The following is a 72,089-nucleotide window of genomic DNA, read 5'->3' as shown; positions in this document are numbered from 1 at the left end:
TCTTCTGAAATATATCAAAATGTTTAAGATTGTCTTTTCGGGATATCTTGGTTTCCAATTCAGAAACAAATTGTCAAATAGACTAGTAAACTTAGGGGTTGCCAACTGAATTGGTGCAATAGAACTTGATAATTGCGTTGCTATCATGATTCTTTTAGTTCTCTACACTTGTGAAATCTCGCTGTGCACAATATTATTTGGAGTATTTGGCAATACTCTGGGAGTGTCGTATTTGGTGTGAGTCACATAACAGGATCTGAAGTCATGTCAGCTTTTGTCTTCTTGTTGAAGCTAGAGATGGTTCGTCACCTTTCCAATTAACATTAGTAATCAATCACATTTTTCTCCTATATTCAACATGTCTGCAAAAAAGATGCAGACCACCCAACACATACAGACCCTATAGTGATTTCGTACATGTAAAATTTATTGAACACATAGTTTACCCCTTGGTCTTTTGTATTAATGATAGTACTATTATTAGCCACGTGGTTTAAGCCTTCGGCAATATGATGCAGGTTAATGCAGCAGGTGATCTGTGTGCTATATGCCAGGAGAAGATGCATGCACCGATCTTACTTCGTTGTAAACACATTTTCTGTGAAGATTGTGTATCAGAGTGGTTAGTTTGTTCGCCTCAAACCTAATTACTTTTTGTTCTACGTATTGTTGTTAATTTATATTCATGCGTTTATGTGCTATATTTGACTTTTTTATTTTCAGTTATCTAGCATATTAAGAACTGTGTTAGTTGATAGATATTTCAGGGAGACCCTATAGCATTATCTTTAGATGCAGTCGTTCGGGTTTGAGTATTCACCTCAGATTACTACGCCATAGTCCATAGTAGTCCATTCATATCATGCAGATGTTGATGCTCTCGAGTAATAAAAATGTCCATGGCCAGAAAACTTGAACCAAATTTATATCTTCTCTATGACTGTGGACCTGCAAGAATTCCTGCTTGTGTTTATTTGAAATCAGATCCTTTTTTCTGGGCAGAGTTACGCGCTTATGAAATTTGCATATTAATGATATGCTGGAATTAGGGATTAAGTCTTTTCATATAACATCGTTTGGTGGTAGTAGTATCATGTGGTTATACACCATTAGGAGGCAGTTTATCGTCTTTAATCTGATAACTTGCTGGAAAGTAGAAAGCAAGATTTCTTAGAACATTCGCATTTTTTCAGGTTCGAGAGAGAAAGAACATGCCCATTATGCAGAGCCTTGGTTAAACCAGCAGATCTTAGATCATTTGGCGACGGATCGACCAGTCTGTTCTTCCAATTATTTTGAGGGATGGTCTCTGCTACTACTTGCCACGGATAAAATTCAAAGAGCCTTTCTTCTTGGTTCTTTTGAATGGGGAACCGCTTAACAGAGCAGCTACAGAACCAACACTTCTTATGATGCATCTGTTTACCAACTTGCGTAATTGCAGGTGTATTTTGCAAGCTCTGCTGTTCTCTCACGTAATTGTGTAACACCGGGTTATATGATGTAGTTAAGGCTAGTTCCTTCAAAACCGAAAAATGGGACTGGCCTTATGTTTATATTATATGTTATAAGAGAGGGATTTTGAACTACGGACAAATATCATATACAGACAAAAGGCTTACAGAAAAATGAAGAAAAATTATCCTCCTCGGATTAACCTCATCTCTGAAATATTTCTTGCTACTCTTTACTACGAGTATTTAAGTTAAGTTGATGTTTAGTTACACTGCTAACAATTATGTATATTTATGCTGGAAAGTTCATTATCAAGGAAAACACTCTTTAAGTTCCGTTTTCTCATTCGGTCGCACTGGATTTCAAACTCCTTTAATAAGAAGGTTATTATTGGGGCGTGACATTCCAATAGAGGGGCTTCACTTGGATTCTTAGTGTCCAAAAAAGTGATATCCTAACACATACAAAATGTCTAGATTATCCTTGAACTAAAATAAAAACTTAAAAATCGTAGAAGAAATCACGACCAGGTTTGGATTAATTCCAAACGTAGAATTTTATTTGCATGTAGGTTTACGACCAGATTTGGATTAATTCCAACTGTAAAAGTGGTTATGAAGAAATCACGGCTAGGTTTGGTTTAATTCCAACCGTAGAATTTTATTTGCATGTAGTTTTACGTCCAGGTTTGAATAGTTCCAACCGTAGAAGCTCATTTTACGTCCAGGTTTGGATAGTTCCAACCGTAGAATCTTATTTTACGTCCAGGTTCCTTTTCATTCCAACCGTATAATCTGATTTTACCTCCGGTTGCCTTTTAATTCCAACCGTAGAAGTGATTTTACGTCCAGATTTGGATTATTTCTAACCGTAGAAGTTTATTTTACGGTCAGTGTGATTGACTAACTTTTTTTTCTTCTCTCTAGTTTTTTTCCCAAAAAAATTTTGTCCCAGAATTCACCAAGTATACAACAAAATTCATTAATTTAATTATTATCTAATTAAATTAAATTAAAATTAACTAAATAAAGGTTGTTTAGTCATTACAAAATTATTTGAGATAAGAGATTTTTGATATTACTTATGGATGACCCGTTTTTATCCTATTAGGTGACGCCCTTTTAATGGAATGTGACCCCCCAATAATAACCTTCTTTGATAAACGGTTAAGTTCAAGTGGGAATGCATTAATAAACCACTTGTTTGTATGCATCTGCTCTGTAAAAATAATATATCTTGTATAGTTCTGACTGTTTGTATGCATCTGCTCTGTAAAAATAATATATCTTGTATAGTTCTGACTTCTGAGTTCAGAACGAAGTTGAACTGGTCCGGCTGCCAGTGTGACTAAACTTAACATTTAGCTTTTAAAGGTAATGAGGACCAGTTATCAGGGCAAGTCTTATGGTAGAGTCCAAGCTATTTCAAACTTGGAAAAAAAGCGTGGAATGTCAAGTTCAACGACTTCCAAGTTGGGATAATCTACATTTTTTCGAAGGCATGTTTCAAGGTTTGATGGATTGACAGATCGGAAAAATATGCCTAGCGCGCCCAGGCTATAACTTCCCGATGCGCAATTTTGATGTTACTGATTGGGCTCTAAAACTCCTCTTCGAGCCAAGGAAATGCACATTCGTTTGCCCTTGCAAGCATGCTTAGTAAGCATGCTGCAGCTAAGTTAGCTTCCATACCGTTCCAACTTACCCTTATTGTCCAAAGGGTTGAAAGCCATAGAGGCTAAGGCCGAAGCATCTTGCATGCATTACTAGCTTCCGAGCATTGTCCAGGCATAAGGCCATACCTGGGACTTACTTAGATTTATTCGAGCTCCGCTAACTTGCATAAAGGTATTGCTTACTTTCCTGGCCATGCTCAAGCGTCATTGCTACATGCTTTCATCGATCGCATTGATAGGAAGTATGAGCATCCAAGGAATGGAACACAACTCATTTCTTCAAGTTTGACCACAATCATCTCTTGCATCACAATACCGAGCCAGCCTTGGAATCCAAAAAAGCATGATTTATAAAGATGATACCAGTTTTGGCGGAGCTGATACCATTTGAACGATCCAACCGCCAGGATTTGTTAGGATTTCTTGTCCAACCCGTATTCGTATCAGCCCCGCCAGAACCGGTCTTTATAAATCGTGCACAAAAAGTGGCAATTCGAATCGCGTTAAAAGCAATTACGATTCGCGCAATCTTATGATTGGTTTTATTTCTAAATTAGTGGTATCTTTTTGGCAGTCGATCTTGTGGCCAAGATTAAACGCAATTTCGAATCGCATTTGGGAATCTATTTTACCTTACACCATTATACTTGAACTTCCGTGATCAATTCCAAGCCCTACAGCCAATCCATCAGCAATAACGGAAGCGGCAGAAATGTCACAGATTTCGGAAGATAGAATTTAGAATTAGCATCCGCCGTTAGATTAGAAAATATTTATACACGTAAAATCAAAAGAAAATTTTGGGATATATTTTTTCCACCGAGAGCGTCAACCATGGTACTTTACTAGGTCTTTGTTTTTTAGCCTCATGGTCTTTGTCATCGACAAAATGAAATCTTCTTAGTCAATCTCATGATTTCTTTTGATCCCTATCAATCAATCAATAGGGATGGACTCCATTGCTGCGCATAGATAAAAATGTATCAAAATGATTTCGGAGAAACGGAAAACACTAAACTTAGACAAAGAAAATAATAATTAGAAAGAAAAATGTCCAAAATGAGTCTATCTTATTTATTATTTTTAGATCTAGAGATTAAATGGTATTTCCGACATGACTAATATTTGGATAGTTTCTTTTAGTCTACCTCTACTTAAATAGTAAAAAAAAAAAATCCCCCCTTTTTTAATGCAGGCAAATACAGTTTGCCTTTCAAATTTCACAACTATAACTACATAAAAGATATCCTTTTCAATTACAAATGAAACTAACATCCGGAAAAAGTTCACGTGAACCAAACAATGTTCATTGTTGATATTTACAACATGTCTTAGAAATTGCAAGGTGAGTAAAAATCTACATTATAGCCTTACATTGACATCGCAATGGAATTTGCAGCGTAACCCAGATCTTCCCCTATAGCCCAAATTATGTTGCATGGTGTTAGAGGATTGCTCAGTTGAACCCACCAAGCATTGGTATGTCAAGATTGGTTATCACATTTTATTTCCAAAACTGAAGGTCACTTAATTAGATTACTAGAGTCAACTTTATTAAGTTAGACTAGGAAGTCTAGAAATGTTGAGACATACAAGTATTACTCTGAAGACCTGGAGATTCTGAAGACGTGTCGACATCAACTAACAGATCATCCTTCTGCTCGAGGTTAATAATACAAGACTTGACTTGTTTCTTTTTTATCTACGTTACTTTTAAGTCGTTTAGATAGAAAACATAACATGCCAAGTTATATATATGAAACTCTAGTATTATAGACTTGATCATCTTATTTTGATCAAAGTGTCACGGAAGAATATATACCAAAGTTGTGTATATTGAATTACGAAGTATAATGCATATCTTTTGAACTTCGTAATTACGACATAGACACTATATTCCTTGATACTCAAGGTGAGATCTCAAACTGAAATGTTTGAGAATCTTCAATTGAGATTTTTGAATATATATATTTTACTTTTCCAGCAAGTAAAACATATCTCTGGAATATATATTAGTAAAGTATACTTGTATATTAACTAATATTAAGTTGTCAGCCATGAGGGATTTCGGTATAATAATTGGATATTAGTTGGAATTAGACAAAACCGAATATTATTGCTTATTGCATATCTTGTGAAAACGCGGAGGTACCAAAATACACTGCCACTTTTTTCTTAGGCAATATATATGGACAAACTCAATACAACTACGAGAGTTAAACTTATTTAAGGAATAGTATCTAGAGTTATATATTTTTCTCTCTCTCTCTCTTGCAATTAGAACGTTTACAAAAACAAATCCGTGAACCTAGTCACAAAGAGATTACTTGGAAGGAACCAAAGGCCAATGTCCAAGAATCAATCATGTCGTATCCAACAAACTAGGTCGGATGAGTTAGAGCACTGCTCGGTCGAACTCGCAAGCGTTGCTATCTCAATCTTGTTTGTCAAGTTTAGTTGCCAAAACTATAAGTCTTGATTTCTAGTCTAATTATAGCTAAGTCTCAGACTAGGATAGTAAGTGTAGTTGAGCCCTAGACTCCACGGCGTTCATCATACAAAGACGAAGAACTACTCAAGGAACTGGTGGAACTTCATCGACAAAAAAATATGTGGATATTTGAACTTATCTATCACTCAAAAGTCTATCTATTCTATCTCCTATCTTGAGACAAAAGTCGTATTGCTGTATAGACTTCGATTATACACATTTGCTATTTCGAGCCGAGTTTATCTCGCTTATCTCGCTTATCTATTTCTCGAAATATGTGTTGGTAAGCTTTCGCTTTGGCCAAGTTCATTTATACTCGTGACGAAAGTCATGTTGACTATTTCAATAACTTGAAAATCGCTTTGATGAAAAATAGTTTGTGAATAACAACTATGTAACATCCTCTAAGAAAGTTTCAATGATTGAAATGAGAGTTTAGAACATGTAACCATCTTTGGATATAAACACAGTGTGTTCTCACATTTGTGTAAAAGTCCAAAAATGGGGACCCAAAGTATGCGTACCCGTACACGTACTGGCGGTTGTTGGAAATCCGAGAGATAGGGATGGCCATTTTCCCCACCCAAACCCATCCCCGTGGGTACCCACCCCGTTTGGGTAGGGTTTTACCCGCACAAATGGGGATGGGGTCGGGTATGGGTAACACCCGAAAACTAAGCTACGGGGATGGGATTCAAGGTCCCCGCCCCATACCCGCCCCGTAGCTTTCATATTATAAGGTTTTAGACTTTTATGCAAGAATTTGTATCGAATTTTTATACTTTTACCACTTAGTCAAGATTTCTTTCATTTATTATATTCTTGATCATTCTTGTATATTCATCAATGTCGCTTCTTTGTTGTGATCATACATATTTAACGGAGAAAATGATGCAGATAATGAAATGATTAACGTGGACGAAGATAAAATAAGAAAGGAAAAAAATAGGAAAACTAATAAGTCATTTAAAGATTCTTTTGTTCACTTTAAAATAAATTTATAAATTTAAAATTTTAGAATGCATAATTCTAATGTTATTATTTTTACTTGAATCATATTTAAGTTTTGATTATAAACAAATTTATGTATTAACTCAGTGTTACGGGTAACCCATGGGAAACCCTCCCCATATGGGTATTCCCCATACCCGCCCCTCCCCAATTCACATGTGTAACGGGGCGGGTACAAGTATTTTTTTTACGAACGGGGTAGTGATTGAGATTGGCATACCCGCCCCATACCCTCCCCATGACCATCCCTACCGGGAGAGTATGCATACCCGTACGCGTATTGGCCGGAAGTTCACATCCGTGAATTTCTGCCAGAGTTTGAAAGTGAAAACAAACTCAATCCGGTTACTTAAGCACGCGTACCTGTTCGCATACTTAGGTAGGTTACTTTCTAAAATCGGTTTGTTCATGAACTAAAACATTTATATAATAAGGAATGCAATCTTTGCAAACCGTGGCTATAATGTTCATGAATCGATTCGAGTGAATCAAAACCGATTTTGCTTCCATAGTGTCTTGTATACTTCTATGAGATCTAAGCAATTGAACAACTCTCTAACTAGTTCATTTGAATCATTTGAACTAGTTATGGTGAAGATGATATGAAAGTGCTCATATGGCTAACCATTGGTTAACTATTGTTAAACCAACTAAGTGTACACGTTTAGGTACAGTTACTCAAACCTAAATGAAGTTACATTTCATTTGTGTATAACAAGCTAAGTTCGATCTAACAGTTGAAAGATATTAGCTTGAATCTAATCAAGTTTTCATCTAACGGTGAATATTGAATGCTTTGTTACCAAGGTAACTTAGATTGCAAACCTGATTTGGAGACTATATAAAGGAGAACTCTAGCAACTGGGAAACCTAATCCCCACACCTCCTGTGATACTAGTTGTGTAAACTAGAGTCGATTCTCCTTTAACCTTAGGTTTTTCACGAAACCCTGTAGGTTAACGACTTAAAGACTTCATTAGGATTGTGAAGCCAGACCCAACCATTTTATATGTAGTTGCGTGATCTGATCTTGCTGTTTCTATTCTGATTGAGTGCAATCGTAATATTGGCTTGAGATTTATATCTCCGGTAGGCAAGATAGAAAGTCACAAACACATTCGTCTCATCGTTTGTGATTCCACAATATCTGTTTTCGCTAGTCGATTAAGATTATTGTGAGGTGATTGATATTTCTAGGCTGTTCTTCTGGAACATAAGTCCGGTATATCAATTGGATCATGTTCACCTTGATTTATCAAAATACGGAACAAAACTCGTAGGTATTTCTGTGAGAAACAGATTTATCTATTCTTGTAGACTTTTCTGTGTGAGACAAATTTGTTTATTAAAGTCTTGGACTTTGGGTCGTGGCAACTCTTAGTTGTGGGTGAGATCAGCTAAGGGAATCAAGTGCGTATTATCCTGCTAGGATCGTAGACGTAATTAGCGCAACTGTATCTTGAATCAGTGTGAGATTGATTGGGGTTCAACTACAGTCCAGACCGAAGTTAGTTTGTAGTAGGCTAGTGTCTGTAGCGGCTTAATACAGTGTGGTGTTCAATCTGGACTAGGTCCCGGGGTTTTTCTGCATTTGAGGTTTCCTCGTTAACAAAACTTCTTGTGTATGTGTTATTTCTTTTCCGTATTATATTTTGTTATATAATTGAAATATCACAGGTTGTGCGTTGAATCGATCAATTGGTAAATCCAACCTTTGGTTGTAGATTTAAATTGATTGATCCTTGAACATTAGTCTTTGGTATCGTTCAAGTTATCTCTCTTATATTCAATCGGGCTCGCAAATTATTATTTGTTTGATTGCGGATTGAATTGAGAGATTGAGATACAACTCTTTGATATACTTTTTTTAAGATTGAGTCTGGTTGTCTAGTTGATTCTCTTGGAAGTATATTGGAGTTATTAGTCCATACAGATTGCTAAGCGAAATATTGGGTGTGGTTGTTAGACCCCCGCTTTTCAGGATGTATCTACTATGATTGATCAAAGCACAACCTGTGATATTTCAATTATAAATATAAACAATATAATGCGGAAAAACAAATAACACAGACACCAAAAGTTTTGTTAACGAGAAAACCACAAATGCAGAAAAAACCAGGGACTTAGTCCACATTGAACACCAAACTGTATTAACCCGCTACAGACACTAGCCTACTACCAATTAACTTCGGATTGGAATGTAGTTGATCCCTAAAATTTATCCCACCGATTAAGGTACAATCGCGTTCCTTACGCATCTTGAGTCCCAGCAGGACTCCGCGCAATTGATTCTCTTAGATAACGTCACACCAACTAAAAGTTGCTTTAACTCAAAATCCTATTTATATTCCCTTTACGATCAAAAAGGTTTTGGTCAAGGTGATATGGAAATCGATAGTAATAGACAAAGTCTAGCTAACTTCAAAATCCGGACTTATGAAACCCCAAGTGCATCCTAGATTATTATTCATCTCACAAGTATAAAACTTGTGGAATCAACAAATTTTGAGATGAAGAGAACTCTTATGATTTTTATCTATCTTGATCAATGGAGCAATCTCAATAATCAATCAAGATCAGGATACTCGAGTTATTAATGATAGATAACTGGACCTGGCTTCACGGATCCCTATGAAATCTTTGTAATCGCTAAACCCTAAAAGGGTTAGGAATATGACGACTCATCTACAACTAGGACACACCAAAAAGTAGTGTCGGGATTCAAGATCCCAGTTGCTTGACGTTCCCCTTTTATAGACATTCAAAGCATAGGTTGCTTTATGTTTAAGCTAAGATAGCTTTGGAACCAAGCAATCAATATCCACCGTTAGATGAATCTTTGAATCTGGTTTACATAAGCAAGATATACACTCTGGTTAGATAAAACCGTAACTGAATCGTGTACAAAGACTATGTTTAACATGGTTAGCCGAAACTAGCCGAATTGAACTTAATAGATTAATACTCATTTTCATGAACACTAAGACATTAATCTTGAGTCACAATCATGTGATCAAATAAGTTTAGTGTTTTAGAGAATTAATCAAGTATTAATTATCTCGTAAAAATAATTTAATCTCTCTTGAAGATAATCGACATGGTTAGTAAATGCACAAAGTACAAATACCATATCCATTCGTGACTCAAGTCAATCAGAGTACGTGTATCGGTTTGTAAACAGTTAACCAAACCAAGTTCCGGAGTCAACGGAACTATCTAAGTATGCGTACCGGTTTGGAAACCTTAAGACTACGACCGGTTCTGGAGTTCACATAACTATTTTGGTTTGCGTACCGGTTTGGGTACTTAAACCGAGATCAGGAACACAAAACTATTTTGGTTTGCATACCGGTTTGTAAACTAACCAAGTTCCGTAACCACAGTTCCTAAATGGTTTGCATACGAGTATGCATACCAATCCGGTTCACGAGTTGAACAGGTTTTCACATGATATACATAAGAATATGTGCACCACAAATCTGTAAGTCGATATATAGATACGTGTACGAATACACTTTCTTGTATCCAAATCTACAGTAGCTATATATTTCTCTCTAAATCGATTCAAAACATTCCTGAATAACATCAATGACATATATCACTGTTCCAGGCTATTTTCGAACGATAAAACTTGAATCATGATTTTGATTCCGAACAATAAATTTTCCTTATACGAAATTCATCAAGTATGAACAAATATTCATGAAGCTTAGTCATTATATTTCGAGAACTAATTATCAAGATAAACTTGACTCGAAATTCTTGTCTATGCATAATAGTATAATTAGTTATGCGACATCGAATCAGTGATAAAAAAGTGAATATAACTTGAAAAATAGGTGGTTCAGTCTTCACTTACCTCTTGTTGATGAAGTTCTTCAAAAGCTTCGGTTGATTTTCTCCTTCAAACGGTTGAACGCAATGATGACTCCCGTGATCTTCTGTTTCTCAACTACATTTCTATCCTAGTCCGAGACTTTTATAATTGTAAATTAGAAATCAAGATATAGTTTTGACAACTAAATTTGACAACAATCTTGAGATAGCAACACTTGTGAGTTCGACCGAGCAATGCTCTAAAATCATGAGAATATTTTCGGTTATGGAAATTCCTTGGTGTCCAAACTACCTTGGTCTATAAATAGTGAAGTTTTTTCTTCTTACAAACTTATCCTGAGGCAGTCATTTTATAATCACTGTTGTAGGAGATTAATAATATTACTTGTAATACTATATTGGAGAAGAAAGTAACCTAACTAGGCGGAATCTCGTACGTCTGCTAGTTTAGAGACTTTTTTTGGGATCAAGAAGCGTCTAGATAGTATCGTTGGTGGGAAACTAGAATTTTCATTGTTATTTTAGTTTTCGGTTATTGATTTGATTGACTAACGGTTGTTAAACCTTGATTGCACCTAGTTTGATTATTCTTGAGAGCCCTCTCTTCTGATATAAATCCACTCAAACTAGATCAATGATTAATGATGGTTCAAATATGTTCTTAGATCTGACGATAAACTTGTGATCATCCATTGTTAACAGACTCCATTTTGTGTGTGATCGGTCATAAGTGGAATCAAGTTTATTTATGCAGGTACATTGAAGACATTGAAGATCTGAAGACAAAAGATTTTTTATTAGCTTCCTATTTTTGTGATTTACTCCATGCACATACTTGATCAGCTGGGATCCGACTTAGCGTTGTTTATATTTTGATAGACATCTTATCACTAGTCGTATAAGATGGACAAACTATCATTTGGAAGTATTCTTTAGTATCCGAATCTGATAATTCGTATACCTAGATCTTGTTATCTTGATATTCTAGATCTTGGTAGATCTTACCAAACAAAGGAGTTTATTAGATTAAACGGAAGAGTTTTATTTGGCTCAACACAAATCTATGATTTATTTTTTGAGATTGAGAGAGCAGTTACCAAATACAGTTTAGTCCTTTATTCTATCAGAATACGATCCAAAGGAGTTGAGTGCAAGAAATATTCACGGCGGGTGAAGCAACTTAAGATAATGGACTCTATCTTAAAATTCACGTGCATTGGCCAGATTGGTTGTAGGCGCAGGTATACCAAGGAAACTAGGTAACTTGGGGTAGATTACTTGGTCTCAACTATATACGAAGTTGGTAGTGGCCTTTGTATAGCGGCTTAATTCTGAGAGTATTCAAAACCGGTCTAGGTCCCGGTTTTTTATGCATTTGCAGTTTCCTCATCTACAAAATCTTACTGTATGCTTCTACTTTACTTTCCGTGTTATAATTTTTTTTATTGGTTGCACTCATACGTTAATCAAAACACTTGGGTTAATCCCTATAAATAGGTTCAGTTTCCATACTGATTCTATATACCAAGTGTATATCTTGTGGTTGTTATCTTTTTGACAGTCTCTGTCTATATTAGATCAAGCAAGGTATCAGTTATATATGTTGATATCAAAAATATTGTGGTGTACTTGGTACCCTCGTCATTTCACTTGAAAAGATCTAACAATCCGTGTTTGGTGCGGTCCAACCTATAAGACAATGAATTCGGGTTCACCTGAATCGAATTCAGTTAACATACCGCCAATATTTGATGGTACTAACTATCGGTGGTGGAAGTCTTCTACGAGATCTTTTATTCAATCACACAATTTTAATACTTGGTTATTAGTCGTTGATGGGTATGATCGTCCGGAAGTGGAAAATTCAGATGCTGAGCTTAAACGCTTAGCTGCATACTCAAGTGAAGAAAAGGCTTTCGCCAAGCAGAATTCATATGGTTTAAATGCTATTATACATGCTATAAGCTGAGATCTACAACATCATATGTGAAAAAGCAGGGGTACAACAACCACACCCAATATTTCTCTTAGCAATCTGTATGGACAAACTCCAATATACTTTTAAGAGAAACAACAAGACTCAATCTTAGTAAAGTATATCAGAGAGTTATATCTCTCTTTCTTGATTCAATTCTTTCTCAATCAAATAGAAATCTGCGAGTCTAATAGAATACAAGAGAAATCACTTGAACGGTACCAAAGACCAATGTTCAAGGATCAATCAATTTCAATCAACAACAAAAGGTTGGATTTCCAATTGATTGATTCAAACGCACAACCTGTGATATTTCAATAATATAACAAAATATAATGCGGAATATAAATAACACAGACACCAAAATTTTGTTAAAGAGGAAACCGCAAATGCATAAAAACCCCGGGACCTAGTCCAGATTGAACACCACACTGTATTAAGCCGCTACAGACACTGGCCTACTAAAAACTAACTTCGGTCTGGACTGTAGTTGAACCCCAATCAATCTCACACTGATTCATGGTACATTTGCGCTCCTTACGTCTCTGATCCCAGCAGGATACTAAACACTTGATTCCCTTAGCTGATCTCACCCACAACTAAGAGTTGCTACGACCCAAAGTCGAAGACTTTAATAAACAAATCTGTATCACACAGAAAAGTCTACAAGAATAGATAAGTCTGTCTCCCACAGAAATACCTACAAGTTTTGTTCCGTCTTTTGATAAATCAAGGTGAACATGAACTAATTGATAACCCGAACTTATATTCCCGAAGAACAACCTAGTATTATCAACCACCTCACAATAATCTTAATCGACTGGCGAAAGAAGATATTGTGGAATCACAAACGATGAGACGAAGATGTTTGTGACTACTTTTCTATCTTGCCTATCGGAAATATTAATCTCAATCTAATCGTTACGATTGTACTCAACACGATAGAACCAACAAGATCAGATCAACAAAACTACGAGAAAGTAGTATCGGTCTGGCTTCACAATCCCAATGAAGTATTTAAGTCGTTAACTTGGTTTTTAAGAAGAAACCTAAGGTTAAAGGAGAATCAACTCTAGCTAATACAACTAGTATCACACCGAAGGTGTGGGTATTAGGTTTCCCAGTTGCTAGAATTCTCCCTTATATAGTCTTTCAAATCAGGGTTTGCAATCAATGTTAGCTTGGTAACAAAGCATTCAATATTCACCGTAAGATGAAAACCTGATTAGATTCAAGCTAATATCTTTCAACCGTTGGATCGGAAACTTAGCTTGTTACACACAAATGAAATGTACTATTTTGGGTTTATGTAGGCGTACCCAAACATGAACATTTGTTGGTTCAACAATAGTTAACCAAATGGTTAGCCATATGATCACTTTCATATCAACCATGTTCTTCTTCACCATAAATAGTTCAAATGACTCAAAGGAACTAGTTATAGAGTTGTTCAATTGCAAGGAAATATTATGTAACTACACAAGACACAATCGAAGCAAAAACGATTTGATTCACTCGAATCGGTTCATGAACTATATAGCCACGGTTTGCATTTTGCATTCCTTAGTTAATATAAATAAGTTGACAAATAATCGTCTTTAGATATAACCAGCTTAAGTTCGCAGACTTAGTTCGCGGACTTAAGTTCCCGGAAGGAATTCTCAAACTCTAGCAGAGTTTCTCGGGGGGAGAACTTCCGCCAGTTCGCGGACTGAGTTCACGTCTCTTGTTCCTGTTCTCTTGATCAACAAAGTTCGCAAACTTAGGTTCAAGGAAAAAGGACTTATACATATATATGTTACCACACAATGCTTATATCCAACATTGGTTATATAATCTAAACTCTCATTTCAATCACTGAAACATTCTTAGAGGACATTTCGTCAAAGTAAGAAATTTTCAAAGTGATTGAAACATGTCATGACTTTCGTCACTAGGTAAAGATGAACTTGGCCAAAGCAAAAGCTTACCAACACATATTTCGAGAAATAGATAGGCGAGATAAACTCGGCTTGAAATAGAAAATGTGTATAATCAAAGTCTATGTAGCAAAACGACTTTTGTCTCAAAATAGGAGATAGAGTAGATAGACTTTTGAGTTATAGATAAGTTCAAGTCTCCACATACCTTTTAGTCGATGAAGTCCCACCAGTTCCTTGAGTAGTCCTTCGTATTGTATGATGATTGCCATGGAGTTCTTGAGCTCAACTACACTTTCTATCCTAGTCCAAGACTTAGCTATAGTAAACTAGAAATCAAGACTTATAGTTTTGATCACTAACATTGACAAACATGCTTGAGATAGCAACGCATGCGAGTTCGACCGAGCAATGATCTAACAATCTCCCCCTTTGTCAATTTTAGTGACAAAACTATCAATACATATGGAATACAAAAAATAAATGAATTAACTTTTGTATTTCCTATTCCACATGCCTAATCTTCAACATTACTCGAAGTCTTCGTCACTTCCAAGTACTCCAATGATCCCAAAGGTCGTAAGTTCAGCATCATCGTTGTTGAAAATCCGTAGCTATAACAACGAGAAAACAAGAGTTCTCAATCATTGTTATACAATGTCATAATATCATTATATAGTATCAAAGTTCAATTGCATCACAACTTCGACAACAATACTATGGTGATATGTATCACTCCCGCTTAGTCAATACTCCATCTCACATGGAAACCACTCCCCCTTACATAATGATCCGAAAACCATATGTATTTGTAGTGTGAACTACATATTAATTCTCCCCCTTTTTGTCAATAAAATTGGCAAAGGTACGAAAACGGGATCCTAATGAAATTTCCGAAAGAGACATTTCATGACCAAAAGAAAGCACATATCATCTTATTTAGATGCAATCATATAGACGAAGCTAAATGCATTCATCAAGCAGTTTATAAAGATACTAGATAACCCTACAATATTCCACAACCGCACTCCCCACAAAGATTTGGAAATTAAGCACAAGTTCAATTAAGAACTCTCCCCCATAATATGCCATTCCCGAAAGAACAACAAGAGCGACCTTAATTTCAAAAGAAAAGAAGGATTTCTTTGGACATAACAAATTACATACAAGCATGAATTTGAATCCAAAATACTCAATTAAATTAACCACAAGAGATCCCATGATTAATTTAATCGGAAATGCTCAACATAAGTGAACTTATGGAGACTCAAAAGTACACAATTAGATTAATCAGAAGAGAACCCATAATTAATCTAATCGGAATACACAACCAAATTAACCACAAGAAGTAATCAATTTATTTGGTCATGCTCGACATAAGAGAACTTACGGAGAAACAACTAAATAACCAAACGAGGATGATTAATTTAGTTGATCATGCTCGACATAAAGTACCTCACGGAGCAACAACTAAGCTAAGAATAACTCAGTCGATAATGCTCAACATAAGACACCTTATGGAACAACACAGTATATACACAAGAATTGTGGATCGGAGATCGACCTAATACCGTGGAATAAGCAAGGATTCATTCTATTTTCCATCACCATTTGCATAATGACATACAATAGACGTAATCTTTGAAAACAAAATATTTTAACCTATCTTCCATCAATAATTGACATAATAGGATTAACTTTTGTATTTGTCAAAATTCCATTCCTTCTTTTATCAACACATGCATATCGACATATAAAGGACTTAACTTTTGACAAGGTATGGAACAATCACAGTTCACGGACGCAAACACACATATCCCATAACAACTTGCAGTATATAAAACCATAAAGATTAATACTGCAAAAATCATCTTCCAAACAATTTTAGAGTTTAAACCAATAAATCTAAAAACATGAAGATGAAAACGTTGGACATAGCTATGTGTAATCACAATAATGTCTATTCCAAACGCTAATTATTCTTCTAAACAAAACAAGTAAATATAAGATTTACTAGACATTAAGACCTTTGAAGAATTCTTTATCGTCCCCGAACTCCTTGTCGTCAACAGCCATTGGGACATAAGGTTCATGAAGATAGGAGTTAATATCAATAAACCTTCTTGACTGATGTCGAACCAGGGCCTTTTGAATCTCATGAGTCTTAAACACAAAAGCCTTTATTTGATGAATCTCCTTTTGCATCTCCTTCAACACTTCGAGAACATCAGAAAACTTCTGAGAATTTGAAGGTACAGCTCTAGGCTTCCTCACAGTCCTTCTTTTTCTCTTCAATGTCGGAGCTAATGAAGATTTCTCTTTTTACTTCATGATTGATGGCTCGACAATCATATTAACATCCTTTCCATCAGAATACATGGTACTTGGAGCATCCATAGACGTATGGGTTTGTGAGAGGAAATCACAATATCAACAAGTGGTCTTGAGATAAAAAGAAGTTTTAAGGAAGGAAAAAGGAATGTAGGGTTAATCTTTAACAGGTTCGTGCACGCACAATTTTGAACCCTAAAGAGAGTACAATTGTCGAGAATAACCCTCCTTTATTGATAGACAAGGATTAAAAAAAAGCTAAGAAAAGAAGAGAACAACCTTTTCCTAAAGCCTGAGAACTGCATAATCTTGTCTATTTTGATCAGGCACATGAGACAAGATTTCCAAAGTAACACAATCAAGTTGCGTTGCGGTGAACAACAATTTGTCCACTGTTTTCCTCTTTAGAGGAATCCACAGACCTATGTCCAACAAAATGACTTGACCATACTTTCTTCTCCAACGGTCTTGGTCTATCCTTGGAAACTAACTTCTTAGATGAAGATAAAATCCTACATACCTCAGCGGTCTTCTGAGCAAGTTTAAACTTATTTGCTAATTGATTCGCTCTTCGTTGAAGTTTGTTGACGTGCCTCAATTGGTGTTTGTAGTTGTAACACTTTGAAAGTTCATGACCCTTTAGAGAACAATATGAGCACGTCAATCTTGGATAAAAATCAGGCTTCAAAGATGTGCAAGCAGCTAGACACATGGTGGAACCTGAAACATCACATATAGAGTTTCCAAAGAATGGGTCAATTTTTTCTTCCAGATTAGTTGGATTTTCTTCTGAAAAGAATATCAAGATTGATGTATGTATTCCTACAATTCTCAAAATCAACATTTTCACCAAGAAGTGCAACACTTAATTTCTCGTCTTCATTAGAATCATAGCTGTCAGACATTTCATCAAGAGTTGCAGCAAGACCTTTGTTCCCAGTATATTTTCTACGATTTGGGCACTCGTTTGCAAAATGACCAAATCCTTTACACTTAAAGCACTGAAGCATATCCTCGTCATCAGTTTCATCAATATCCCTATTTTTAGGAGGAACACGATTATGAGGTTTGACGGATGCTTTAGGCTTATCTCTGGAGAGTCGTTTACTTCTCTTCAACATAAGATCCCTAAACTGTCTTGTGCTCATCGAGACCGATTTGTCAAGATCTTCATCTGATGAATCAGTCTCAGAGTGATCGTCTTCAGAGATATACACTTTTTTACTTTTATCAAGTAATTTAGTGTCATTTAGTGCTTTGAACGCAACATCCTTAGATTTGGATGAATGCTCATGATCAAAGATCTCAAGCTTCCCAACTAGCGTATTTCTAGAGAGATTATCTAGGTTATTTCCCTCAACGATGGCATGCTTCTTAGAATCGTATCTAGATGGCAGCGATCTGAGAACTTTCATCACAATGTCCTTTTCAGAAATAGTCTTACCCAATGCAAAGATGCATTAACAATTTCAGACACTTTGTGATTAAACTCATCAAATGTTTCTTCATCTGCCATACGAAGGTGTTGATGGCGGTTTCTAGATTAGGGTTAAAATCGTAAAACCTTGCATCAGATGTCACGTCACTCTGCAAGGAAACGGTGCTGCGATTACTAACCTCTCCACCGACACATTTATTGAGCCGCTCAATATGCTTTTATCCATAACACTCTGTAAATTTCGGCACCTCGCCAATACGAGACTCACTGAGTACTTTCCTGTACTATGTTCCCCAGTAGAACCCTTAATTGGTATGGCATGATGGATTTATGTTCACTCACAGCGGAGTAGCATGAACCTCCAAGTACCAAAGTTAAGGCCATTGCACAAAATGCTCAGACAGAAAGCACACTGCATTCTGTAGATAAAGATTTTTTTGTGGCAACATAAAAAATACAGTTAATTATTGTGATAACTCGCAAAGAACTCATAAACCCAACTAATTTTCAAATTAGGGTTTCACGCCCCGCGCAGTATACTGGACCCCGTTGGTCGAAACCATGCTTAAACAAGCTAGGCAACCGAATCCGCCACAGTGCGCTAAAAGTGCGGTCGCCCCCTAGCATGCCGGCCCTCTTTCCGTCGACCAATCAGGTCGCTTCAAATCCGCCACCGCGCGTTGGAAGTATGGCCACGCCCTAGCATGCTGGCCTCACTTACCGTCAACCAATCGGGTTGCTCCAAAACTTGCCACGGCCTCAAAAAGGTCGCCATACTAAGTTGGCTTCCCAAAAACGCGCTAACTTCCCAAAAAACGCCAGCATGCCGCACGCACATGCCGCACATGCCAGACGCGCATGCCAGACGCGCTTACCAGACGCGCATGCCAGACGCACTTACCAGGCACACATGCCGCACGCGCATGCCAAAAAGCATGCGCAAGCCATGCCAGCCACGCTACCACGCCTCTGGCTACCTTCCTCCTGAGGTGCGGATCTCAGCCGTACAAGTTCGCCACCAAGCCTATGGAAACTTTTGGCCGCAATGCCAAATTCCGCGGTTTGTGTCAAACCCTAATTTAGCCACGCCAAAGGCATGCACAAGACATGCCATCACCACGGCCACGCCACTGGCCGCCAAACGGAAGGTAGCCGCGATCAACAACTAACCTTCCTCCTGAGATGCAAAATCTCGGTCGTCGAAGGTCGTCACTGAACCGGAAAGTCTCTCTATCTTAACTTGCCGTACATAGCAACATGCTACACGTTTTCTAATGAAAACACTCGAGACATCAGAACATGTCACAAACTGGGGGATGCTCATCAGGGTATTGGTCTGGCGGTTTACAGCGTGCGGCGTGCAATACGCCCGTTACAAGAAAGTGTCATAAGAGTGAGGCGGTTAGTAATGGCAAGAAATAAGTGGTGAAACACATCTCCATTATGGAAACATCAATTCCAGGCGTTACCCGTTACCACTTTTCACCACTCAACCGCTTCCACTTCTTACGAAGCCAGGGTACGTTTTATTACGACTTGTATAAATAGGTTTCACCTATTTCTACCAAACCACAAGTTTTGGTCAGGAGAACAATACACATACAGAAATCACCTGGTAGCTTTCCATTCAGCTCGCCAGTTCAACTTTCGGATACAAGTCGCAAAACGCCCACACTTCTAGAATCAACTATTCTGGCCTCAACACTTTCTTCGCTTCCCTCCCTAAGACCAACCCTTCTCCTTCACTTTGTGACCGAAGCAAGCCTGGAACGGCCATTTCTTGGTTTAGGCCAGGATTGTACAGATTGATCTCTCGAATCAAAAGTACTCCCGTGCAATACATTGTTTTGGGTTTAGATTTGTTCCTCACCCGCACTCACACGAAATTACCGAAATCAGCAGAAACGGTTTTCACCCACAAACAATTGGCGACCACAGTGGGAGATTAATCTCTCGGTTACAAACTCAATTCTCGTTTCCATCATCCTACCAGCGAATGTTATACTTTGAAGCGTCCAAGAAGAGCGGGGTTTCCGGAGAATTGCGTCTGGGGACTAGGGATTCTCCGCTTTATTATGGATTGTCGTGAAGATGTTCCACAGACAACAAAAGAGCGACTGAGGACTTCTCACAACAACTAGGGCATCACGTGAAGACTCGGATTCACTCCCTGAAAACTCAGTTTTGGCGAAAGATCCTGAAACAAGTAAGTTTGCCAGATGATGTTTACATGGCCTATCGTTTGGATTTTCACATTTTCCATGAAAGCCGATGACCCAATCATCCCAAGGTTTCTTATATTTTCCTTCTCGTGCAACATTCACGGTTTCATAATTTTCCCGGATGATTTGCTACTTACACTCGCAATTCAGACTTTAACCTATCAAAAGACCATTATTCCAAAATAATCCAAAACTCTCACAAGTAACAATTCTTTATCAATCCAAAAATCCAAAAAGAAATCAAACCATAACTAGGCGTTTCGTTTGCCCTTATAAAAAACCCAAGAAAAGGAGTTCAGAAAGTAAAAGTATTCAAGGAAAATTGCTTAACAACGACTCGTTCTTCTTGGAGAAAATATCCATCATACTATGAAGAGCCGCCTGCTTCAGCTTTAACTCCTGGGACAACTTCTCGACTTCTGCCGCATGTTGATTAATCAAATCCGCGGAAGGGTCATCAACCGCTTCAGCCTGCAACTTTTGAATCTCAGAGAATCCCTCACAGAACCAGGAAGCATTAAACTCAAAGTCTACGCACAAGTCCCGGTGAAACTCCCAGTTTGAGATCACATCTCGAGAAACGGTATGGCCAGTCACTTTTCACATATCACGAATTGAAGATAATATTTCCTCCACCCGTTTAACCAAAGCGAAATGGCTTGTGATCTTCTTGGTTGTTGCGAATATGTCCGTACTTCTCCCATATTTTGGTATACAACTCCGCATGCTTAGCTGGTACACTGAAGCCTCCAATCAACACGTGGTCTTCATGGGGAGCCAAATATGGAGGAGCGAAAATGGCGCCCGCAACCGAATCTGTGACCAGCAGAGGATTCCCGACTACGATTGCGCCAACGGTCACCGGAGTATTTTCCACCATCTGGTTCGCGGCATTGTCAACATCCATTTCCAAATCGCCAACAGGCGCGGCTTCCACGGTTGGACCTTCATCATGGCGAGTCTCCACCTCAAGGACATCTTCAGAAACAATTCCTCCCTGCAACATTACGATTTAGTTTTGTTTCAAAAGCAAAATGAAGAAGGAGGAGAAGAATGCAGAAACCTACCAACTAACTTGCGGACCCGCCGGAGAAAGACTCAGCGTTACTTTCAGAAGCGCTTTCATCATCACCACTGGATACCGAGATTTCCTCTTCTTCGGATTCTTCTTCGTCTTCAGGAAACTTATTCTCCGATTTTTGTGCAAGCCTGGCAAAGGCGTTTGTGCTGTCAAGACCCTGAATGGTGAAAGGAGAAAAGATGTTCAGCAACAAAACAGAAGACTTGTGTAAACCAGTCAAGATTAATTAGGAATCATACACACCCGTATGTTGGAAGAATTAAAAGTCACGGGAACTTCCGTATCCGACCGGAAACCACCCGCGCGGTTTTTAGACCTTCTCTCCTTTTTCTGGGAACTTCCCACATCCAGGCTGGGATATTTTCGCTTAGCAGTAGAAGGCTCCCTCAACAGTGGATGTTCCGCTAAAGTCACAGAGGAAGGCTTGCCACGAGTATTTTCCACAACATCGTTCACAAATCCATGGATGGCAAGAAACTCATCCTGCTAGAACTTGTTATAGCTAGGGATTGTCACTGAACTTCGTTCTGGGAGCATGAAAGGAAGACTTTTACCTGGCGAGAGAACACTGGCATTGAGAAAAGCTGGCAACAACTCTAACGGCGCAACTGGCTGACGAATAAATGGGATCCCTTGGTCAAAAACCATATGCCGAGCCGCCCTGTCAATATTATAAAGGACCGTCTTGCAACACCCCCGGAAGAAGGATGACACGTGTCCAGGGAAACAACTCCGCATAAATACAACCTCTTCAACGCTCATATTCTCTCCAGCAGAAAGCAAAGTCAAGTTCGGAGCAGCGGCGAAAGTGTTCGGATGAACTCTGGATGCATGGACTGGAGCCCAGGGACGAAAACTAACGGCATAGGCATTGCCAAGAAAATCGATAAGTTTTGCTCCGGGTTTTGGGCGCTTATTTGAAAAGTGCAGCATTCTGGAGCCGCCACAAGACTGAGGAAGTGGAGCCAACGGTTTGGGAGCATATTTTGCGAAATGCTCCCACAACCATGCCTGGAGAAAAGCGACGTGAACATACGAGTCCACCTTCATATAACCATTTGAAGCGTACATATCTGCGACCAGATGATCCAAATGGGAATACAATGAACCAAGAAACAAGCCACCAATAGGAAGAACGACGCCTTTCGCCAGTTTGATGGAAAATTTAATAAGCCCTCTCCTTATCTCCTTCTTACCAGAGCCGTCATCAAAAATATTTCTGGACAGCCACAGAGCTAAAAACGCAGCAACATGGAGAGTGTCATCTAATGCTAGGTCCGACTCCGGCTCATCAGGGAACCACTCAGACACCCACCAGCTGTAGAAGCACTTCGTCTCGTAATCCTTCCGAAGGAATCCTTTTGACTTCTCGACAAGAGTGGCACACATTTCTTCTTCATCGTCGGAAAACGTGATATCAAGATTCCCTGTTATGGGAAGGTTCAGCAAGACAGCTACACTCTCTAAAGAGATGGTCATTTCACCCCACCTGCATATGGCGGTATGAGTATCTGGGCACCATCTGGAGACAAATGTGATCAAGCCCAGGATGTCTTTCCTGACTTGAAGTGTTGCAGAAGCCGTGATAGCTCCTTGCGCCTGGGTCAAATTGGCCCTCACACAGTCTTGACTTATCATGAATTGCATCCACTTATCAAAAGAACGCAACAGACACTGACAGATTTTGAAGTCGATGGGAGAAGCAGGATACTCTTTCCTATGCAGGAAAAATCGCATTACGCGCCCTGGCCAAACCGAATGGACCTCCCCTTCATTTTCTGAACCGGTCAGAAGAATCGCAACGTACTTGGGATGGGTTCTCCTAGGTGAAGAAGACTTTGTAAAAAATTCATCATCCGTGTTTGGCTTGGAGTTACCAACGTTTTTCGATGCAGTGGCAAGACTTTTCTCAGGTATCATCTTAACAAAATTCCTCATGCTTTTGAAGTAACTACAGCTAAGAAAACGAAGAATTACTACTTTGGAGAAAAGCATACATAAAGTCTTATCAAAATCGGTTATGAACAAACAACACATTTGCTACGAAAATTTCTCTTTGGCCACACGTCATGGCATTCACGACTAAAGGAATAAGGACTGATGTCTCTTAACGGGTGTACGTGATGTCGCGGGGAATACGCTCTTGGCCGAAACTAGGCAATGCCGCGGGAAGCATGCAAAAACGCGGAAAATACAACCTAGGTCAAGTCGCGCTTGGTCATGGAAATATGCTCGCGGCCAAAAGAGAAATGTTTCCATCACGGAAACTATGCACACGGCCACAAAGAGGGAAAGGAAACCCTGAATCTAGGTTTTCACGGGAAGAAAATTAATGGCAGCCACCTATTCACGCGCGCCTATCTTGTATAATAATTGGCCTTCTTACTATCGGCTTAACGGCTAATATTACTATGATATTGCTAGCAAGGAAGAATCATTCATACAAAAGTATTTCTACGGGTTCATGGAGAACATGTCTATGGCTAGGGTTTGCATCGATAAAAAAAAAACACGTTGGAACACATACCTGGAGTGCGCTTGCCTACTTCTCTGCTTTGCTGCTAACGCGGAGACAAGGAAACAAAGCCAATGTTACAAAAATAAAAGAGGCGTGGCACCCTATATATACATATTACTTTTGAAGTTTGGGTAGAAGAAGGTTTCCTTTTATAAGCACAACACTTTTGGAATTAGGATGGAAGAAGGTTTCTCGTTTGAACTATGCACGGAAAAGGAAACTGGGCCCGCGGAGGAAACGGTCCATGGCGCCACCAATCCATGGCCAAGACAACACCACCATCTCCGCGCCCAAACCTTCTGCGCCAAGCCAAGCCGCGTCCAAACCGCTCCAAGTCGAGTCGCGCCAAAACCAAGCCAAGCTGCGCCCAAACCGTGCCAAGCCAAGTCGCGCCCAAACTAAGCCAAGTCGCGCCCAAGCCAATCCAAGTCGCGTACAAGTCAAGCTAGCACCGGTGCCAACGCCAAAATGAATCTATGCAAAATTCTCCAGCACAAGGATCACGGATTTCTCATGCCTTTCACTAAAGGTTAGTTAAATTTCCTTGGCGATCTCTTCACATGTTGCTCTCTCGATTTTGCTCTCGCCTGTCACCATCTCATGCTTACCCCGCAACAATGCTACTGTTACGTGCTAAGCAGGGGACTTAATATTGATGGTGGTTTCTAGCTTAGGGTTAAAATCGTAAAACCTTGCATCAGATGTGACGTCACTCTGCAAGGAAACAGTGCTGCGAGTACTAACCTCTCCATTGACACATTTATTGAGCCGCTCAATATACTTTTATCCATAACACTCTGTATGTTCCCCAGCAGAACCCTTAATCGGTATGGCATGACGGATTTATGTTCACTCGCAGCGAAGTAGCATGAACCTCCAAGTACCAAAGTTAAGGCCATTGCACGAAATGCTCAGACAGAAAGCACACTGCATTCTGTAGATAAAGATTTTCGTGTGGCAGCATACAAAATCCAGCTAATAATTGTGATAACTCGCAAAGAACTCATAAACCCAACTACTTTGCAAATTAGGGTTTTGCGCCCCGCGCAGTATACTGGACCCCGTTGGTCGAAACCATGCTTAAAAAAGCTAGGCAACCGAATCCGCCACAGCGCGCTAAAAGTGCGGCCGCTCCCTAGCATGCCGGCCCTCTTTCCGTCGACCAATCAGGTCGCTTCAAATCCGCCACCGCGCGTTGGAAGTATGGCCACGCCCTAGCATGCTGGCCCCACTTCCCGTCAACCAATCGGGTTGCTCCAAAACTTGCCACGACCTCAAAAAGGTCGCCATACTAAGTTGGCTTCCCAAAAACGCGCTAGCTTCCCAAAAAAAACGCCAGCATGCCGGACGCGCATGCCATACGCGCATGCCAGACACGCTTACCAGACGCGCATACCAGACGCGCTTACCAGACACACATGCCAGGCACACATGTCGAACGCGCATGCCAAAAATCATGTGCAAGCCATGCCATCCACGCTACCACGCCTCTGGCTACCAACAGAAGGTAGCCATAATCAATGGCTACCCTTCCTCCTGAGGTGCGGATCTCAGCCGTACAAGTTCGCCACCAAGCCTATGGAAACTTTTGGCCGCAATGCCAAATTCCACGGTTTGTGTCAAACCCTAATTTGGCCACGCCAAAGGCATGCGCAAGCCATGCCAGCACCACGGCCACGCCACTGGCCGCCAAACGGAAGGTAACCGCGATCAACGACTACCCTTCCTCCTGAGATGCAAAATCTCGACCGTCGAAGGTCGTCACTGAACCGGCACGCCTCTCTATCTTAACTTGCCGCACATAGCAACATGCTACAGGTTTTCCAATGAAAACACTCGAGACATCAAAACATGTCACAAACTGGGGGATGCTCATCAGGGTATTGGTCTGGCGGTTTACAGCGTGCGGCGTGCAATACGCCCGTTACAAGAAAGTGTCATAAGAGTGAGGCGGTTAGTAATGGCAAGAAATAAGTGGTGAAATGCATCTTCATTATGGAAACATCAATTCCAGACGTTACCCGTTACCACTTTTCCACTACTCAACCGCTTCCACTTCTTACGAGGCCAGGGTACGTTTTATTATGACTTGTATAAATAGGTTTCACCTATTTCCACCAAACCACAAGTTTTGGTCAGGAGAACAATACACATCCAGAAATCACCTGGTAGCTTTCCATTCAGCTCGCCAGTTCAACTTTCGGATACAAGTCGCAAAACGCCCACACTTCCAGAATCAACTATTCTGGCCTCAACACTTTCTTCGCTTCCCTCCCTAAGACCAACCCTTCTCCTTCACTTTGTGACCGAAGCAAGCCTGGAACGACCATTTCTTGGTTTAGGCCAGGATTGTACAGATTGATCTCTCGAATCAAAAGTACTCCGGTGCAGTACATTGTTTTGGGTTTAGATTTGTTTCTCACCCGCACTCACACGAAATTACTGAAATCAGCAGAAACGGTTTTCACCCACAAACAGAAGGTTTTCCCAATCGGAATTAAGGTGTTGAAGCCTAGCTTCCTTTTCACTGGTATTACCTTCGAATACAGTTTCTAATATATCCCAACTTTCTTTAGACTTAGTGCAATTTGACACATGGTGCTGAAGATTTGGGGTAATGGCATGTATGATGGCATTCAAACCGTCGGAATTTTGCTTTGTAGCAAGTATCTCGGCAGGACTGTATTCACCAATATTCTTGGGAACGCTTACGTTTCCAACTGCCACAACGGGAGCATCATAGTCATTAACAACATATACCCATGATTGAAAATCACGTGCTTGAAGAAAAACTCGCATAGCAATTTTCCACCATAAATAATTAGAGCCATCGAAGAATGGTAGTACGTTAATAGAGATAGCACCTCTGTCCATAGAGTCAGATCGCTACAAACACAGACTTATAAGGTCTTGAACGTGTTTGCCTGCTCTGATACCAATTTAAAAATCAGGGGTACAACAACCACACCCAATATTTCGTTTAGTAATCTGTATGGACAAACTCCGATATACTTTTAAGAGAATCAACACTCAATCTTAATAAAGTATATCAAAGAGTTATATCTCTCTTTCTTGATTCATTTCTTTCTCAAGCAAATAGAAATCTGCGAGTTTAATTGAATACAAGAGAAATCACTTGAACGGTACCAAAGACCAATGTTCAAGGATCAATCAATTTCAATCAACGACCAAAGGTTGGATTTACAATTGATTGATTCAAACGCACAACCTGTGACATTTCAATTATATAACAAAATATAATGCGGAATAGAAATAACACAGTGTTGATGGTGGTTTTTAGCTTAGGGTTAAAATCGTAAAACCATACATCTGACATGACGTCACTATGACCACTAGCGCATTTATTAAATCAATCAGCATGCCTACGTAAGAATTACCATGGTACCTTTTTTTATACATGTGTCATGTTCCACGGCAGAACCCTTAATATTGACCAACATCATCTTCGTACATACCAAACCCTAATTCTCACGCCACCGTGCCAATGGAAAACCATGCCATCCACGTCTCCGCGCCAAGGCATGCCAACCATGCCAGTCGCACCACCGTGCCAATGGAAAACCATGCCAGCCACGTCTCCTCGCCAAGGCATGCCAACCATGCCAGCCGCACCACCGTGCCAATGGCAAACCATGTCAGCTACTTCTCCGCGCCAAGGCATGCCAACCATGCCAGCCGCACCATTATGCCAATGGCATGCCATGCCAGCCACATCACCGCGCCAAGGCATGCCAACCACGCCAGCCGCACCACTGTGCCAATGGAAAACCATGCCATCCACATCTTCGCGCCAAGGCATGCCGACCATGCCATCCGCACCACTGTGCCAATGGCAAACCATGCCAGCCACGTTTACCGCGCCAAGGCATGCCAGCCATGCTGGTCGAACCATGCGCCAATGGCATGCCAAACCCTTGGCCCTAGCCATGCTGGCCGCACCATGCACCAATGGCATGCCAAACCCTTGGACCTACCATGCCAAGCCGTCCAAACCCTTGGTCCCATCATGCCAAGCCATCCGCACCATTCTACCTTGGCCCCACTATGTCAAGCCATCCACACCATTCTTCCTTGGCCCCACTATGCCAAGCCGTCCGCACCATTCTTCCTTGGCCCCACTGTTCCCAGCCGTCCGCACCATTCTGCCTTGGACCCACCATGCCAAGCCGTCCAAACCCTTGGCCCCACTATGCCAAGTCGTGCACGCCATTTGCCTTGGCCCTACCATGCCGGCCTTCCCTATGCGGCTACTAAAACGAAGGCGTGCGAAGATCAACAGCCACCCTTCAATCCTAGATGCAAATCCTAGCCGTCCAAGGTCGCCAGACAACGCATGTTAATCTTTGGACCAAAACCCTAGTTTTGGCCACGCCAAACCGCGTCAAGGCATGCCATGCCACATGTGCTAATGCCATGCCAACCACCTTTCCGCGCCATACCATATCAGCCTTCCCTATGCGGCTACCAAAACGAAGGCGTGCGACGATCAACGTCCACCCTTCAATCCTAGATGCAAATCCTAGCCGTCCAAGGTTGCCAAACAACACACGGTAACCTTTGGCCCCAAACCTTATTTTTGGCCACGACAAACCGTGCCAAGGCATGCCATGCCACATGTGCCAATGGCATGCCAACCACCTTGCCGCGCCACGCCATACCGGCCTTCCCTATGCGGATGCCAAAACGAAGGCCTGCAACGATCAACGCCACCTTTTCATCTAAGATGCAGATCTTAGCCGTCCAAGGTTACCAGCTAACGCATTGCAACTTTTGGCCCTAGTTTGGTCGCGCCTAAACCCTAACTTTTGGTCGCGCCTAAACCAGGCCATATTAAAGCCATACCGAGCATGCTTTCATGCCATTGGCTACCAAACGAAGGGTTGCAATAATCAACGGCTACCTTTCCTCTTAGGATGCAAATTCTCGACCATCGAAGGTCACCGAGCCGGCAAGTCTCCCAAGCTCGACTTTCCAGACGACAACAACATGCTACATGTTTTTCATGAAAACACTCGAGACATCAACGCATATCACAAACTGGGGGATGCTCATTGGGTATTGGTTTGGCGGTTTACAACGAGCGGCGTACACTACGCCCGTTATAAGAAAGTGTCATAAGGATGAGGCGGTTAGTAAATACAGGGAGTAATGGTGAAACACTTTCTTTTATGGAACATCAATTCCAGGCGTTACCAGTTACCACCTCCTCCCATTTACTCACCCGTTTTCCATTTCTTAATGAGACCATAGTACGTTTCACTTCGACTTGTATAAATAGGTATTACCTATTTCCACCGAACAACAAGTTGAGGTCAGGAGCATACAACACTCAGCAAATATTTGCTAGCTTTCCATCTGTTAGCTTCCCAATTTCTGATACAAGTCGTGAAACAACTACTCTTCCAGAATCAACTATTCTGGTCTCAACATTCTCTTCGCTTCCCTCCCCAAAACCAACCCTTCTCCTTCACTTTGTGACCGAAGCAAGTCTGGAATGGCCATTTCTTGGTTTAGGCCGGATTTGTACAGACTGATCTCTCGAATCTAAAGTACTCCCCTGCAGTACATTATTTGGGGTTTAAACTCGTTTCTCACTCACACACCCGAAATTACCAAAATCAACAGAAATCGTTTTCACCCTCAAACACACAGACACCAGAATTTTGTTAACGAGGAAACCGCAAATGCAGAAAAACCCCGGGACCTAGTCCATATTGAACACCACACTGTATTAAGCCGCTACAGACACTAGCCTACTACAAACTAACTTCGGTTTGACTGTAGTTGAACCCCAATCAATCTCACACTGATTCAAGGTACAACTGCGCTCCTTACGTCTCTGATCCCAGCAGGATACTACGCACTTGATTCCCTTTGATGATCTAACCCACAACTAAGAGTTTCTATAAACCAAAGTCGAAGACTTTAATAAACAAATCTGTATCACACAAAAAAGTCTAGAGGAATAGATAAGTCTGTCTCCCACAGAAATACCTACAAGTTTTGTTCCGTCTTTTGATAAATCAAGGTGAACATAAACCAATTGATAACCCAGACTTATATTCCCGAAGAACAACCTAGTATTATCAATCACCTCACAATAATCTTAATCGACGCATCGAAAAAAGATATTGTGGAATCACAAACGATGAGACAAAGATGTTTGTGACTACTTTTCTATCTTTCCTATCGGAGATATTAATCTCAAGCCAATCGTTATGATTGTATTCAACACGATAGAATCAATAAGATCAGATCACACAACTATGAGAAAGTAGTATCGGTCTGGCTTCACAATCCCAATGAAGTCTTTAAGTCGTTAACCTGGTTTTTAAGAAGAAACCTAAGTTTAAAGGAGAATCGACTCTAGCTAATACAACTAGTATCACACGGAAGGTGTGGGGATTAGGTTTACCAGTTGCTAGAGTTCTCCCTTATATAGTCTTTCAAATCAGGGTCTGCAATCAATGTTAGCTTGGTAACAAAGCATTCAATATTCACCGTTAGATGAAAACCTGATTAGATTCAAGCTAATATCTTTCAACTGTTGGATCGAAAACTTAGCTTGTTACATACAAATAAAATGTACTATTTTGGGTTCATGTAACCGTACCCAAACATGAACATTTGTTGGTTCAACAATAGTTAACCAAATGGTTAGCCATATGAGCACTTTCATATCAACCATGTTCTTCTTCACCATAACTAGTTCAAATGACTCAAATGAACTAGTTAGAAAGTTGTTCAATTGCAAGGAAATCTTGTGTAACTACACAAGACACAATCGAAGCAAAAAAGATTTGATTCACTCGAATCGGTTCATGAACCATATAGCCACGGTTTGCATTTTGCATTTCTTAGTTAATATAAATAAGTTCACACACAATCGTCTTTAGATATAACCAGCTTAAGTTCGCAGACTTAGTTCGCGGACTTAAGTTCCCGGAAGGAGTTCTCAAACTCCAGCAGATTTTCTCGGGTCGAGAACTTCCACCAGTTCGCGGACTGGGTTCGCGGACCGAGTTCACGGTTCTTGTTCCGGTTCTCTTGATCAATAAAGTTCGCAAACTTAGGTTCAAGGAAAAAGGACTTATACATATATGTGTTACCACACAATGCTTATATCCAACATTGGTTATATAATCTAAACTCTCATTTCAATCATTGAAACATTCTTATAGGATATTTCGTCAAAGTAAGCAATTTTCAAAGTGATTGAAAAGAGTCATGACTTTCGTCACTAGGTAAAGATGAAATTGGCCAAAGCAAAAGCTTACCAACACATATTTCGAGAAATAGATAGGCGAGATAAACTCGGCTCGAAATAGAAAATGTGTATAATCAAAGTCTATATAGCAAAACGACTTTTGTCTCAAAATAGAAGATAGAGTAGATAGACTTTTGAGTGATAGATAAGTTCAAGTCTCCACATACCTTTTAGTCGATGAAGTTCCACCAGTTCCTTGAGTAGTCCTTCGTCTTGTATGATGATTTCCATGGAGTTCTTGAGCTCAACTACACTTTCTATCCTAGTCCAAGACTTAGCTATAGTAGACTAGAAATCAAGACTTATAGTTTTGATCACTAACATTGACAAACATGCTTGAGATATCAACGCATGCGAGTTCAACCGAGCAATGCTCTAACAATATTTACATATGTTCGAAGGTAACTCCTCTGAAAAAGAAGTTAAACTTTAAACTCTTACTTCTGATTGGGTTTTTTGTATGGATGATAACGATTCATTTGAAGAGTTTCATCTAAAGCTCTCTGAGATTGTCAATGCTTCTTTCTCTCTTGGAAAGACTCTGCTGAAAAAGATATATATGCAAGATTCTCGGATCGTTACCATCCGTTTACGAATCTAAGAAACATGCTATCATTGAATCCAATGATATTTCTTCCTTATCAAGAAACACACTTGTTGGAAAATTAAATATTTTTTATCTTGAGTTTATGTCCAATAAAGAAAAAGGCACATGCATGACATTCAATGGCGTTTCAAGTCCATTGACTTCAAGCCCTGAAAACTCCACAGATAAAGTGGCTCCAGATGATGAAGAGGAAGCTAAACTAAACCATCATTTATCTCTTATTACTCAATAATTTAAAAAACTAATGAGATGTCGAAATAAATGTCGTATTGTATATGCGAGGAATCAACTACCTATCACCAAAAACGAAGATACATGAATGATGATGAAGATTTTCCTTAATGCTATAAGTGTCAAGGCTTTGGTCATGTTTCCCCAGACTATCCTACTAAGGATATCCAATGGAAAACAAATGCATATACTGCAACTTTTGACTATTCTCCCGACGAGAACGACCAAGATTGTAAAACAGAATATGTTGCAACCATTGCAGAAAACTACAATCATAATTCATGTTCAAAATAAGATAAACGGGATGAGTTCAACTCTTAGGGTTTTTCACAAAAACTTTTTTGTCAAGATAGGAAGATTCAGTCCTTAAAATATGAGATTGAAAGAATAAAATCTTCACTCGATGAAGTAAGTTTAAGATATCCAAGTGAAAAAGAAGAGATGAATAAGAGACTTGTAAGATCCGAACTCTCTCTAGATTCTGAAAATAAATGTGTGTCTAAATAACACTGATAGTTGTCATTATGAATTAGGAAAATGGAAGTAGCCAATTCCAAACTAAGGAATACTCATGACTACTCCTTTAGATCAACTCGATATGTCTCTAGCAAGCCATAGAGACACTTAAGGAAAATGTTGGATAATTCTACCAAATCTAAGGGTTATATTCAAAATATATATGTTCCTTGTTTCCAATGTAAACAATGGGGACATTATAAGAAAAAGTTCATTACTTGTCACCGAATCGCAAACACAATTCAAAAAGAGGTTCACACCGTTCATCCGATAAAACTGATTCGAAAAAGCCATCGATATCCTGAAAAAACTTCAGAACCCTAGAAAACTGCAATTTACACTTTGGGGGGATGTTTTGATGGTTGGAACTTGCTTCTGAAACACTTCGTTAAGCAATTCAAGAATGAGACAAGGAAAAATCTCAGCATTGTCGACTGCAATACTGTCATTGTCTGTTGCAATACTAACACGGGGAGAAGGAGGGCAAATAATCCCATGAACCAAAAAGTCAGCATCTTTAATATTAAAAGGTCTCGGTATGATATCTCCTACATGTGATCTGCATGGTCGATTCCATGCGTGAAGAACCATACGCACTATGTGCATAACCACATTTGAAGTTGCGAGAGTAGCTTCCCAAGCTTTGTAAACTTCATGTTTTGTGGCGAAACACTGACTCCAACGATCCTTTTATCTCCCATTAACAAAGCGCTTGTCACTAAGATGGCGAAGCAAGGTCCCCAAACCTCTTCCCCCAACACCGTTCTTACAACCATCAAATCTTCTGAAAGGGCATTGAAAGTAAGTGTCTGATTGCGATAAAACTCCAGTACTCTGAGAGGATCTCGTGCTTGGCATGGCTAAACCGTAATTACAATAAAAATAGCTGTCTGTTGGAGATGAAATTATTTAACATGAAAAGCAATCAATACATCCCGAAAGAGAAAGGAAAGCATAGGCAGGAAAACAACGATCAAAAGAAGAAACCAGAATAAATGGATTGATTAAAGAAACCCTAATCACAATAAAAATAGTCGTCACCCATTGTTTTTGTTTTTCTTTTAAGAGATCCTTCCAAAGTACAACTGGCACTTATTTTTTTACCTTGATATAACAAATAATTACATCATGTATGTTGTTTGTTGCGTTTGCAGGTTGGTTGCAACAGTCTGTGTTTCTTTGAAAGTTTGGTTGCAATAGTTTGTGTTCTATTGGTTGTTTCATTGCAGCAGTCTGCACTCGTTTTTTGGCAGAAAGGAATAGTGTTCAAAGTTGAATGTATTTCTAATGGGTCTCAAAGATGAATAATATTTTTTCATTTCTACCCTTTTGTGTATAATAAAATCCTATTTGTCTTGCCAACCATCATGGCGTATGGTTTTCCTTGGCTTTGGCTACATCATAGCCAAGCAAGTATGACGCATCTCCTTGCTATAATGCAGCCAAAAGCTATGGTTTGGCTAGGGGGACGTACACATCTATTTCATTTACTAGTTAAGAGATGGGTTACCGAAACTCAGTTTCAGTAAGTAATCTTAATATTTATGCTCTATGAGTGATGGACCCAAAAATCTAATGGACAAAAGCTGAGTTCATGTATTATAAGCTAAAAAAATTTGAATTACCATAGGGGATGAGTGCCCTTGGTTTGGTTATAATATAGCCAAAACGAAAAATGACACACTATAATGGTTGGACTTAAAGTGCAAATGTGGAAGAATTTCATTTTCATCTCCATATTGAATGTGGGTTTCTTTATATCTGTGTTGATATCTTTGTACCTTCAGATTAGCCCATTCCATGCATGGAAGACTTCACACTTTGGAAGACCTCCCTCCAAAGTTGATGACTTTTTTTTTTTAACTAAAGAGCAAACTTATATTACATAAACAGATTTCTTACATCATGATTTATGTAAGGAATTAACATGTCAAGTGGATAAACCCACCAATCCCCATATAGAATATGTTTACGAGCTGCCTTTTATAAAGCATCTGCAGCTTTATTACAAGACCTATATACAAACTCACAAGGCCACACATGATTACTATTACATATATTAACACAGTTTCTAAGAAGAGGTAAACATTTTCACTGACAGAGACTAGTTTGATGATGTAGAAAGGAACTGATACTCAGATTGTCTGTTTAAAAAATGACATTATACCAACCATTTGTTGCTGCTATTTGCATAGCCTCTAACATTGACTAGGATTCAGCTTGCTGGACATTTATAGCTCTTTTTCAGTGTTCCCCTTCCCATGACATATTCCCCTGTAGAATTTCTAGTTATAATTTCAATACCAGCTAACAAAGATTCTGAATTATACGAAGCATCAATATTTATCTTTAAGAACTGTACATGAGGAGGTTCCCAAGGCAGATGTAAGATATAGTTATGTATATGAGAATGACTATGAGCAATAAATGAGCTATCTAAGTGATGTTGTGTCATGTAAGAGTTTATCTGATGTATGACAGTGTCATGATTGGGTGTTATATTACTAAAAACAGCCCTACATCTATGTTTCCAAATGAAGTGCATTATGCAGAGAGCTAAGTGAACAGCCTGAGGTGTTTGTTTAATATTTATATTAGAATCCTTAAGCTGCCATGTCTGAATCCAGTAGAGAACTGAAGGATGCTGCACAATAGAAATAAACTGATGAGGAAAAAATGTCCGTCAGATTGCTTGAGAGAAAGAGCAATGGAGTAACAGATGATCCAGATATTCTGTTTGATTCATACTACCCAGAACATAGAATTTATCACTAGTATGCTGGTGTCTAGAAATGCGAGCTTTAACATGAATGGCATCATGTATTCCTTTCCACATAAAGATTTGAAACTTGTATGGCACTTTCAATTTCCAGAATGCTAACCAAAATTGCTGAGATAAACCCATTGTAATGTCAATATGCAAATCCTTTTCACAAAGCATCATGTATGCTGAAGCAGTTGTAAAGATGCCAGTACTAGTAACTTATCTTCTTGATCTAATTGTAAAGGAATAGTGAGAATGAAGTTCACATGGTCTGTAGGAAAAAATTGCCGAAGAAGTGGTATATTCCATTGTTCAGTGAGAGGATCAATTAGTTCTGAAACCCATTAAATATTACTTGTATTCAGATCACTCCAAACTTGAATTGCAGTCTGCATGGAAGGAATCCAATTGGCGGTCCAAATATTAATGTGAGTACCATTACCTACTTGCCATTTTGCATGTCTAAAATAATCTCAAGCCCAACACATATACTCTATCATACCCAACTTGAATTATTAGTTGCCGATGGAGGAAAAAATTGCAGATCATTATGAGGAAAGTATTTACCTTTCAACAGTTTTGTCCAAACAACATCTTGATTGTGTAATAATTGCCACACAAATTTCGCAAGAAGAACTAAATTATAATTGGTTAAATTTCCAAAATTGATAACTTGATGTGTCAAGTTATACGGTGCGGAAGATACCCCTCTTAATAACTGTATTTAAATCCTGGCTTGACTGGGGTATACCCAAATTAATTGGGGTGTACCTAATGAGACAAAAACTAGGTCATTTTGAAGTAAAATATGCCATCCCTTAACCTTGTATTTTCTAAATGGCTAGTACTCTTGTTTAATTAACATTAAAATTCTGATTAGGTTAATTAATTGAGTTTTGATGAATTAATTAAGTAGATTCAAACTTATGAATTTAAGTTATCAAATTTTGTTTTTGATTGAACTCATGTGGGAAGATTTTTGATGAATTTTTTTTTTGAGAATTTTTTTTGCAAGGGAAATGAAAACATGTTACCCAAACACTTCTAAAAAAGGGGACTGCAAAGCTGATGCGTGAAATCATACTCAAAATTAAAGAAGAAATCAACGTTTTCAGTTCTGAAATTATGAAAAGTAGGCAGGGTCGACGAATGAAGAACGTGCCGACTATATCTGGCCGGCAAGGTCTACGGATGAATAACATGTCGACTATATCCGGCCGGCAAGGTCGGTGAATGAAGAAGATGCCGGCTTTATTATTTTTGACACACAGGAGACTGTTGTAAATGTTTCACTAGTCGGCATTTTATTGACTTTTTACCTTGTCGGCTACCTTATAGTCGGCAAGGTCGACAAAAAATACCTTGCCGACTATAGTATTTTTGACATACAGAGAAAGGTGTTACAAATGCATAATTGATCGGCAAGGTTTTAATTTCATAACCTTGTCGACTAAACTATAGTCGGCAAGGTTCAAATTTTCAAGTTCTTAGTCGGCAAGGTAGAAGGATGAATACCGCGCCGACCCTGTAAATATTACTTTCAGAAACAAAACTCTTTGAAAAGTCGTCATGCATAACCTTGCCGACTAAAAATAAATATGAAAAGTCGGCATGCTATTCATCCTATAAGCTTGCCGACTGAAAATAAATATGAAAAATCGGCATGCATCGACGATATTTTTTTCATTTGAAAACGATGAAATATAGAGTAGGAGAAAGGAATTGATCATTAGATTGATGATGAAAGAGAAGGAAAGAAATTAATAAGGTTTTGATCTAAAACCCAAACGGGATGGTTTTGGTTATTATTAGGAAAAGGGTAATTAGATAACTTTACACATATTAGACACCCCTTAACCCTCTATCAAGATTGGGAACAAAATGGGTATAGGATTTAAATTCCAGCAGTTGTTATCAAAGATTCAAAGTGATAAATACACTTATTATTTGTTAGGTAGGGAGTGGGTATCCAGGCCGGTTTAGATAACAACTCTCATCTATTCTTTTAATTAATTATTTAGTCAACCAACTTTTGTCCAGATTGGGAATTTTGCGCTTAAAGAATGTAAATGATTACAAGTTCAGAGAATTGACGACAATTTTCAACACAAAAAATAATCACGCCCAAAGGCCGAAACACTAACAACTGCAGCAACTCTCGCACTGACAGCATACATAGAGGGAACAAGTCGGGTATCTTATTAGTGTAAACAACAAAACCCAAATTGCTAACAAAGGCACAGTTACAATGTTACATCGATATATAATTTTTAAGGAGAACATGTAAAAGAAAAAAAATGATGGTACATACACAAACCTTGGACTGAAAGACAGCGAGAGAAAAAAAGGGCAATGCAAATTCTATTCAAGCCAAAGGATAATTTAAGAGGAATTTCTGATTTTTTTTATCCCAAATTCAGCTATCAGAATTTTTGGGACTTGATGAAACTGGGATCTCCTTGACAACTGGTGGTTGTGACGGAACAATAGAATCAGGAGAACTGCTCTTGTTCACTGTATGAGGGGTGTGTGAAGCAGGTGGTAGAGGAGGAGGCGTGGGTATGTTAATAAAGGAGGAGGATGGGGAGCATGTGTCGTCAATGGGTTCTGAGGGGAAGTGGTGTACCTCCGTGACCTCTTCGATACCCTCATCTAAGTACACTACATCCTGCATTGTTAGCTGATGGTATTCAACTATTTCCCTTAAAAACCGATTTTCACGAGCATAGATGGAGTTCTCGTGAGCCAACCGAGCCTTCTCTGCCAATAGTGTCTCCAATTGAAGTCGTATCTGGTGATAATAACAGAATCTTGTGGTAAATACACATAACTTGGACCACTGGGAAAAACAAAAAGTTGCAGAAAGAAATTGATCTTGGATTACCATGTTAGATCAAATATAGAACTTTAGAGAACTTTATATGCTAAGAATATTTTAAATCATCACAAGAGTGCATTTAAACTCATTGGCATTGCCAAAACCCGGGTGGGTTTGTGGCATTCACCTGTAGTTTGCAAATTCTTCTCGAGATGAGAAAATTCACTAGGTCAAACTTACCTAAACCCATCTTGAAGGGCCTACCCTTCAGTTCATGACTCGACATATATTGGAGTATGGAGTATAATTTTTTATGTGAATACGTGATTATAAATATGTTAATTATACTAGATTCAGTAGTAGGTACCAGATAAGTTGGTACTAGACTAGATTCATATAGACATACCAGATCATCATCTTCAGGGGTGTCTCCCTTCTCACGACTCTCCCTAAGAATTCTGTTCTCCTCTTCAAGCTGAGCACATCGCTCCTTCGCAAAGGCAAGGTCCGCTTTGACAGTTTTCAACTCCCGTAGAAGAAGCTTGGCTTTTGCGGCCATCGCCATTGCAACCTGCAGCTCACAAAAGTTGAATCATGCACTTAATCGACAGATATAGACTGCTAAAACTTATAGAGAATAAAGAAATGAACAAGCAAATGAATTTCTAGAAATATATGGGTGTAGGAAATGAAGAAAGATACGCTAAACTTGGTACTTCATTTGCTATATCCTTACTTCGGTACAGTTTATGAACGTCATGATCCAGTAGACATCACGGCAGATATTACATTTGACAACTTATTTGGGAATTAGTATGCACAAGCAAGCCTAGATAATATTTTGTCACATTCTAACTAACTTTGTGGCTAGGGCCTCGTTCATAAACTTTGGACTAGAGAAAAGGGTAACAGTCTAGCTACATGATCTAGTTATACACATTGGCCACCTTACGTCTCGAGATGCCTTCAGTTGAGTTTCTCTGTCTGTCTGCATTTTGAGTTGCTGCTGTGAATTAGACAGCTCCGTGAGAGTTACATGATTCTGAGTCTCGGGATTGTTTCCCTTCCTCTTTATATGCAGTTTGCGAGCTTCTTGGATGATATCCTGAGTTCTGTGCTCCACAATTGTCAATCCCTCCTGAAAGAAAAAGACAAAAAAAGGTCACATGCAAGTAAGGGAGATTAAACAAAATAAGAAACCACAGCAGCTAATATAACCTTTATTAACTAACTCATGGAAACCCTAGCTATGTTTATATTTGTGAGCAACAAAAAAAAAAGTTAAATCTCTTGGCTAGCAATCATATTATCACCCATGAATATGTTCTTATATCTTTTCTTTTCTGTATTCCTGGAATTCATTTAATATAACTTCTACTGGGAATCTCAAAACACAGAATATTACTGACAAATAATCACTATCAACCTCTATTCCCTACACTTGAGATCTTTGGACAAAATAAACAAGTTGGGATGACGATATAACCCATATATATACGAAGAAAATGAAAGAGATGGAAACTACACTATGCTGGAACCTGCCTAAGGGGGCCCGAAAACAAATATATATTTTAGCGAGAAGCTACTCCTATATTTGAATCACAAGAACTTTAGGTCGGTTGGAGGACTGTGGAAGGACTTACCTCCAACGCATTTCCAACTGTTCCACCAATAAAATTAAGAGAAGAGGTTATAGCTTCGATACCCTTCTGTAGCGAAGGACTTTCTGTCTTCCGACCACTCTCAGGTGATCGATATGTATGCTGGACCTGCACTTAAAAAAATTAGTCCATGACATAAGCAACAGTGCACAATAAATATCATGGAACAGAATTAAGGTTTTACCAAGGAGGAGAAACACCTAGACTAACATGGTAAGATTTTGACTCCTAAGCTAAAGTTTCAAATGTAGACCAAAACGTAAAAGGTTATACGTAATTAAACAACTGACTCAGGTAAAGTAACTGACCTGATCCCCTACTGTTGTATCAACTGCCAGAGGTTTGGTTTTGGTAGGCGTGTCAAATTGCTGGGATACATTATCATCCTCAAGTATCGATTTAGCTTTTTTAGCAAGAACACCCCAAAATCCATATTTTGGCTCATTCATACTTTTAATCGATGTATACTGATAGGATGTTGAATCCTGCATTCACAGGCATGACAATCATAAACAAAATTTGCATCATAAAAGTAATTTCCAAGAGTTAATATCAGAATTTCAGATGTCTGGTTGTTTTAATATCAGATTTTAAGAACTCTGGTTGTTTTAAAACAGATTAGGACACCTATTGGGATCAAGCCTTATGTCTAATGCCTGAAATGGAACTCAAACGATCACACAGAGTATAGAGGATAAGAACTTTGAGCAGATTGACAAATAGAGGCTACATGATTGCAACCAAATCGTTTGACCAGACACCAATAGAACACCTAAACATAATTTGCTAATCAATATTTTCCAATGAGACTCGATTCATTGAGGCCGAATCCTTTAGGAAAATCCAATCCCTAATAATTCCGAATAGTGAATCAGATATTTCCATTACAATCAATTCAAGTCTAGTTCCAATCAATCTCCCAAAAATCCCCAAAAATTGAATAAAAAAAGGAACAAAAATTAGAAAGACAAACCCTAAAGCAAAGAAGGTTGGAAACCAACCTGTCTGGCGGGGAAGGATTTAGCCCTTGCAGTTTCTTTATGAGCGGAAGAAGAAAGAGCAGATTCTCCATAAGCAGAAGAAAATGAAGAATCACGATGTGCAGAAGAAGCCCTGATTGCTTGAGCAGCCAAAGAAGAAGAAGAAGACGAAGAAGATGATGAATTGTTGATGTTGATGTTGTTGCTGTCATCAGGTGGTGGTTTAGGATATAAGATTTCTTCTTTAAAAGTTGAAACCCTAGTTATCCCTTGTTTTCTTCTATACGCCATGAATATTAATGATGAAGAAAATACCCACGACAAGAAGAAGACAGATTAACTAACAACAATCAACAATCAAACAAATGATTCGATTCGATTGATCTATGTACAGGAAAAAAGTTTGAAATTTTTATAAAACGAATGAATCAAATAGTAATAATCGATTGAGAAAGAAAGAAAAAAAAAAGTAAAAGAGAGAATGTGTGGAAAAGGTGAAAAATTCGTTTAACAGAACGAACTATACAGCATTATATAGGGAGAGAGAAATGTGGAGAAATGAAAGTCAGATTTAGAATTAGAAGAAGAAGAAGAAGAACCCCTGAAATGCAAATTCAAGTGGCCTTAAATTCCAACCAAATCCAAATGTGTGTGTATTCTAACTCTCTTTTTATTCCCTCCTCGTTCTAAAATAGTGCGTCTTTTGGGCTTTGTCTTTTTTGTTTTACGAATCTTCTTCAGACTCTCATTGGAGATTTGGTTCTCAAACGAGCCAATCATTGGGAGTCAAGGTTTGGGTTTCATGCCATTGTTGTTCTTTTTGAGAATTTATTTTGTGACAAAATGGAATTTGTTTTTGGATGTCTTTATGTTCATATATGTTGTAGGGCAATTCCTATGGCAATGTACAAGACAAATTATTTGTTGAGCCAGGTGGATGGGCAAACGTGATTTTGCACTATGGGAAAAGAAGTGGGCGGTTGATCATCAAGCGCCAGGACAAAGTGGAGTCGCAGGCGTAATCGATCCTCCTCTGACCTAGCCACGGAATGACGTGCGGTTGCCTGAAGTTGGGCCAGTGTGAGGCTTGAAGGGTCGCAGGAAATTCCACTAAGGGTCTCAAATTGATCACGACCATCCAACTTCACCAGCATGTTTGGATGGCTTAGATCAGGCCTATGACCGTCAGTCAGGTATCACCATGTTCACAACCGTTCCAATATGGGTCCCACGTGGTCGGCCAATCCAAACGAAGAGCATAGCATGCAAACTCGTCCGGCCAAAGTAGCATGCGCGCGACCAACATAAAACCCTAATTAGGGTTTGCGACATATTACATGTGTCGTAAATCGATCACGAGCGTCGCCAGCCTGGATGAAGGGTGCAGGAATAGACTAAGGAGGTCCAGAGTCGCGTTCCTTACGCCTCTGAATCCCAGCAGGACTCTGCGCACTTGATTCCCTTAGTTAATCTCACCCACAACTAAGAGTTGCTACGACCCAAAGTCGAAGACTTGATAAACCAATCTGTCTCATACAGAAAAGTATATCGAATAGATAAGTCCGTCTCCCACAAAAATACCTATGAGTTTTATTCCGTCTTTTGATAAATCAAGGTGAACATGAACCAATTGATACACAGGTCTTATATTCCCGAAGAACAGCCTAGTAATATCAATCACCTCACAATAATCTTGATCGTATGGTAGCGAAACAAGATATTGTGGAATCACAAATGATGAGACAAAGATGTTTGTGACTACTTTTTATCTTGCCTATCGGAGATTAAATCTCGATCAAATCTTAGAGAAGATAGTACTCAATACGATAGTAAACAGCAAGATTAGAACACGCAAATAAAGAGAAAATAGTTGGTCTGGATTCACAATCCCAATGAAGTCTTCAAGTCGTTAACCTATAGGGTTTTGGAAAAACCTAAGGTTAAAAGAGAATCGACTCTAGTCGCAACTAGTATCACACAAGAGGTGTGGGGATTAGGTTTCCCAGTTGCTAGAGTTCTCCCTTATATAGTCTTCAAATCAGGGTTTGTAATCAATGCTACCTTGGTAACAAAGCATTCAATATTCACCGTTGGATGAAAACCTGATTAGACTCAAGCTAATATCTTTCAACTATTAGATCGAACTTATCTTGTTACATACAAATTAAAAGTGACTTCATTTAGATATGAGTAACCGTACCTAAACGTGTGCACCTTGTTGGCTCAACAATAGTTAACCGAAGTTAGCCATATGAACACTTTCATATCAACCTTATTCATCTTAACCATAACTAGTTCAAATGACTCAAATGAAACTAGTTCTAGAGTTGTTCAATTGTTTGTATTCTCATAGAAGTATACAAGACACAATTGAAGCAAAATCGATTTTGATTCACTCGAATCAATTCATGAACATTATTGCCACGGTTTGCAAAAGATTGCATTCCTTAATATATAAATGTATTAGTTCATGAAAAAACCGAGTTTAGAACATAACCTACTCAAGTATGCAAACGGGTACGCATACCTAATTGGCCGGACTTAGTTTGGGTTCTCCAGTATGCGAACGGGTACGCATACCTCCAAACTCAGTCGAATTTCCTGACATGACTTTACGTCAGTACGCATACGAGTATGCATACTAAGTTCCCGGACTTTCATTAACCAACCAGTACGCATACGGGTATGCATACTATGGTTCCCGGACTTGGAATAACATGCAACAGTTTAGCATACAAGTACGCATACTGTGTTATATCCAATCATGGTTAATTGTTCTAAACTCCCATTTCAATCATTGAAACATTCTTAGAAGACGAGAATAGTTGTCTCACACAAACTATTAGCTTCAAAGCAATTTTCAAGTGATCGAATGATCAATACGAAACATTCTAAGTCTACATCAAATGACAGTCTCACACAAATCATGTCAAATGTTACCAGGCGATTTTCACATGATTATCTTTTGACTTTCATCAAGAATATAAGATGAACTTGGTTAAAGCGAAAGCTTAGCAACACATATTTCGAGAAATATGTAAGCGAGTTCAACTCAGCTCGAAATATCAAATGTGTATAATCAAAGTCTATATAGTTATACGACTTTTGCATCAAATAGGAGATAAAGTAGATAGACTTTTGAGTGATAGATGAGTTCAAGTCCCCACATACCTTTTATTGATGAAGTTCCACAAGATCCCCTTAGTAGTTCTTCGTCTTCAATCAATGAACGTCGTGAAGTCTAATGCTCAACTACACTTACTATCCTAATCCGAGACTTAGCTATAAGTAGACGAGAAATCAAGACTTATAGTTTTGGCAACTAAACTTGACAACAAGCTTGAGATAGCAACGCTTGCGAGTTCGACCGAGTAGTGTTCTAACAATAATGCTCTACATTGTTTTGCTAGAAAGAAACCTATTTTGAATCTTCAAAATCTACTTCTTTTTACAGTCCACCGAGTAAATCGTATGACGACACCTACAATGGATTTTGCTCCCTAAGAAAACCACAACTCTCATAAAAGAGGTTTCCAAGGTTATTCATCTATAAATCTCTAAAAGAATGTCTATGAGAATAAGTCTGGTAGGTCTAAGTCTAGGAGATGGTATTCTCATAATACTTATCCTTTGGAACGGATCTCAAGAGGTCCTAGACTTAATCCTCAGAAAAATCCTTCTGGATATTCTAAAAGGTTTATGTCTAATTCTTCTGGAATAAGATGTAACCGAAGAAAGGTAAGGAATACCAGGCACAAACACTCAGATGGTATTTACAACTCATCTCTCAATATTCATAGTGGATGACTTCCCACTTTGCTACCTAGTTCTAGGTGATTTCATCCTTGTAGCTAACTTGAGAGATGCAAGGATGATATTTGCGGGATGCTCAAGCTCGTTATATGTTACCATATGATCTTGTGTTTGAAATAACGTTGTTTTCTATATTTGTGAATGTTGAGACATATCGTGACTCCTAGTAACTAATGCATCTTGTTGATTTTCATGTGCTCTAGTTTGAAGCGTATCCTCTAAATTATTAAGCTATGAAAAGATTTGAGATAACTGAAAACAAAGTATATCTCCTTATTTTGGATTTCTTCTGATCCATTAACTTTCTTTAACCGGTCCATGAATGACCGTGTCTTCTTCTATTTCTTTAAGAGGTTTTAGGGTTTCCATAACAAGGGTCTCCTTCCCTTGTTCACAAACTTATATATATATATATATATATTGTTTGTTTTCTCCATTCCTTAAAAATAAAATAAAATAAATAATATATGGAGAACTCTTCAAGATCTCATGAGGTAGTAAATCTTGATATGGAAAAAGACATCAAAGGTTGCAGTTCGCTTCAAGAACTTGTCTTGAAAAAGATGATTGCAAGGAAAGAGAACAACTCGTGGATTGTTGAATCAGTCAAGCATTTAATTCTAAGGTCGAATTTGCAAACCTACAACTGCAAATAAATCATCTCATTGATGGTCAAACCAAAATCCTTGAAAATCACAAGGTACTGATATGGAACCAGAAGAAGTTCATCTCTGATTGCATCAAGGCCAGACAACTTGCTCGCATTATTAATCGAAAGGTGAATGTTCTAACTCATGAACATGGAGTTTTTACGGTGAAAAAGATCAAGGATATCGATAATAACTTTTATGATATAGTCATGGAAAGGTATGAAGTTATCAAAGAAGCCTGAATTTCTTATTATGTCTAGGTAACTTCTTATGAGAATTTATTGTTATGTTTGAGAGGGATAACTACGGTTTGGAATATCAAATATTGTGATTACACATAGCTATTGCCAACGACTGTCATCTTGCAATGTTTTAGATTTATTTATTTAAATTCTAAGTTATTTGAAAGATAACTTTGCAGTATTAATCTTTGTTAGTTTTATATATTGCAAAAATATTTTATGGGATATGTGTGTTTACGTCCGTGAACTATGATTATCTCATATATGTCAAAAGTTAAGTCTATTATGTCTTTATGCAAATATTGATAAAAGATAGAATGAATTTTTGAATATTCCGCAGTATTGATCTTTCCCTGATCCACTTCTATGTGAAAGTACTGTATGGCTCCGTAAGTTTTCTTATGTTGAGCATTTTCGACTTCATTAATCTATAAGGTCTCCTTGTGATTAATTTATTCGAGGTTTCTAAATACAAATTCATGTTTCATGTAATTTGTTAATGTCCAAAGAAATCCTTATTTTCTTGCTAAAAGTAAGGTCGCTCTTGTTGTTCTTTCGGAAATGACATTTTATGGGGGAGAGTTCTTAATTGGACTTGTGCTTAATTGCCGAATCTTTGTGGGGAGTGCGGCTGTGGAATATTGTAGGAGTTATCTTGTATCTTTATAAACTCCTTGATGAATACACTAAGTTTCGACTATGTGAAATCATCGAAACAAAGTTGATATGTTCTCTTTTAGTCATGAATTATCTCTTTGATAATTTCATTATGATCCCGCAATTTTCGTACCTTTCCCAATTTATATTGACAAAAAGGGGGAGAATTATTTGGTAGTTCACACTACATACATATGGTTTACGGATCATTTTGTAAAGGGGAGTGGTTTTCATTGTGATATGGAAGTATTGACTAAGAGGGAGTGATACATATCAACGTAGTATTATTGTCAAAGTTGTGATACAATTGAACTTTGATGTTGTGTAATAATACTATGACACTGTATAACAATGATTGAGAACATATGTTTTTCATATGTTTTCTTATTGTTATGGCTACGGATCTTCAACAACAATGATGTTGAGTTGAACACGTTCAGAATCACTGGAGTACTTGGAGTGGCGAATAATTCAAGGAATGTTGAAGAACCAAGGAAATCAAGCATGTTGGATGAGAAGCTACAAAGTTTGTTTATTTTGTAATTCATATGTATTGATAGTTTTGTCACTAAAATTGACAAAGAGGGAGATTGTTAGAGCATTGCTCGGTCGAACTCGCAAGCGTTGCTATCTCAAGCTTGTTTGTCAAGTTTAGTTGATCAAAACTATAAGTCTTGATTTCTAGTCTACTTATAGCTATGTCTACTTGATTTCTAGTGTAGTTGAGCTTTAGACTTCACGACGTTCATCGATTGAAGACGAAGATCTATTGAGGAGAGCTTGGAGGAACTTCATCAACAAAAGGTATGTGGAGACTAAAACTTATCTATCAATCAGAAGTCTATTATATTCTATCTCCTAATGATACTAAGTCTTATGGCTATATAGACTTTTATATTATACACATTTGATATTTCGGGATGAGTTCAACTCGGTTATCTATTTCTCGAAATATATGTTGGAAGCTTTTTGGTTTAGCTACGTTCATCATATTCTTGACAAGTTTAGTTGGAAACAATTTATTCGTTGGAAACTAAATAATAAGTCAAAAGATGATCATTAGAAAATCGCCTTGAAACTTCTTACATGATTTGTGTGAGACAATCATTTGATGTCGACTCAGAAGGTTTCGTATTGATCATTTAATCACTTGAAAATTACTTATAAGCTAATAGTTTGTGTGAGACAGCTATTGTCGTCTTCTAAGGATGTTTCAATGATTGAAAGGGGAGTTTAGAAAAATTAACCGTTGTCTGGATACATCACAGTATGCATACCAGTATGCAAACTGTTGTGGTGTGATTCAGGTCCGGAAACCTTGTTTGCATGAATGTGAACGGTTTTAACTATTAAACTCAGGGAACCAAGTTTTCATACTAGTATGTGAACGGTTCTACCCGAGTTAAGGTCTGGGACAACAGTATGCATATCGGTTAGCAAACTGCTGAACAAGACCAAAGTCCGGAAACTATAGTTTGTGCACCAGTTTGAAAACTTAGTTAGTTAAGTTCTAAAATCGGTTAAGTATGTTTTCATACTCATGAAAAAATACATTTATTAATTAAGGAATACAATCTTTGCAAACCGTGGCTTAATGTTCATGAATTGATTCTCATGAATCAATCCAATTTTGATTCAATTGGTTAATATGTAATTATGTGAAATAGTTAACAATTGAACAACTCTATTTGAAACACAATTAGATTCATTTGATTATCTTTAATGGTTTATTGATCATCATAGTTGATCTAGAAGTGTTAGATGAATGTGCTTAAGAAAAAAGCGTTCATATGGCTAACTTCGGCTAACTATTATTGAGACAACTCAATATACACGTTTAGGTACGGTTACCCATATCTAAATGAAAGTGTATTTCATTTGTGTGTAACAAGCTAAGACCATCTAACGGTGGAGATATATTGCTTTGGTTTTAAGCAGACTTAGCTTGAATCTTAAATTAGGTTTTCATCTAACGATGAATATTGAATGCTTTGTTACTAAGCTATCTTAGCTTTGATTGAAAGCAGATTTGAAAGACTATATAAGGGAGAACTTTAGCAATTGGAAAACCTAATCCCGACACTTTCCCGTGTCCTATTTGCGACCAGAGTCGATTCTCCTTTAACCTAGGTTTTTCCAAAACCATTATAGGTTAACGACTTGAAGACTTCATTTGGGATTCGTGAAGCCAGACCCAACTAATTTCTCTGTAGTTGTGTGATCTGATCTTACTTGTTCTATCATTTTGAGTATTATCTTTTACTCCCTCCGTCCCACTATTCAGTGATCTAGTTCAAGTTTGCACAATTTTTAATGCAAGCAAGGGAAAAGAGTATATTTAAGCATTTTTTTACAATTATACCCTTATGGATAATAACTAGTGAAATTTTGAAATGATCTATCTCTCAAACTACACCACGGATGTTTGCAAACTTCATACCATTGAAAAGCATTTTAAAATACCTACGTAACGAATATAAACATGCCTATCAAATTATGCATATTTCTTATAATCAATTAAAAGGATAATTTTAGAAATATCTCCTTGTTTAGTGATATAGGTCACTTAATAGTGGGACAAAATCTAAAAGTAAATAGGTCACTTAATAGTGGGACGGAGGGAGTATAAGATTAATTCGAGATTTATCTCCGATAGATAAGATGTAAAAATTAATCACAAAGCTCTTCGTCTCATTCTTTGTGATTCCACAATAACTTCTTCTACTACCATATAGTTAAGTTATTGTGAGTTGATTGATATTTCTAGTCTCTTCTTCGGGAGTATAAGACCAGATTATCAATCGGTTCCTGTTCATCTTGATTTATCAAAACAAAGAACAAAAACTTCATAGGTACTTCTGTGGGAGACAAATTTATCTATCATAATAGATTTATCTGTGGGAGACATAATTGTTTATAAGTCTTCGACTTTGGGTCGTAGCAACTCTTAGTTGTGGGTGAGATCAGCTAAGGGAATCAAGTGCGCAGAATCCGGCATGGTTCAAGAGGCGTAAGGAATGCGGTTGTACCTTAATCGGTGTGAGACTTGGTTAGGGATCAACTACATTCCATTCCGAAGTTAACTTGTAGTAGGCTAGTGTCTGTAGCGGCTTAATACAGTATGGTGTTCAAATCTGGAGTCTCGGATTTTTTTTTGCATTTGCAGTTTCCTCGTTAACAAAAATTCTGGTGTCCGTGTTATTTCTATTCCATATTATATTTGTTTATATAATTAAAATATCACATGTTGTGCGTAGTTCAATCAATTGGTAAATCCGACCTTGTTTGTTGGAGTGTAATTGATTGTCACTTGGGCGTTGGTCTTTGGTACCGTCCAAGTTATTTCTCATATCAATCGGGCTCACAGATTTCTACTTGTTCGATTGCAGATTGTATTGAGAAATTGAGATATAACGCTTTGGTATGTTTCTTGATTGAGATCGCTTTATAAGCTGGAGCTCTCAGAATTATATTGGAGTTAGTCCATACGGATTTCCGAACGAATTGTTGGGTGTGGTTGTTATACCCACGCTTTTTCACCTAACATTCATTTTCCTTTTTCATCTCTATGCGTCAGATCTTCCTATTGTTAGACATCCTTATTCCTCTTATTTTCTTCTTGGCGAGCTTCACGATCAAGTAAGAAAAATATGTTCATTCAAACAACAACAGCTTGTTCACCTGCAACAAGAAGGCATAAGATCTGATTTGATAATCTGTTGAATAACTTGAGCATAAAAGAGATATGTTTCACTTAAGCATGAAAACGATCTGATACAGACATCAATTTGAGGGTTTTTTATATTTTGATTTTTGCATGAAATGGATAAATTAACGGGAGAAAGGAAAGAGGAGAAGAAATACTTATTCAATAGAAAGTAGAAACATCAATTTCTTCCTCTCTTTTTTTTGCACAAAAATTACGCCTCCTCACATCTGTTTTAACTTCAACATCCCTTAAATTTCGAGCATCTTGTCTCTTGTTTGTATTGTGAATTTTTACTACCCGCATCTTGCGAGGAAATCAATGTTGTTGTATAATTTATTATACAGAAGAAGTAGTTGTATTAGTTTGAACTAAATTTATTATGGAGATGGGATTAATTGAGGTTATTTAGTTTTCATCAACATGTTAGTTTATGTTGTTGCAAAATTCATTTTGTGCACATATTGATGGTTGAATTACGGTGTTCCTGTAAGTTTTAGATATCATAAAAAATAAGTTTTCAGAGATTTGCATAGTTTTTGCCAGTTAACTAAAACCGGCCAGTTTTTAACCGAACCGAGTAAGACAAATGGTTTCATTGGTTTTCAAAACTGGAAAACCGAGTACTACGGTTTCGGTTGTTTTTTAGACAATAATCATACTGAACCGAACCATGTGCTTCCCTATCAGTCAGTGCATTGGCATCAATATTGCTAGTAGTAACTCTTGCATGCACTCTAGTTGACCATGATAAGCACAAAATGAGCAGTTGTTGAGCCAAAAACTTTCCCCAAACATAAAACTCATAAAGTACATGTCCAGAAACATGGAGTTGCACATCCAAAAAACTGATGCATGCTGATATCTAGGAGAAGGTGAAACACCTGAATCAATTTTTGACTCCCAATGACCATCCTTTGCAAGCAGACAAGTAGTGTTTATTCTTTCTGAAATGACGAGGGTACCAAGTACACTACAATCTTTTCGATATCAACCTATCTATAAGTATGATACCTTGCGTGGTCTAATACAGACAGAAACTGTCAAAAAGATAGCAAACCCCAAGGTATACACTTGGTATATAGTACAAGTCTGAAACCGAACTTTAAACTATAACGATCAACCCAAATGTTTGGATTAATGTACAAGTGCAATTACTTTAATTATAACTTAAACAATTATAATGCGGAAAGAAGCAAACAATAAGATTTTGTTAACAAGGAAACCACAAATGCAGAAAAACCCGGGACCTAGTCCAATTTTGAATACTCTCATAATTAATCTTCTATATAAAGAACACTACCAACTTCATATAGTTGAGACCAAGTAATCTACCCCTAGTTACGTAGTTTCCTCAGGATCCACGCGCCTACAACCAATTTTTCCAATGCACGTGAATCATAAGACATAATCCATTATCTTAAGTTGGTTCAGACGCTTGAAGACTTCAAGCATTCAAATCCTTTGGATTATCTTCCAAACAGTAAAAGACTAATCTGTTTGGTAACTGCTCTAATATATCTCCACTTATTATTGACCATCAATCCTACCATTACAGACTTTACTACCATTTTATATATTTATGAAGAAAATTACACATCAAGAGGCCAATTTACTGTTTGGAGCCAAACAAAATAGATTTGCAACACTACACAAAGCAGTGCTCTTGAATAGACCCAACCAGGTTTTTTTAAAGACATGCATTCTAGAAGACAAAAAAATATCAGATGGCCACATAACAAGTTTTTTTCCAAACAAAACATATTTGCATCACTTCACATAGCACTGATGGGATTTTGAAAAAATCCCGCCAAGTTTTTCCTGAAACATGTAAAACTAAGTAACAAGAGCTAAAGTAATCATAGTAACAAGGTCTGACGCAACAATGGTCTACTGTTTTAAAGTGTCTGAAACGGTCTGAATCAGCAATAGAGTTTTGGTAGTACTTGTTGCAGTTGATGATGTTGTTTGTGGTCTTGTTCTTGATCTTGGTTTTGCATATGTGGCTGATATCGAACTTGTAATTACAATAGTTTTTGTTCTTGTGAAAAGAACTAAAACCCTTAATTGCATATACATCAACTTTGAAGTAGCAAACACTAGAAGATTTAAAACTTTGAACCCCAAAAAAGATACTGAAATAAACACAAGAGCAAGATAAATCAAACCTTAGAAGAAGAAATCAGAAAAAGAAGAAAAGAAAATAAAAATAGAAAATGATAAAATCTGATTATGTATACCAGTAAATGAGAACAATTCAAAGTAAAAATAGACTTGATCAAAATAAAAGGAGGAGGAGAATATTTGGGTAGTGGTTACCGGCTCAGACCAGATCCCATAGAACAAATCTGAGCCGGCGATAGTGTAAGCTTTTATGGACTCTCTTACCGCTAAATTTTCCTTAAATGATATTGTTAGAGCACTGCTCGGTCGAACTCGCAAGCGTTACTATCTCAAGATTGTTTGTCAAGTTTAGTTGCCAAAACTATAAGTCTTAATTTCTAGTCTACTTATAGCTATGTCTCGGATTAGGATAGAATGTGTAATTGAGCTTTAGACTTCACGATGTTCATCGATTGAATACGAAGAACTACTAAGGGGAGCTTGTGGAACTTAATCAATAAAAGGTATGTGGAGACTTGAACTCATTTATCACTCAGAAGTCTATTTCTATTCTATCTCCTATTGAGACAAAAGTCGTATAGCTATATAGACTTTATATTATACACGTTTGATATTTCGAGCTGAGTTTAACTCACTTACATATTTCTCGAAATATGTGTTGGTAAGCTTTCGATTTAACCAAGTTCATCTTTATTCTTAACGAAATTCAAAACATGATCATGTGAAAATCGCCTGGTAACATCTTACATGATTTGTGTGAGACAGTTATTTGATTTAGACTCGGAATGTTTCGTATTGATCTATTGATCACTTGAAAATTGCTTTGAAGCTAATAGTTTGTGTGAGACAGCTATTCCCGTCTTCAAAGAATGTTTCAATAATTAACATGGAGTTTAGAAAAATTAACCATTTATTGGATATAATACAGTACGCGTACTTGTATGTTAACTGTTGCAAGTTATTCCAAGTCCGGAAACCATAGTATGCGTACCCGTATGCGTACTGGTTTGATAGTTGAAGTCCGGGAACTTAGTATGCATACCTGTATGCGTACCAGCTTAAAAATTCAAGTCCGGGAATTCAACTGAGTTTGGTCATGTACGACAGTATGCGTACCCATTCGCGTACTGGCGAACCCAGACCAAGTCCGGCTACTTAGGTATGCGTACCCGTTTGCATACTTGAGTGGGTTAAGTTCTAAAATCGGTTTGTTCATGAACAAATACATTTATATAATAAGGAATGCAATATTTTGCAAACCGTGGCTATAATGTTCACGAATTGATTCAAGTGAATCAATTTATTTTATTTTTTATTTATTTTTTTTCCGAAGAAAAGGTTATATTAAAAAGAAAGAAGAAAACCAAGTATCAATCCAAGGTTAATACAACGAAAACTACATTAGAGTATTCCAATTACTCCAAATTAAGCTAGGGTCAACATACTTAAAAGTGTCGTTGTCACAAGACCGTAGGACTACCAATTTCTTGACCAAATCAATATTCTCTTGCACACTCTTGTGACGACCTCCAAAAACCCTTCCATTCCGCTCCTTCCACAAAATCCAACAAATCGCATAATGTAAGATTTCCCAAACAGATTTATCTATACAATAGACTTTCATGTGTGATACATATTTGTTTGGGTCGTAGCAACTCTTAGTTGTGGGTGAGATCAGCTAAGGGAATCAAGTGCGCATAATCTGGCGTTGTTCAAGAGGCGTAAGGAACACGATTGTACCTTAATCAGTGTGAGATTGGTTAGGGCCCAACTACATTCCAGACCGAAGTTAACTTGTAGTAGGCTAGAGTCTGTAGCGGCTTAATACAGTGTGGTGTTCAAATTTGGACTAGGTCCCCGGGGTTTTCTGCATTTGCGGTTTCTTCGTTAACAAAATTTCTGGTGTCTGTGTTATTTCTTTTCCGCATTATATTTTTATATAATTGAAATATCACAGATTGTGCGTAGTTCAATCAATTGGTGAATCCAACCTTTGGTTGTTGATTGAAATTGATTGACGCTTGGATATTGGTCTTTGGTACCATCCAAGTTAATTGATCATATTAATACGGCTCAGAGATTTCTATCTGTTCGATTGCAGATTGATTTGAGAAATTGAGATATAACTCTTGGATGTATTTTCTTTGATTAAGTCTGACTGTCTAGTTGATTCTCTTGGAAATTTATTGGATTTAGTCCACACAGATTTCCTAAACGAAATATTGGGTGTGGTTGTTAGACCCCCGCTTTTTCAAATATATACAATTCTTAGGGGCTGTTTGGTAACCATTATTATAATGGATTATCAGCCGATAATCCATTATACAGCTCATAATGGATTATGTATGTGTTTGGTAACCATTATAATAATTGATTATTTTAATCATAATTGAAAAAATCCATTATTTTTAGAAACGGAAAAAAATTGTTTTTAAAAATTATTACAATCAATTATTTTTTTTAGAACGCGCGATTGGGGGATATCAAAACTAATTGGGGGATAGAGGAAAAGGACAAAAACTGGATCCAAATATCAAATCAGGGTCACCCCTTATCTAATTATTTTTTTAATTCATAATCTACCCCTTACGAATCAGGTTTAGTGTAATTATACTTAGGAAAATCATAAGATTATTTGATAAATGATTAGTGTATTATTTAGTTTTGGGTGAGGTGAGAGTTGAAGGAGGGAAAAAAAATTTGAGAGGGAAGTTTTTTTAGTGAAAATGGTGGATGATAGTGAAAAGAGAATTGTTGCTGAATCTTTAGCTCAACTATAAAAAAAAGTTTTTTTCTTTGAATTCTCCATTTTTTTCCTCTGAAAAAGCTCGGTGCCGGCATAGAAGAAGTATGAATACTATGCCGGCATATGTTGGAAATTTTTATAAATGTTTGCCTCTACGCAGAGTTTTCGTCAGGTCGTGGGGATATAGGGGGAACGCCCCCTAGCAGAGTGCGAGACAACGTCTCGTAGAAAAAAAAATCTGCGAGAAAATTGAATTTCAGTCCGTTTTGAATTTTTTTCTGGTTTTCAGTCCACTGCCGGCACAGTCAGTTAATTCTCGAGCATGCCGGTACAGCTACCGGCATGCTATGTTGCTTGAATTTCTTTGCTGGCACATGATGTAAAGTATCCAGAAACTTGAAAAAAAATTTCACTTGAGTACCGACATTGATAGATTTCTATCGAGCATGCCGACACTTAGTTACGACATTGAATGTTAGTTACCAAGCATGCCGGCACCATTTTACGGCATGGTCTTCATCACTTCCGGCGATGTAAAAAAATTATTTCTAACATGGTCTTCATCACTACCGGCATGGTCTTCATCACTTCCGGCATAGTCTTCATCACTACCGTCATGGTCTTCATCACTTCCGACATGGTCTTCATCACTTCCGACATGGTCTTCATCACTTCCGAATGTAAAAAAAGATGTCAAATTGAGGAGCCGGCAGAGAAGGAGAAGACAATTTGAAAGGGAGTGGGGAAAATTTAGAATCTGAAAGGGAGTGGGGAATATTTAGGTTTCAAATCCCTAACCCTAAAAGAGATTAATAAGAGGTGAAGATGGAAATGGGGATATGATTTTGTTTTTTGATTTTAAGTTTTTTGATTTTTATTTTGAAGGAAGGGTATTTTAGTATTTTTGCCCCCAAAACACCCCTTAGCAAATACTATTGGTTGGGGGAAGTAATTCATATCCCCAATTGTGGGTTCTTTTTTTAACTATGATTAGTACAAAGCTTTAGTTGGTAACCGAGCAACAAGCTGCGGACCAACTCCTTTTTTTTAATAAAATTGAGTTGAATTTTTTATTCTTATTTTCTTTAAACCATCAAGAATGAGCTAAAAAGATAATAGGGGACTTAGAAAAAAAAAATCGTAGATCATTGATTTTTCCTCTCGTTTTTGAGATCATTTTCATAGATAATCAATTATTTGAGAAAGGTGTTCGTGAAAATTTATTACAAAATGACTATACCAAAATCATTTATCTATTTATGAAGATGGTAGAAGTCGTTGGATTTTAAGAGTTCAACGAAATACAGAATAAAAGTAAGTTTATGATCACATCAAGCTGGTTTTCCCGAGAGGTTAAGGGGGCAGACTTAAGATCTGCTGCACATAAGTGCGCATGGGTTCGAACCCCATGCCAGCATTTATTCTTTATTTTTTAACAATTTCACCTTTTTTTGGGCTCATCTTTTTTAACATTTTCACCTTTTCTTAGCACAATTTAGAACTACTACATTTTCACCTTTTTTAGCCCAATTTAGAACTACCACTAGTCCTTTAGAGCAACTGCAGTGGTGCGATCAAAACCAAAGATCAAAGATCAAAAAAAAGATCAAATTTTGGGTTTAGTCCGTGTTGTCACGTAACGGTGGCGATTAAAATTTGGTCGCGCGTAATTTAAAAATCCGCCCCAAAAAAATTTCATCGGGCGTATCTCAAATGTCCGCCCAATCAATCACCAGGCGTACTTTAAGTTTACGCCTGTCAACAGGCGTACTTTAAGTTTACGCCTCATTTTTTTTTAATTTGAATTTTCATCGGGCGTAATTTAAATCTCCGCCCGTTAACAAGCGTACTTTAAATTTACGCCCAGCAACAAGCGTACTTTAAATTTACGCCCGACTATATTAGGATTTGGTATTTGGTCGCGATCAAATATGGTCTGGAATTTGATCTTTGGCTGGGATTTGATCTTTACTCCGTCTCACTGCGTCACGATCTCATCCCAAATTTTTGGTTATACTCGCCCACTGTGGATGCTCTTAGTATCCTTCTAACCAGACTTGTCTCTCAAACTCAAAGATGGCTGAACACCTAGATTTTGGAAGAAATGATAAAACAATCCTTGCCATTTTCAGTTTGTTAATGTTTGCATTGAATCGGTTTTAGTGAACTTCGATTTATCCCCTTGGGTTCTTAAGCAGCAGAAGACTTGGGTTATATTAGTAAAATTTGTGTATGAGAGTATCTAACTAAAACATATTGTTTTTGTATGTTGGACTGATGCTAAATTCATGGGGTTGAATTTCCTTCTGTGCCAAAAACGGAGAAAGATTGCCAAAAAAGTTCGGCACCATGCTGCAAAGTAGTTGCTATATTCGTCCCCCGGCCAAAAAAACTCTGCCTCCGTCACTCAGAGTGTCCGACCAAAACACAATGTTCAAATTGAGTTCAACACATACTAATTCGTAAATGCCCAGTCAAGAGATGGTACCGGTAACACATTGTCTCTTGGATGTGATGGTTGCCACCGGAAGGCAGAAGGTGAAGTAAAATGAATAGTACTTCAGCACTCCCTCGGAAAAAGAAAATCAGCAAATTGAATGACCAAAATGCTTGCAAATCGTGAACACTGTACATGACCCGTTGGGTTATACCTTGTAGTCAAAGATTCTTTGACGGTTGATATTGATATATACCCTTCTGTTCTGTCGCGACAACTTCTCTGCATCCTCTCGAAATATTAATTCGATATCAGTGGTGCCTGTTGTTTCTTCGTTGGTTAGATGGGTTTTACCCGAATCTTTGCAGGTGAAAATCTGCAAGGAAACCACCAAAATTTACGGGAAACCTTTTTCTTCTATGGGGAAACGGCGAGGGAGATCAATTGTTCCCGTGAGTCTTGCATCCAGCAAAGTAATACTGTCAGCTACTTGTCAATGGAAATGATGGTTCGGAGAATTCAAAAAGTAAATTATAGAAGAACAATTTCAAGGTTTCAATCATTCTGTCATTTACTCATACAAAACTATAGAGATTAGATCTATGAGTGCGAAGAATAATGGACAGTAGAAGGCATGGTTGGTGAAGCTGGTGGGGCGTGAAGCTGAAAAGAAAGACAAGATAAGGAAAGGGATGGAGTGATTGTAAGCAAATAAGGGAACATACAAACTATACTACATCCCCCACCATCACTTATCAAGAATACATAACCCAACATTACTACTAGTAATAAGAGCTTTTTCAACTTTGGATGTGAATATTTCATATGTGACATCACTTCTAACACATTCTGTTGGAAACAAAGCACTATAATCAAATTACACAAAGAAACCTCTGAGTCGCGTACTAGGTCGCTATCTTTAAGGTGTTTCGCGACTCTGCCTCTTGATTGTGCTAGCAGTCAGTTTTTTTGTCGAAACCCTATGGGATAAAACAGCTTATCTCTTTCGATTTCTCTGCACTGAGAAATCGAATCAATAATAACTCTTTCAACAACACTTGCTCAGAAAAACTTGACGAAATAAAAATAACGTTCTATTCTTTTCTTCCAGAAACCAGTTTTTTTTTTTATAATCAAAAAGAATCAATGGAATTAATGGAAAATTAATTTTCGATTAAATGCCAATTAAATTTCTTTGTAACAGCAAAAAAACGGCCGTATTAAAATTTCAACATTAACTGTAATTAATCATGATATAATTATCTTAATACGTTTTGAAAATTTAAGTTAAAAACAGCAAAAAAATTGTTTCTGGATCAGCAGACCTCCCAAGACCCCCAAGGCCCCGCTCCCGGACTAATGTAATATAATATATAGTATAAATAGTATATACCCTAGTGAAATTGTGTGGGGTGGGAATTGAACCCATGCCTATAGTGTGGGAGCTCAAAACAATGCCACCATACTATCTCTCTAACTTTGGCATATTATTACAAAACTATGTTTTTAAATATATACCCCAACAATCCCCCACTTATATTTTAAAACATTGAGCAAGTGCTATACAGTTGTGCATAAGCAAAGGTGCCTTTCGACTTGAACCTCTACATAGTGTTGAACTTTCTAAGTATCAGGTAACTAGAGTGACTCTCGTCTTGAACTCTAACTAATAATAGATTATACAACACACACAACTATATCTTAGAGTAAAGTTCTTAATTTTGCACATTAGGGCCATGTGCTTATCCCTTTCTTAACGAACGATCTAGAGAAATGCCCAAGTTCTCATAGAAGGCGGCCACACCTTCACATTCGTATAGGTGAGTCTATCAAGGATACTCCTGTATATCCCACTCTTAACTTAAGAGCTATAGACATCATTAAGAGTTTAAACACTCAACCTGTTTCCCACTTCAGGATATCATGCTATGGGAATGCATGACTCTATCATATTATTTGTAACTTCGTCTAGTCCCTTTGAACCTATTTCTAGGTTGGGTATCCATTACAAATGACTCAACTTCTCACGGGCAAAAGTCCCATACTTTTAGAGATATTCCATACCTTTTCTCTTGCTAATCCTTTCGTCAAAGTATCAGCTATATTTCCTTCAGACCTTACATGATCTACTCTAACAACACCAGTTGTGAGAAATTCTCTAACTGTGTCGTGCTTTCGACGTATCTGTCGATTCTTACTGTTATTATAACAGTTCTCTACTACTCCGATAGCCGCGGTACTATCGCAGTGGATCAAAGTGGCTGGTATCGGTTTTTCCCATACTGGAATGTCTGATAACAGACTCTTCAGCCATCCTGCTTCTTCACTAGCTGCTGCTAGTGCCATCAATTCAGCCTCCATCGTAGATTGGGCTATAATTGTCTGTTTCTTTGATCTCCAAGATACAGCGCCCCCAGCAATAGTAAAAACATATCCACTGGTGGCCTTGGAATCATCTGAAAGAGTATTCCAATTAGCATCGCTAAATCCTTCAAGGACTGCGGGATGCCTCTTATAGTGTAATCCTAGGTTTGTGGTTCTTTTCAGATACCGCATAACCCTCTCAATAGCATCCCAGTGTTCCAAACTAGGATTACTGGTAAACCTGCACAGAACTCCCACTGCATATGCAATGTCTGGTCTTGTACAATCAGTTGCATAACGCAGACTTCCAATTATACTAGCATATTCAGATTGTCTAACACTTTCTCCAGTGTTCTTAAACAATTTCACATTAGGATCAAACGGAGTACAAGCAGGCTTACAATCAAAATATTCATACTTTCTCAGAATTTTTTCAATGTAGTGAGATTGATCCAAACAAATACCACTACTAGTTCTAGTTATTTTGATTCCCAAGATTACACTAGCTTCACCCAAATCTTTCATGTCAAAATTCGAACTAAGCATACCTTTAGTTTCATTGACAACAGATAAATTGGAACCAAATATCAGCAAATCATCCACATACAAGCAAACAATCACACACACATCATTCTCAAATTTATAATAGATGCATTTGTCACCCTCGTTTATTCTGAAGTTATGTGAAATCATTAAATTATCAAATTTCTCATGCCACTGTTTAGGAGCTTGTTTTAAACCATAAAGGGATTTTTCTAGCTTACATACTTTCTGTTCTTGTCCAGGAATTACAAAACCTTCATGTTGTTCCATATAAATTTCCTCTTCTAGTTCACCATTCAAAAAGGCAGTTTTAACATCCATTTGGTGAATAACAAGATTATGAGCAGCGGCAACAGCAATCAAAACACGTATAGATGTTAATCTAGTAACATGAGAATAAGTATCAAAGAAGTCTTCGTTCTCTCGTTGCCTAAATCCTTTAGCAACCAGTCTGGCTTTGTGCTTCTCTATTGTTCCATCAGGCTTTAGTTTCCTTTTCAAAACCCATTTACAACCTATAGGCTTACAACCAGGAGGTAAATCTACTATACGCCAAGTTCCATTAGACATATGAGAATCCCATTCATTATCTACAGCTTCTTGCCAGAAACTAGACTCTGCAGAACTGAACGCCTCTTGTAAATTAGAAGGTTCTTCCTCTACGGCATAAAATTCAAAATCAGGATCTCTTGTGTCAGTCCTAGCTCTTTTACTTCTTCTAGGTTCAACTTCAGTGATCCTAGTTTCTGCACTTCTAGGTTCTTCTAATCTATGTTCAGAATCAGCACTAGGTAAAACACTAGATAAAGAACCCCCACTATTACCCCCACTATTTCTAGATTTAAAAGGAAATCTCTCTTCAAAGAAATCAACATCAATAGATTCAATAATAACCTTATTATTAATATCAAAGAACCTATAAGCTTTACTGTTTTGAGCATAACCAATAAAAACACATTCATAAGCTCTACTTTCTAACTTATGTCTTTTAGGATCAGGTTTTCTAACAAAAGCTAAGCAACCCCAAACTCTAAAATAAGAGACATTAGGTTTTCTATTTCTCCAAATTTCATAAGGAGATATCATGGTTTTATTATTAGGAATGCGGTTCAAAACATGGCAAACAGTCAGCAAACATTCACCCCACCAATGAGAAGCAGCACCAGAGCTAAGCAAACAAGCAACAGTCAATTCAGTAAGAGTACGATTCTTTCTTTCAGCTTTCCCATTCATTTGAGGATTATATGGTGAAGTTCTTTCATGTATAATGCCATTAGTTTGATAAATTTCAGTAAAAGGAGAAGAATCATATTCAGTGCCTCTATCACTACGAAATCTCTTAATTTTCCTACCAAATTGATTTTCAATTTCAGCAATAATAAAATCTTAAACTTTTCAATAGCTTCGTTCTTATGGCTCAACAAATAAACATAAGTATAATTAGAACAATCATCAATGAACGTCATGATATACCTCTTGCCATTTCTAGTTAGGATACCTTCATATTCACACAAATCAGAATGTATTAAGTCTAGTGGTTTCGATTCTCTTACAACAGATTTATGTGAAGTCTTGGTTATTTTTGCTTGACTACAGTATTCACATTTTTCAAAATCATTTTCAGAAAATTCAGGGAGGACACCTAACTTACTCATGTTATTTACTAACTTTTTACCCACATGACAAAGCCTTCCATGCCAAACATTAAAATTGCAAACCATATAAGCAGAAGAATCAATTTTATTCATAGCATCAACATTAAGCTTAAACATTCCATCAGTACCATAACCCTTTCCTACAAAATTCTTATTCTTAGTTATAGTGTAAATATCCGACCCAATAGTTTGATACAACCCAGCCTTGTTGAGAAGATAGCCGGAAACAAGGTTCTTTCTCATTTCTGGAGTGTGAAAGACATCTTTCAGCATGAGTGTCTTCCCAGAAGTAAACTTCAACTCTACCGTACCAGAACCTTTCACCATAGTGCTGTGGGAGTCTCCCAATAACACTTTCTTGTCCTTGGTTTCAGCATAAGTCTTAAACATGGACCTATCAAAACAACAATGACGCGAAGCACCACTGTCTATCCACCACCCATCAGATCCACCAACCATGTAGAACTCTGGATCAGAGACCATGGCAATTATAACGTCACCCACAACATTAGCTTGTGCGTTATTCTTTTCCTTGTTAAATCTGCAATTCCTAGCCATGTGGTTTGGTTTATTACAGATATAACAAAGAAATTCAGAATTGGAATTTTGTCCATTTTTCGATGGGTGTTGGTTCTTGTTTTGATTAGGCCTTCCTCCTTTCTTCTGGTTCGGGTTAGGTTTCATATCCCTTTTCTTAGGTTTTAAATTCGGATGAGTCTTATTGTTAGAAACAATGAGAATCTCTTCCTTCTTATCTTGTTTCCGAGCTTCTTCCTCAACCCTGAGCTTAACAATCAAACTTTCAAGAGAAAATTCTTTAGTCTTGTGACGCAAAGTATTACGAAAATCTTTCCAGCTAGGTGGTAACTTGTCAATCATTACAGAAACTTGAAATTGTTCATCAGTTTTCATACCTTCGGCCACAATTTCGTGGTAAATTTTTTGAATTTCATGAGCCTGTGCAACAACTGATCTATCATCCACCATTTGGTATCTCACATACCGGCTCACAGCATATTTCTTTGAACCCGCTTCCTCGGTGTCATATTTTTTCTGTAATGCATCCCATACATCTTTAGCAGTTTCAAAAGTTGAATAATACTCATATAAATCGTCAGATAATGCATTAAGAATGTAGTTTTTGCAATCAAAGTCATTATCGATCCATTTGTCGATGGCCTTTTGTTTTTCCTCGGGAGTTTGAGAAACAACTTCTTCAACACCACCGGTAGGAGGTGGATCTGTAGCAGCACCACCGCCAGCAGCAACAGCAGCAGCAACAGCAGCAGTCTTATCAGCAGCAGGTTCCAGGGTTCCAGGATGAACACTCGACACAATCATATGCAGCTTCATCAGTTTGAGATAAAAGAACATCTTCAGCTTCCATCTTCTGAAATGCAACCCTTCAAATTTGAAAGGCTTGTTGGTATCATCAACGCGCTTCTTTTCATTCTCCATAGCAGAAACGTACAACTTAAAATTGTTGGAAACAAAGCACTATAATCAAATTACACAAAGAAACCGCTGAGTCGCGTACTAGGTCGCTATCTTTAAGGTGTTTCGCGACTCTGCCTCTTGATTGTGCTAGCAGTCAGTTTTTTGTCGAAACCCTATGGGATAAAACAGCTTATCTCTTTCGATTTCTCTGCACTGAGAAATCGAATCAATAATAACTCTTTCAACAACCCTTGCTCAGAAAAACTTGACGAGATAAAAATAACGTTCTATATCTTTTTTCCCAGAAACCAGTTTTTTTTTTTTTTTATAATCAAAAAGAATCAATGGAATTAATGGAAAATTAATTTTCGATTAAATGCCAATTAAATTTCTTTGTAACAGCAAAAAAACGGCCGTATTAAAATTTCAACATTAACTGTAATTAATCATGATATAATTATCTTAATACGTTTTGAAAATTTAAGTTAAAAACAGCAAAAAAATTGTTTCTGGATCAGCAGACCTCCCAAGACCCCCAAGGCCCCGCTCCCGGACTAATGTAATATAATATATAGTATAAATAGCATATATACCCTAGTGAAATTGTGTGGGGTGGGAATTGAACCCATGCCTATAGTGTGGGAGCTCAAAACAATGCCACCATACTATCTCTCTAATTTTGGCATATTATTACAAAACTATGTTTTTAAATATATACCCCAACAATCCCCCACTTATATTTTAAAACATTGAGCAAGTGCTATACAGTTGTGCATAAGCAAAGGTGCCTTTCGACTTGAACCTCTACATAGTGTTGAACTTTCTAAGTATCAGGTAACTAGAGTGACTCTCGTCTTGAACTCTAACTAATAATAGATTATACAACACACACAACTATATCTTAGAGTAAAGTTCTTAATTTTGCACATTAGGGCCATGTGCTTATCCCTTTCTTAACGAACGATCTAGAGAAATGCCCAAGTTCTCATAGAAGGCGGCCACACCTTCACATTCATATAGGTGAGTCTATCAAGGATACTCCTGTATATCCCACTCTTAACTTAAGAGCTATAGACATCATTAAGAGTTTAAACACTCAACCTGTTTCCCACTTCAGGATATCATGCTATGGGAATGCATGACTCTATCATATTATTTGTAACTTCGTCTAGTCCCTTTGAACCTATTTCTAGGTTGGGTATCCATTACAAATGACTCAACTTCTCACGGGCAAAAGTCCCATACTTTTAGAGATATTCCATACCTTTTCTCTTGCTAATCCTTTCGTCAAAGTATCAGCTATATTTCCTTCAGACCTTACATGATCTACTCTAACAACACCAGTTGTGAGAAATTCTCTAACTGTGTCGTGCTTTCGACGTATCTGTCGATTCTTACTGTTATTATAACAGTTCTCTACTACTCCGATAGCCGCGGTACTATCGCAGTGGATCAAAGTGGCTGGTATCGGTTTTTCCCATACTGGAATGTCTGATAACAGACTCTTCAGCCATCCTGCTTCTTCACTAGCTGCTGCTAGTGCCATCAATTCAGCCTCCATCGTAGATTGGGCTATAATTGTCTGTTTCTTTGATCTCCAAGATACAGCGCCCCCAGCAATAGTAAAAACATATCCACTGGTGGCCTTGGAATCATCTGAAAGAGTATTCCAATTAGCATCGCTAAATCCTTCAAGGACTGCGGGATGCCTCTTATAGTGTAATCCTAGGTTTGTGGTTCTTTTCAGATACCGCATAACCCTCTCAATAGCATCCCAGTGTTCCAAACTAGGATTACTGGTAAACCTGCACAGAACTCCCACTGCATATGCAATGTCTGGTCTTGTACAATCAGTTGCATAACGCAGACTTCCAATTATACTAGCATATTCAGATTGTCTAACACTTTCTCCAGTGTTCTTAAACAATTTCACATTAGGATCAAACGGAGTACAAGCAGGCTTACAATCAAAATATTCATACTTTCTCAGAATTTTTTCAATGTAGTGAGATTGATCCAAACAAATACCACTACTAGTTCTAGTTATTTTGATTCCCAAGATTACACTAGCTTCACCCAAATCTTTCATGTCAAAATTCGAACTAAGCATACCTTTAGTTTCATTGACAACAGATAAATTGGAACCAAATATCAGCAAATCATCCACATACAAGCAAACAATCACACACACATCATTCTCAAATTTATAATAGATGCATTTGTCACCCTCGTTTATTCTGAAGTTATGTGAAATCATTAAATTATCAAATTTCTCATGCCACTGTTTAGGAGCTTGTTTTAAACCATAAAGGGATTTTTCTAGCTTACATACTTTCTGTTCTTGTCCAGGAATTACAAAACCTTCAGGTTGTTCCATATAAATTTCCTCTTCTAGTTCACCATTCAAAAAGGCAGTTTTAACATCCATTTGGTGAATAACAAGATTATGAGCAGCGGCAACAGCAATCAAAACACGTATAGATGTTAATCTAGTAACAGGAGAATAAGTATCAAAGAAGTCTACGTTCTCTCGTTGCCTAAATCCTTTAGCAACCAGTCTAGCTTTGTGCTTCTCTATTGTTCCATCAGGTTTTAGTTTCCTTTTCAAAACCCATTTACAACCTATAGGCTTACAACCAGGAGGTAAATCTACTATACGCCAAGTTCCATTAGACATATGAGAATCCCATTCATTATCTACAGCTTCTTGCCAGAAACTAGACTCTGCAGAACTGAACGCCTCTTGTAAATTAGAAGGTTCTTCCTCTACGGCATAAAATTCAAAATCAGGATCTCTTGTGTCAGTCCTAGCTCTTTTACTTCTTCTAGGTTCAAACTTCAGTTGATCCTAGTTTCTGCACTTCTAGGTTCTTCTAATCTATGTTCAGAATCAGCACTAGGTAAAACACTAGATAAAGAACCCCCACTATTACCCCCACTATTTCTAGATTTAAAAGGAAATCTCTCTTCAAAGAAATCAACATCAATAGATTCAATAATAACCTTATTATTAATATCAAAGAACCTATAAGCTTTACTGTTTTGAGCATAACCAATAAAAACACATTCATAAGCTCTACTTTCTAACTTATGTCTTTTAGGATCAGGTTTTCTAACAAAAGCTAAGCAACCCCAAACTCTAAAATAAGAGACATTAGGTTTTCTATTTCTCCAAAGTTCATAAGGAGATATCATGGTTTTATTATTAGGAATGCGGTTCAAAACATGGCAAACAGTCAGCAAACATTCACCCCACCAATGAGAAGCAGCACCAGAGCTAAGCAAACAAGCAACAGTCAATTCAGTAAGAGTACGATTCTTTCTTTCAGCTTTCCCATTCATTTGAGGATTATATGGTGCAGTTCTTTCATGTATAATGCCATTAGTTTGATAAATTTCAGTAAAAGGAGAAGAATCATATTCAGTGCCTCTATCACTACGAAATCTCTTAATTTTCCTACCAAATTGATTTTCAATTTCAGCAATAAAAATCTTAAACTTTTCAATAGCTTCGTTCTTATGGCTCAACAAATAAACATAAGTATAATTAGAACAATCATCAATGAACGTCATGATATACCTCTTGCCATTTCTAGTTAGGATACCTTCATATTCACACACAATCAGAATGTATTAAGTCTAGTGGTTTCGATTCTCTTACAACAGATTTATGTGAAGTCTTGGTTATTTTTGCTTGACTACAGTATTCACATTTTTCAAAATCATTTTCAGAAAATTCAGGGAGGACACCTAACTTACTCATGTTATTTACTAACTTTTTACCCACATGACAAAGCCTTCCATGCCAAACATTAAAATTGCAAACCATATAAGCAGAAGAATCAATTTTATTCATAGCATCAACATTAAGCTTAAACATTCCATCAGTAGCATAACCCTTTCCTACAAAATTCTTATTCTTAGTTATAGTGTAAATATCAGACCCAATAGTTTGATACAACCCAGCCTTGTTGAGAAGATAGCCGGAAACAAGGTTCTTTCTCATTTCTGGAGTGTGAAGGACATCTTTCAGCATGAGTGTCTTCCCAGAAGTAAACTTCAACTCTACCGTACCAGAACCTTTCACCATAGTGCTGTGGGAGTCTCCCAATAACACTTTCTTGTCCTTGGTTTCAGCATAAGTCTTAAACATGGACCTATCAAAACAACAATGACGCGAAGCACCACTGTCTATCCACCACCCATCAGATCCACCAACCATGTAGAACTTTGGATCAGAGATCATGGCAATTATAACGTCACCCACAGCATTAGCTTGTGCGTTATTCTTTTCCTTGTTAAATCTGCAATTCCTAGCCATGTGGTTTGGTTTATTACAGATATAACAAAGAAATTCAGAATTGGAATTCTGTCCATTTTTCGATGGGTGTTGGTTCTTGTTTTGATTAGGCCTTCCTCCTTTCTTCTGGTTCGGGTTAGGTTTCATATCCCTTTTCTTAGGTTTTAAATTCGGATGAGTCTTATTGTTAGAAACAATGAGAATCTCTTCCTTCTTATCTTGTTTCCGAGCTTCTTCCTCAACCCTGAGCTTAACAATCAAACTTTCAAGAGAAAATTCTTTAGTCTTGTGACGCAAAGTATTACGAAAATCTTTCCAGCTAGGTGGTAACTTGTCAATCATTACAGAAACTTGAAATTGTTCATCAGTTTTCATACCTTCGGCCACAATTTCGTGGTAAATTTTTTGAAGTTCATGAGCCTGTGCAACAACTGATCTATCATCCACCATTTGGTATCTCACATACCGGCTCACAGCATATTTCTTTGAACCCGCTTCCTCGGTGTCATTTTTTCTGTAATGCATCCCATACATCTTTAGCAGTTTCAAAAGTTGAATAATACTCATATAAATCGTCAGATAATGCATTAAGAATGTAGTTTTTGCAATCAAAGTCATTATCGATCCATTTGTCGATGGCCTTTTGTTTTTCCTCGGGAGTTTGAGAAACAACTTCTTCAACACCACCGGTAGGAGGTGGATCTGTAGTAGCACCACCGCCAGCAGCAACAGCAGCAGCAACAACAGCAGTCTTATCAGCAGCAGGTTCCAGGGTTCCAGGATGAACACTCGACACAATCATATGCAGTTTCATCAGTTTGAGATAAAAGAACATCTTCAGCTTCCATCTTCTGAAATGCAACCCTTCAAATTTGAAAGGATTGTTGGTATCATCAACGCGCTTCTTTTCATTCTCCATAGCAGAAACGTACACCTTAAAATTGTTGGAAACAAAGCACTATAATCAAATTACACAAAGAAACCGCTGAGTCGCGTACTAGGTCGCTATCTTTAAGGTGTTTCGCGACTCTGCCTCTTGATTGTGCTAGCAGTCAGTTTTTTGTCGAAACCCTATGGGATAAAACAGCTCATCTCTTTCGATTTCTCTGCACTGAGAAATCGAATCAATAATAACTCTTTCAACAACACTTGCTCAGAAAAACTTGACGAAATAAAAATAACGTTCTATATCTTTTCTTCCAGAAACCAGTTTTTTTTTTTTTATAATCAAAAAGAATCAATGGAATTAATGGAAAATTAATTTTCGATTAAATGCCAATTAAATTTCTTTGTAACAGCAAAAAAACGGCCGTATTAAAATTTCAACATTAACTGTAATTAATCATGATATAATTATCTTAATACGTTTTGAAAATTTAAGTTAAAAACAGCAAAAAAATTGTTTCTGGATCAGCAGACCTCCCAAGACCCCCAAGGCCCCGCTCCCGGACTAATGTAATATAATATATAGTATAAATAGTATATACCCTAGTGAAATTGTGTGGGGTGGGAATTGAACCCATGCCTATAGTGTGGGAGCTCAAAACAATGCCACCATACTATCTCTCTAACTTTGGCATATTATTACAAAACTATGTTTTTAAATATATACCCCAACACATTCTTTGAGTATAAAATCCTAAATATTAGAAAAAATAAAGTTTTATCTCTAATCCACAAAGTTTTATGTTATTTGTTTACTTATTTGTAGGCATATAATTGGTTAAAATCTTTTCCATTTTTATTTTTCAATGATTTTTATTAACAAAAGTGTGACTAGGATAAGAAGACATCCTCTAAGTGAATGTCTAAAACTAGAGGTTCACCTAGAGGATGTCTAACTTTTTTTTTGCCACATCATCTTCACATCAACGTGTTGGAGATGATTTTTTATAAATATGGTTGTGGATCCTACGTGGATTAGGACTTTTTACTTCACACACATTCCATTGGAGAGGCTCTAAACAAGAAAATCTTGAGAGCTAAGCCACTATGAATCACACAAATAAGAAACCGCCAGCCTTCTTAACACTTGTGTAAACTTTATATTCCTTGGTGTTCATCGGGTCTTTTAAGATGTTTTACTAGAGGCCACAACTTTTTTAAAGCAACAAACGCCGGGTAGAAAAAAGTTCCAAATTGTACAACATGGCTACTCTTAAGATACCAAATCCCAATTTGGTATCCTTGTAGCAGCCTTATATAACGGAGCTACTAGACTCACCGTCATTTTTTCCCCGAATAACATCATGAGAGGGGATCCAATAGAATTTGGGTTATTGTTCTATGGGTGCAAGTTAAATTGGGTCCCATTCGCTCTGTCGGGACAAATGCTCAGTAAGGCCGGTTTATATGGGCATGGCTAACCCACACTTTTGCCGCTTTTGCACCCACTATGGGCATGGCAAAGTGGCAAATTTGTCACTTAGCCAGGCCAGATCAAGTTTCTATCGAGCGCTCGAGCCGCTCGGTCAAGACTATAGACTAGGCAGCTCGGTGGAAACAAGACCGTCATTAGATCTAACCCAACGGACATAAATTTATCCGTCTATAAATACCCAATTCTAATTTCATTTCAACTCACACCTTCTTCCTATTTTCTTAGATTTTTCAATGGCTCAAAATATGTCTATGGCTCAGTTCATAGAAGACCAACATGTTGCCGAAAATCAAAGAGTTGAACGTGCAAAATGAAATAAGAAGAGAAAGAAGTGGAAGAGTTGCACATCAGCGCAAATTTAGTACGTTAGATGATGAATGCATCTGCAGGAATTATGTTTTCTTCACTAATCATCCAATCGTTGATGGCGCATTACAGGCCATTCCATTTTGGGGACGCGTTTTACTGAAAGTTGAAGAAGAAGAAACAACGAACCTCAACAATCGTGATTCGATGGTGTTGAGTGCTCGAAACCATAATTTTTAAGAATGTTAACAAGTAAATTGGTATGATAAAGGAAGCGACTCGAAACATGAGAAATAGTGAAACCTTGCTGGAGATTGATCAAAGGTGTCGTGCAAAGTGGCTCCATGACAACGGAAATGGGCTCCAATATGGAAGTTGTTATGAAATCTTAAAAGTATTTCCCAAATTTAATTTAATTTATATGTTTTAAGTTCTCAATTTTAACTTAAATAGAAAACTTTAAAAGAAGATTATGATTTATCAAACAAAAGTGCAATTAAATTAACGATTCAAACCAAGATTCAAATTAACAATTACTAAATATATATTCCCCTAAGCCTGTTTGATCCTCTGAAAACTCACTATTTTGAGTCTGAGATGGTGGTTGAGTAGCATCAGGCGATTCATAACCTTGAAAAGGTACCGCAGATGGTTGAATTGGAGGTGCTTGAAATCGGTGAAATGCTGAAGTACTTGCTGGGGTATAAATTACGGATTGCCTAAATGCATCCATTTTTATGCCACCACCAGGAGTAAGTACATGACCTTGGGGCATGAAACCAATAGGAGACTTGAACTGAGTATTTGTCATCTCCACGTCTGTTGTTGCTGTTGTTGGTAGCTGAGTCTCTTCCACCATATTTGGAGTAGAATGACGACTTCTTCGACCTCCACGACTTCCATGTCTTCTTACACTACTATCACCAGGGGAAATGCCATCATGACCTAAACCTACTTGAGAACTTGACCCTAGCGGAGTCTCAGGCATTTCGAAACTCAAATTCTCCCTCTATATCTGCATCTGTCTCAAGTGAAAACTTTGGAATTCATCGAAAGGAAACGTTAAATTGTTCAACTGGTTCTGATACTCTTCTGGTGATGCCGCCACACCATTGTATGGATAGCTCTGCTGCACAGCTTCATTACTAAATGGAACTGTAACAATATCTTTATCGGGTGATAAAGTCTGGACTTTCCAAGATATGTGAGGCATATTTGACGACCCCACTTGACTGCTAGGATACGTATATGCTTCACCCGTTGGTGGTGGAGGTTGGGATGGAAGATCTGTAAGTGGCAAATTGTTAATTGCTGGAAAGTCAACACTACCTAAGTTTTGTGAATAAAAAACAATATTTAGCTTGCATACCTTTTGAAACCAATTGTAGTAATCGAAATCATCATCTGGGATTTGGATCAAATCTTCAGCTTCTTCCCAAGGTTCTCCATTATTTATCAACGTCAACCAATCATCCTGTGAAATTATTGAAGTTGGAAATGGGTTGATTGATTTTACCTTTTTGCCTTGTAGGTCTTTCTCCGTATTACCAAATACCATGACCCGTAATAGGACCGTTAAACACAAGTCGTTTAAGACTTAACTGTAGCATGGCTTGTGTTATTGGTTCATGGTACTCGTCAATAGAAGTATACGACATTGTCCTAATGTTGATACTAGTTATGGACACTTGTTGCATCCTTTGCATAGCAACAACATTTTACCATCATTAATTTGACCAATATCCAATTATCAGCTTTGTACTTGTACACGATTGGAAAAATTAATCGTGTTTCATAAAGCTCAGGTTCGCAGACTTTAAAGTAAGTATACCACCAATACTGAAAAATAACATCGACGAACATTATTGTGTTAGTATATTCACCACCAGTTTAACAATTAACTCGATAATG

General features: G+C 37.8%; 2 protein-coding genes across 3 annotated transcripts in view; one reads left to right on the top strand and one right to left on the bottom strand.

Moving 5' to 3' along the window:
- LOC113310172 (RING finger and transmembrane domain-containing protein 2-like) overlaps positions 1 to 1,786 on the top strand; it is a 5,940-nt gene extending 4,154 nt beyond the window's left edge. The window contains exons 7-8 of the mRNA XM_026558750.1: positions 519 to 622; positions 1,194 to 1,786. Of these exons, the coding sequence (XP_026414535.1) occupies positions 519 to 622; positions 1,194 to 1,299 (210 nt within the window). The 3' untranslated portion in view covers positions 1,300 to 1,786. The remainder of the gene's footprint in view (positions 1 to 518; positions 623 to 1,193) is intronic.
- Positions 1,787 to 37,474: 35,688 nt separating this feature from the next.
- Positions 37,475 to 41,460, bottom strand: LOC113310781. 2 transcript variants are annotated; one of them, XM_026559564.1, is made up of 6 exons: positions 40,840 to 41,455; positions 40,147 to 40,323; positions 39,821 to 39,946; positions 39,130 to 39,315; positions 38,584 to 38,748; positions 37,475 to 38,150 (listed from the first exon to the last, which is right to left on the bottom strand). In XM_026559564.1, the coding sequence occupies exons 1-6, from the start codon at positions 41,107 to 41,109 to the stop codon at positions 37,776 to 37,778; spliced, it is 1,299 nt and encodes a 432-aa protein (XP_026415349.1). In that variant the 5' UTR covers positions 41,110 to 41,455; the 3' UTR covers positions 37,475 to 37,775. The 2 variants fall into 2 exon arrangements, with proteins under 2 accessions (XP_026415349.1, XP_026415350.1); XM_026559565.1 differs by lacking the exon at positions 40,147 to 40,323 and having other exon boundaries at positions 40,840 to 41,460.
- Between the last annotated feature and the right edge of the window lie 30,629 nt (positions 41,461 to 72,089).

Source organism: Papaver somniferum, chromosome 9 (assembly GCF_003573695.1).
Source record: "Papaver somniferum cultivar HN1 chromosome 9, ASM357369v1, whole genome shotgun sequence".
NCBI classification, from domain to species: Eukaryota; Viridiplantae; Streptophyta; class Magnoliopsida; order Ranunculales; family Papaveraceae; genus Papaver; species Papaver somniferum.
The sequence above is the reverse complement of the archived record's forward strand: the minus strand, read 5'-3'. Positions and strand labels throughout refer to the sequence as shown.

Excerpts from the sequence above, each read along its gene's own strand:
- LOC113310781 (XM_026559564.1), bottom strand. The coding sequence starts at position 41,109 with ATGGCGTATAGAAGAAAACAAGGGATAACTAGGGTTTCAACTTTTAAA. Across the intron at positions 40,324-40,839 it reads AATCCTTCCCCGCCAGACAG|GATTCAACATCCTATCAGTA; the intron begins GTTGGTTTCCAA and ends CTGTGAATGCAG. Across the intron at positions 38,151-38,583 it reads CCCCTGAAGATGATGATCTG|ATACGACTTCAATTGGAGAC; the intron begins GTATGTCTATAT and ends TATTATCACCAG.